The sequence below is a fragment of the Passer domesticus genome, chromosome 2, assembly GCF_036417665.1.
Source record: "Passer domesticus isolate bPasDom1 chromosome 2, bPasDom1.hap1, whole genome shotgun sequence".
NCBI classification, from domain to species: domain Eukaryota; kingdom Metazoa; phylum Chordata; class Aves; order Passeriformes; family Passeridae; genus Passer; species Passer domesticus.
The window spans coordinates 67,960,967-68,033,055 of NC_087475.1; positions in this window are offsets into that span (position 1 = coordinate 67,960,967).

The following is a 72,089-nucleotide window of genomic DNA, read 5'->3' on the forward strand; positions in this document are numbered from 1 at the left end:
TAGTAGTCACTCAATTTGAATTTTTTTTTTTTTTTTCTTCATCAGCCATGCCATGGCTCTCATATCTTCCCCTCCACATTGTGTCTTCTTCCTCAACTTTTTGCCCTGACTTTGCAGCATCTGGGTGCTTAGTTTTGCTAACTTTTGCTCCTTGCACTGCACCACATTTCCTCCCACACCATTTCCTTGTAGTCACTAAATATCCCGATTTTCTGGCTTTTGGGATTTTTGTCAGCCGCCCTTCATTTGATCATATCTCCTTTCCAGAGTGTTTGTAAGCCTTTCTTTTCAGGGTCACGAGATTTCGTTTCCCTTCCCGAAAGGAAATGAAATTTCCTTTCGGGAAGGGAAACGAAATCTCGCGGTTTCAATGGGAATCAATGGGGCAATCTTTGGACCAAGTCCCAGCACTTGACAGCATCCCATGCCTTTTGGTGGATTTCAACGTGGCGAAGATTTTTTTTTTCTTTTTTCCAGTATCCATGCCATGGCTCTCATATCTTCCCCTGCAAGTCGTGTCTTCCCCCTGGACTTTCTGCCCTGCCTTTGCAGCATCTGTGTGCTTAGTTTTGGCATCTTTTGGTCCTTTGCACTGCACATCATATAATCCTAACCCATTTTCTAGTAGTCACTAAATTTGAAAATTTTTTTCTTTTTTTCTTCAGCAACCATGCCATGGCTCTCATATCTTCCCCTCCAAGCTGTGTCTTCTTCCTCGACTTTTTGCCGTGACTTTTCAGCATCTGTGTTCTTACTTTTGGTATCTTTTGGTCCTTTGCACTGCACATCATATAATCCTAGCCCATTTTCTAGTAGTCACTAAATTTGAAAATTTTTTTCTTTTTTTCTTCAGCAACCATGCCATGGCTCTCATATCTTCCCCTCCACGTTGTGTCTTCTTCCTCGACTTTTTGCCGTGACTTTTCAGCATCTGTGTTCTTAGTTTTGGCATCTTTTGGTCCTTTGCACTGCACATCATATAATCCTAGCCCATTTTCTAGTAGTCACTCAATTTGAATTTTTTTTTTTTTTTCCTTCATCAGCCATGCCATGGCTCTCATATCTTCCCCTCCACATTGTGTCTTCTTCCTCAACTTTTTGCCCTGACTTTGCAGCATCTGGGTGCTTAGTTTTGCTAACTTTTGCTCCTTGCACTGCACCACATTTCCTCCCACACCATTTCCTTGTAGTCACTAAATATCCCGATTTTCTGGCTTTTGGGATTTTTGTCAGCCGCCCTTCATTTGATCATATCTCCTTTCCAGAGTGTTTGTAAGCCTTTCTTTTCAGGGTCGCGAGATTTCGTTTCCCTTCCCGAAAGGAAATGAAATTTCCTTTCGGGAAGGGAAACGAAATCTCGCGGTTTCAATGGGAATCAATGGGGCAATCTTTGGACCAAGTCCCAGCACTTGACAGCATCCCATGCCTTTGGTGGATTTCAACGTGGCGAAGATTTTTTTTTTCTTTTTTCCAGTATCCATGCCATGGCTCTCATATCTTCCCCTGCAAGTCGTGTCTTCCCCCTGGACTTTCTGCCCTGCCTTTGCAGCATCTGTGTGCTTAGTTTTGGCATCTTTTGGTCCTTTGCACTGCACATCATATAATCCTAACCCATTTTCTAGTAGTCACTAAATTTGAAAATTTTTTTCTTTTTTTCTACAGCAACCATGCCATGGCTCTCATATCTTCCCCTCCAAGCTGTGTCTTCTTCCTCGACTTTTTGCCGTGACTTTTCAGCATCTGTGTTCTTACTTTTGGTATCTTTTGGTCCTTTGCACTGCACATCATATAATCCTAGCCCATTTTCTAGTAGTCACTAAATTTGAAAATTTTTTTCTTTTTTTCTTCAGCAACCATGCCATGGCTCTCATATCTTCCCCTCCACGTTGTGTCTTCTTCCTCGACTTTTTGCCGTGACTTTTCAGCATCTGTGTTCTTAGTTTTGGCATCTTTTGGTCCTTTGCACTGCACATCATATAATCCTAGCCCATTTTCTAGTAGTCACTAAATTTGAAATTTTTTATTTTTTTTTTCTTCAGCAACCATGCCATGGCTCTCATATCTTCCCCTCCACATTGTGTCTTCTTCCTCGACTTTTTGCCCTGACTTTGCAGCATCTGGGTGCTTAGTTTTGCTAACTTTTGCTCCTTGCACTGCATCACATTTCCTCCCACACCATTTTCTTGCAGTCACTAAATATCCCGATTTTCTGGCTTTTGGGATTTTTGTCAGCCGCCCTTCATTTGATCATAGCTCCTTTCCAGAGTGTTTGTAAGCCTTTCTTTTCAGGGTCGCGAGATTTCGTTTCCCTTCCCGAAAGGAAATGAAATTTCCTTTCGGGAAGGGAAACGAAATCTCGCGGTTTCAATGGGAATCAATGGGGCAATCTTTGGACCAAGTCCCAGCACTTGACAGCATCCCATGCCTTTTGGTGGATTTCAACGTGGCGAAGATTTTTTTTTTCTTTTTTCCAGTATCCATGCCATGGCTCTCATATCTTCCCCTGCAAGTCGTGTCTTCCCCCTGGACTTTTTGCCCTGCCTTTGCAGCATCTGTGTGCTTAGTTTTGGCATCTTTTGGTCCTTTGCACTGCACATCATATAATCCTAGCCCATTTTCTAGTAGTCACTAAATTTGAATTTTTTTTTTTTTTTCTTCAGCAACCATGCCATGGCTCTCATATCTTCCCCTCCACATTGTGTCTTCTTCCTCGACTTTTTGCCGTGACTTTGCAGCATCTGGGTGCTTAGTTTTGCTAACTTTTGCTCCTTGCACTGCACCACATTTCCTCCCACACCATTTTCTTGGAGTCACTAAATATCCCGATTTTCTGTCTTTTGGGATTTTTGTCAGCTGCCCTTCATTTGATCATAGCTCCTTTCCAGAGTGTTTGTAAGCCTTTCTTTTCAGGGTCGCGAGATTTCGTTTCCCTTCCCGAAAGGAAATGAAATTTCCTTTCGGGAAGGGAAACGAAATCTCGCGGTTTCAATGGGAATCAATGGGGCAATCTTTGGACCAAGTCCCAGCACTTGACAGCATCCCATGCCTTTTGGTGGATTTCAACGTGGCGAAGATTTTTTTTTCTTTTTTCCAGTATCCATGCCATGGCTCTCATATCTTCCCCTGCAAGTCGTGTCTTCCCCCTGGAATTTCTGCCCTGCCTTTGCAGCATCTGTGTGCTTAGTTTTGGCATCTTTTGGTCCTTTGCACTGCACATCATATAATCCTAGCCCATTTTCTAGTAGTCACTAAATTTGAAAATTTTTTTCTTTTTTTCTTCAGCAACCATGCCATGGCTCTCATATCTTCCCCTCCAAGCTGTGTCTTCTTCCTCGACTTTTTGCCGTGACTTTTCAGCATCTGGGTGCTTAGTTTTGGCATCTTTTGGTCCTTTGCACTGCACATCATATAATCCTAGCCCATTTTCTAGTAGTCACTCAATTTGAAATTTTTTTTTTTTTTCTTCATCAGCCATGCCATGGCTCTCATATCTTCCCCTCCACATTGTGTCTTCTTCCTCAACTTTTTGCCCTGACTTTGCAGCATCTGGGTGCTTAGTTTTGCTAACTTTTGCTCCTTGCACTGCACCACATTTCCTCCCACACCATTTCCTTGTAGTCACTAAATATCCCGATTTTCTGGCTTTTGGGATTTTTGTCAGCCGCCCTTCATTTGATCATATCTCCTTTCCAGAGTGTTTGTAAGCCTTTCTTTTCAGGGTCGCGAGATTTCGTTTCCCTTCCCGAAAGGAAATGAAATTTCCTTTCGGGAAGGGAAACGAAATCTCGCGGTTTCAATGGGAATCAATGGGGCAATCTTTGGACCAAGTCCCAGCACTTGACAGCATCCCATGCCTTTTGGTGGATTTCAACGTGGCGAAGATTTTTTTTTTCTTTTTTCCAGTATCCATGCCATGGCTCTCATATCTTCCCCTGCAAGTCGTGTCTTCCCCCTGGACTTTCTGCCCTGCCTTTGCAGCATCTGTGTGCTTAGTTTTGGCATCTTTTGGTCCTTTGCACTGCACATCATATAATCCTAACCCATTTTCTAGTAGTCACTAAATTTGAAAATTTTTTTCTTTTTTTCTTCAGCAACCATGCCATGGCTCTCATATCTTCCCCTCCAAGCTGTGTCTTCTTCCTCGACATTTTGCCGTGACTTTTCAGCATCTGTGTTCTTACTTTTGGTATCTTTTGGTCCTTTGCACTGCACATCATATAATCCTAGCCCATTTTCTAGTAGTCACTAAATTTGAAAATTTTTTTCTTTTTTTCTTCAGCAACCATGCCATGGCTCTCATATCTTCCCCTCCACGTTGTGTCTTCTTCCTCGACTTTTTGCCCTGACTTTTCAGCATCTGGGTGCTTAGTTTTGGCATCTTTTGGTCCTTTGCCCTGCACATCATATAATCCTAGCCCATTTTCTAGTAGTCACTAAATTTGAAATTTTTTATTTTTTTTTTCTTCAGCAACCATGCCATGGCTCTCATATCTTCCCCTCCACATTGTGTCTTCTTCCTCGACTTTTTGCCCTGACTTTGCAGCATCTGGGTGCTTAGTTTTGCTAACTTTTGCTCCTTGCACTGCACCACATTTCCTCCCACACCATTTTCTTGCAGTCACTAAATATCCCGATTTTCTGGCTTTTGGGATTTTTGTCAGCCGCCCTTCATTTGATCATAGCTCCTTTCCAGAGTGTTTGTAAGCCTTTCTTTTCAGGGTCGCGAGATTTCGTTTCCCTTCCCGAAAGGAAATGAAATTTCCTTTCGGGAAGGGAAACGAAATCTCGCGGTTTCAATGGGAATCAATGGGGCAATCTTTGGACCAAGTCCCAGCACTTGACAGCATCCCATGCCTTTTGGTGGATTTCAACGTGGCGAAGATTTTTTTTTCTTTTTTCCAGTATCCATGCCATGGCTCTCATATCTTCCCCTGCAAGTCGTGTCTTCCCCCTGGACTTTCTGCCCTGCCTTTGCAGCATCTGTGTGCTTAGTTTTGGCATCTTTTGGTCCTTTGCACTGCACATCATATAATCCGAGCCCATTTTCTAGTAGTCACTAAATTTGAAATTTTTTTTCTTTTTTTCTTCAGCAACCATGCCATGGCTCTCATATCTTCCCCTCCACGTTGTGTCTTCTTCCTCGACTTTTTGCCCTGCCTTTGCAGCATCTGTGTGCTTAGTTTTGGCATCTTTTGGTCCTTTACACTGCAAATCATATAATCCTAGCCCATTTTCTAGTAGTCACTAAATTTGAAATTTTTTTTCTTTTTTTCTTCAGCAACCATGCCATGGCTCTCATATCTTCCCCTCCAAGCTGTGTCTTCTTCCTCGACTTTTTGCCCTGACTTTGCAGCATCTGGGTGCTTAGTTTTGCTAACTTTTGCTCCTTGCACTGCACCACATTTCCTCCCACACCATTTTCTTGCAGTCACTAAATATCCCGATTTTCTGGCTTTTGGGATTTTTGTCAGCCGCCCTTCATTTGATCATATCTCCTTTCCAGAGTGTTTGTAAGCCTTTCTTTTCAGGGTCGCGAGATTTCGTTTCCCTTCCCGAAAGGAAATGAAATTTCCTTTCGGGAAGGGAAACGAAATCTCGCGGTTTCAATGGGAATCAATGGGGCAATCTTTGGACCAAGTCCCAGCACTTGACAGCATCCCATGCCTTTTGGTGGATTTCAACGTGGCGAAGATTTTTTTTTCTTTTTTCCAGTATCCATGCCATGGCTCTCATATCTTCCCCTGCAAGTCGTGTCTTCCCCCTGGACTTTCTGCCCTGCCTTTGCAGCATCTGTGTGCTTAGTTTTGGCATCTTTTGGTCCTTTGCACTGCACATCATATAATCCTAGCCCATTTTCTAGTAGTCACTAAATTTGAAAATTTTTTTCTTTTTTTCTTCAGCAACCATGCCATGGCTCTCATATCTTCCCCTCCACGTTGTGTCTTCTTCCTCGACTTTTTGCCCTGACTTTGCAGCATCTGTGTTCTTAGTTATGGCATCTTTTGGTCCTTTGCCCTGCACATCATATAATTCTAGCCCATTTTCTAGTAGTCACTATATTTGAAATTTTTTATTTTTTTTTTCTTCAGCAACCATGCCATGGCTCTCATATCTTCCCCTCCACATTGTGTCTTCTTCCTCGACTTTTTGCCCTGACTTTGCAGCATCTGGGTGCTTAGTTTTGCTAACTTTTGCTCCTTGCACTGCATCACATTTCCTCCCACACCATTTCCTTGTAGTCACTAAATATCCCGATTTTCTGTCTTTTGGGATTTTTGTCAGCCCCCTTCATTTGATCATATCTCCTTTCCAGAGTGTTTGTAAGCCTTTCTTTTCAGGGTCGCGAGATTTCGTTTCCCTTCCCGAAAGGAAATGAAATTTCCTTTCGGGAAGGGAAACGAAATCTCGCGGTTTCAATGGGAATCAATGGGGCAATCTTTGGACCAAGTCCCAGCACTTGACAGCATCCCATGCCTTTTGGTGGATTTCAACGTGGCGAAGATTTTTTTTTCTTTTTTCCAGTATCCATGCCATGGCTCTCATATCTTCCCCTGCAAGTCGTGTCTTCCCCCTGGACTTTCTGCCCTGCCTTTGCAGCATCTGTGTGCTTAGTTTTGGCATCTTTTGGTCCTTTGCACTGCACATCATATAATCCTAGCCCATTTTCTAGTAGTCACTAAATTTGAAAATTTTTTTCTTTTTTTCTTCAGCAACCATGCCATGGCTCTCATACCTTCCCCTCCACGTTGTGTCTTCTTCCTCGACTTTTTGCCCTGACTTTGCAGCATCTGGGTGCTTAGTTTTGCTAACTTTTGCTCCTTGCACTGCATCACATTTCCTCCCACACCATTTTCTTGTAGTCACTAAATATCCCGATTTTCTGACTTTTGGGATTTTTGTCAGCCCCCTTCATTTGATCATATCTCCTTTCCAGAGTGTTTGTAAGCCTTTTTTTTCAGGGTCGCGAGATTTCGTTTCCCTTCCCGAAAGGAAATGAAATTTCCTTTCGGGAAGGGAAACGAAATCTCGCGGTTTCAATGGGAATCAATGGGGCAATCTTTGGACCAAGTCCCAGCACTTGACAGCATCCCATGCCTTTTGGTGGATTTCAACGTGGCGAAGATTTTTTTTTCTTTTTTCCAGTATCCATGCCATGGCTCTCATATCTTCCCCTGCAAGTCGTGTCTTCCCCCTGGACTTTCTGCCCTGCCTTTGCAGCATCTGTGTGCTTAGTTTTGGCATCTTTTGGTCCTTTGCACTGCACATCATATAATCCTAGCCCATTTTCTAGTAGTCACTAAATTTGAAAATTTTTTTCTTTTTTTCTTCAGCAACCATGCCATGGCTCTCATATCTTCCCCTCCACGTTGTGTCTTCTTCCTCGACTTTTTGCCCTGACTTTGCAGCATCTGTGTTCTTAGTTATGGCATCTTTAGGTCCTTTGCACTGCACATCATATAATCCTAGCCCATTTTCTTGTAGTCACTAAATTTGAAATTTTTTTTTTTTTTTTTCTTCAGCAACCATGCCATGGCTCTCATATCTTCCCCTCCACATTGTGTCTTCTTCCTCGACTTTTTGCCCTGACTTTGCAGCATCTGGGTGCTTAGTTTTGCTAACTTTTGCTCCTTGCACTGCACCACATTTCCTCCCACACCATTTTCTTGCAGTCACTAAATATCCCGATTTTCTGGCTTTTGGGATTTTTGTCAGCCGCCCTTCATTTGATCATATCTCCTTTCCAGAGTGTTTGTAAGCCTTTCTTTTCAGGGTCGCGAGATTTCGTTTCCCTTCCCGAAAGGAAATGAAATTTCCTTTCGGGAAGGGAAACGAAATCTCGCGGTTTCAATGGGAATCAATGGGGCAATCTTTGGACCAAGTCCCAGCACTTGACAGCATCCCATGCCTTTTGGTGGATTTCAACGTGGCGAAGATTTTTTTTTCTTTTTTCCAGTATCCATGCCATGGCTCTCATATCTTCCCCTGCAAGTCGTGTCTTCCCCCTGGACTTTCTGCCCTGCCTTTGCAGCATCTGTGTGCTTAGTTTTGGCATCTTTTGGTCCTTTACACTGCACATCATATAATCCTAGCCCATTTTCTAGTAGTCACTAAATTTGAAAATTTTTTTTTTTTTTCTTCAGCAACCATGCCATGGCTCTCATATCTTCCCCTCCACATTGTGTCTTCTTCCTCGACTTTTTGCCCTGACTTTGCAGCATCTGGGTGCTTAGTTTTGCTAACTTTTGCTCCTTGCACTGCATCACATTTCCTCCCACACCATTTTCTTGTAGTCACTAAATATCCCGATTTTCTGTCTTTTGGGATTTTTGTCAGCCCCCTTCATTTGATCATATCTCCTTTCCAGAGTGTTTGTAAGCCTTTCTTTTCAGGGTCACGAGATTTCGTTTCCCTTCCCGAAAGGAAATGAAATTTCCTTTCGGGAAGGGAAACGAAATCTCGCGGTTTCAATGGGAATCAATGGGGCAATCTTTGGACCAAGTCCCAGCACTTGACAGCATCCCATGCCTTTTGGTGGATTTCAACGTGGCGAAGATTTTTTTTTCTTTTTTCCAGTATCCATGCCATGGCTCTCATATCTTCCCCTGCAAGTCGTGTCTTCCCCCTGGACTTTCTGCCCTGCCTTTGCAGCATCTGTGTGCTTAGTTTTGGCATCTTTTGGTCCTTTGCACTGCACATCATATAATCCTAGCCCATTTTCTAGTAGTCACTAAATTTGAAAATTTTTTTCTTTTTTTCTTCAGCAACCATGCCATGGCTCTCATATCTTCCCCTCCACGTTGTGTCTTCTTCCTCGACTTTTTGCCCTGACTTTGCAGCATCTGTGTTCTTAGTTATGGCATCTTTTGGTCCTTTGCACTGCACATCATATAATCCTAGCCCATTTTCTTGTAGTCACTAAATTTGAAATTTTTTATTTTTTTTTTCTTCAGCAACCGTGCCATGGCTCTCATATCTTCCCCTCCACATTGTGTCTTCTTCCTCGACTTTTTGCCCTGACTTTGCAGCATCTGGGTGCTTAGTTTTGCTAACTTTTGCTCCTTGCACTGCACCACATTTCCTCCCACACCATTTTCTTGCAGTCACTAAATATCCCGATTTTCTGGCATTTGGGATTTTTGTCAGCCGCCCTTCATTTGATCATATCTCCTTTCCAGAGTGTTTGTAAGCCTTTCTTTTCAGGGTCGCGAGATTTCGTTTCCCTTCCCGAAAGGAAATGAAATTTCCTTTCGGGAAGGGAAACGAAATCTCGCGGTTTCAATGGGAATCAATGGGGCAATCTTTGGACCAAGTCCCAGCACTTGACAGCATCCCATGCCTTTTGGTGGATTTCAACGTGGCGAAGATTTTTTTTTCTTTTTTCCAGTATCCATGCCATGGCTCTCATATCTTCCCCTGCAAGTCGTGTCTTCCCCCTGGACTTTCTGCCCTGCCTTTGCAGCATCTGTGTGCTTAGTTTTGGCATCTTTTGGTCCTTTACACTGCACATCATATAATCCTAGCCCATTTTCTAGTAGTCACTAAATTTGAAAATTTTTTTTTTTTTTCTTCAGCAACCATGCCATGGCTCTCATATCTTCCCCTCCACATTGTGTCTTCTTCCTCGACTTTTTGCCGTGACTTTTCAGCATCTGGGTGCTTAGTTTTGCTAACTTTTGCTCCTTGCACTGCATCACATTTCCTCCCACACCATTTTCTTGTAGTCACTAAATATCCCGATTTTCTGTCTTTTGGGATTTTTGTCAGCCCCCTTCATTTGATCATATCTCCTTTCCAGAGTGTTTGTAAGCCTTTCTTTTCAGGGTCGCGAGATTTCGTTTCCCTTCCCGAAAGGAAATGAAATTTCCTTTCGGGAAGGGAAACGAAATCTCGCGGTTTCAATGGGAATCAATGGGGCAATCTTTGGACCAAGTCCCAGCACTTGACAGCATCCCATGCCTTTTGGTGGATTTCAACGTGGCGAAGATTTTTTTTTCTTTTTTCCAGTATCCATGCCATGGCTCTCATATCTTCCCCTGCAAGTCGTGTCTTCCCCCTGGACTTTCTGCCCTGCCTTTGCAGCATCTGTGTGCTTAGTTTTGGCATCTTTTGGTCCTTTGCACTGCACATCATATAATCCTAGCCCATTTTCTAGTAGTCACTAAATTTGAAAATTTTTTTCTTTTTTTCTTCAGCAACCATGCCATGGCTCTCATATCTTCCCCTCCACGTTGTGTCTTCTTCCTCGACTTTTTGCCCTGACTTTGCAGCATCTGTGTTCTTAGTTATGGCATCTTTTGGTCCTTTGCCCTGCACATCATATAATCCTAGCCCATTTTCTTGTAGTCACTAAATTTGAAATTTTTTATTTTTTTTTTCTTCAGCAACCATGCCATGGCTCTCATATCTTCCCCTCCACATTGTGTCTTCTTCCTCGACTTTTTGCCCTGACTTTGCAGCATCTGGGTGCTTAGTTTTGCTAACTTTTGCTCCTTGCACTGCACCACATTTCCTCCCACACCATTTTCTTGCAGTCACTAAATATCCCGATTTTCTGGCATTTGGGATTTTTGTCAGCCGCCCTTCATTTGATCATATCTCCTTTCCAGAGTGTTTGTAAGCCTTTCTTTTCAGGGTCGCGAGATTTCGTTTCCCTTCCCGAAAGGAAATGAAATTTCCTTTCGGGAAGGGAAACGAAATCTCGCGGTTTCAATGGGAATCAATGGGGCAATCTTTGGACCAAGTCCCAGCACTTGACAGCATCCCATGCCTTTTGGTGGATTTCAACGTGGCGAAGATTTTTTTTTCTTTTTTCCAGTATCCATGCCATGGCTCTCATATCTTCCCCTGCAAGTCGTGTCTTCCCCCTGGACTTTCTGCCCTGCCTTTGCAGCATCTGTGTGCTTAGTTTTGGCATCTTTTGGTCCTTTGCACTGCACATCATATAATCCTAGCCCATTTTCTAGTAGTCACTAAATTTGAAATTTTTTTTCTTTTTTTCTTCAGCAACCATGCCATGGCTCTCATATCTTCCCCTCCACGTTGTGTCTTCTTCCTCGACTTTTTGCCCTGACTTTGCAGCATCTGTGTTCTTAGTTATGGCATCTTTTGGTCCTTTGCACTGCACATCATATAATCCTAGCCCATTTTCTTGTAGTCACTAAATTTGAAATTTTTTATTTTTTTTTTCTTCAGCAACCATGCCATGGCTCTCATATCTTCCCCTCCACATTGTGTCTTCTTCCTCGACTTTTTGCCCTGACTTTGCAGCATCTGGGTGCTTAGTTTTGCTAACTTTTGCTCCTTGCACTGCACCACATTTCCTCCCACACCATTTTCTTGCAGTCACTAAATATCCCGATTTTCTGGCTTTTGGGATTTTTGTCAGCCGCCCTTCATTTGATCATATCTCCTTTCCAGAGTGTTTGTAAGCCTTTCTTTTCAGGGTCGCGAGATTTCGTTTCCCTTCCCGAAAGGAAATGAAATTTCCTTTCGGGAAGGGAAACGAAATCTCGCGGTTTCAATGGGAATCAATGGGGCAATCTTTGGACCAAGTCCCAGCACTTGACAGCATCCCATGCCTTTTGGTGGATTTCAACGTGGCGAAGATTTTTTTTTCTTTTTTCCAGTATCCATGCCATGGCTCTCATATCTTCCCCTGCAAGTCGTGTCTTCCCCCTGGACTTTCTGCCCTGCCTTTGCAGCATCTGTGTGCTTAGTTTTGGCATCTTTTGGTCCTTTGCACTGCACATCATATAATCCTAGCCCATTTTCTAGTAGTCACTAAATTTGAAAATTTTTTTCTTTTTTTCTTCAGCAACCATGCCATGGCTCTCATATCTTCCCCTCCACGTTGTGTCTTCTTCCTCGACTTTTTGCCCTGACTTTGCAGCATCTGTGTTCTTACTTTTGGCATCTTTTGGTCCTTTGCACTGCACATCATATAATCCTAGCCCATTTTCTAGTAGTCACTATATTTGAAATTTTTTATTTTTTTTTTCTTCAGCAACCATGCCATGGCTCTCATATCTTCCCCTCCACATTGTGTCTTCTTCCTCGACTTTTTGCCCTGACTTTGCAGCATCTGGGTGCTTAGTTTTGCTAACTTTTGCTCCTTGCACTGCACCACATTTCCTCCCACACCATTTTCTTGCAGTCACTAAATATCCCGATTTTCTGGCATTTGGGATTTTTGTCAGCCGCCCTTCATTTGATCATATCTCCTTTCCAGAGTGTTTGTAAGCCTTTCTTTTCAGGGTCGCGAGATTTCGTTTCCCTTCCCGAAAGGAAATGAAATTTCCTTTCGGGAAGGGAAACGAAATCTCGCGGTTTCAATGGGAATCAATGGGGCAATCTTTGGACCAAGTCCCAGCACTTGACAGCATCCCATGCCTTTTGGTGGATTTCAACGTGGCGAAGATTTTTTTTTCTTTTTTCCAGTATCCATGCCATGGCTCTCATATCTTCCCCTGCAAGTCGTGTCTTCCCCCTGGACTTTCTGCCCTGCCTTTGCAGCATCTGTGTGCTTAGTTTTGGCATCTTTTGGTCCTTTGCACTGCACATCATATAATCCTAGCCCATTTTCTAGTAGTCACTAAATTTGAAAATTTTTTTCTTTTTTTCTTCAGCAACCATGCCATGGCTCTCATATCTTCCCCTCCACGTTGTGTCTTCTTCCTCGACTTTTTGCCCTGACTTTGCAGCATCTGGGTGCTTAGTTTTGCTAACTTTTGCTCCTTGCACTGCATCACATTTCCTCCCACACCATTTTCTTGTAGTCACTAAATATCCCGATTTTCTGTCTTTTGGGATTTTTGTCAGCCCCCTTCATTTGATCATATCTCCTTTCCAGAGTGTTTGTAAGCCTTTCTTTTCAGGGTCGCGAGATTTCGTTTCCCTTCCCGAAAGGAAATGAAATTTCCTTTCGGGAAGGGAAACGAAATCTCGCGGTTTCAATGGGAATCAATGGGGCAATCTTTGGACCAAGTCCCAGCACTTGACAGCATCCCATGCCTTTTGGTGGATTTCAACGTGGCGAAGATTTTTTTTTCTTTTTTCCAGTATCCATGCCATGGCTCTCATATCTTCCCCTGCAAGTCGTGTCTTCCCCCTGGACTTTCTGCCCTGCCTTTGCAGCATCTGTGTGCTTAGTTTTGGCATCTTTTGGTCCTTTGCACTGCACATCATATAATCCTAGCCCATTTTCTAGTAGTCACTAAATTTGAAAATTTTTTTCTTTTTTTCTTCAGCAACCATGCCATGGCTCTCATATCTTCCCCTCCACGTTGTGTCTTCTTCCTCGACTTTTTGCCCTGACTTTGCAGCATCTGTGTTCTTAGTTATGGCATCTTTTGGTCCTTTGCACTGCACATCATATAATCCTAGCCCATTTTCTAGTAGTCACTAAATTTGAAATTTTTTATTTTTTTTTTCTTCAGCAACCATGCCATGGCTCTCATATCTTCCCCTCCACATTGTGTCTTCTTCCTCGACTTTTTGCCCTGACTTTGCAGCATCTGGGTGCTTAGTTTTGCTAACTTTTGCTCCTTGCACTGCACCACATTTCCTCCCACACCATTTTCTTGCAGTCACTAAATATCCCGATTTTCTGGCTTTTGGGATTTTTGTCAGCCGCCCTTCATTTGATCATATCTCCTTTCCAGAGTGTTTGTAAGCCTTTCTTTTCAGGGTCGCGAGATTTCGTTTCCCTTCCCGAAAGGAAATGAAATTTCCTTTCGGGAAGGGAAACGAAATCTCGCGGTTTCAATGGGAATCAATGGGGCAATCTTTGGACCAAGTCCCAGCACTTGACAGCATCCCATGCCTTTTGGTGGATTTCAACGTGGCGAAGATTTTTTTTTCTTTTTTCCAGTATCCATGCCATGGCTCTCATATCTTCCCCTGCAAGTCGTGTCTTCCCCCTGGACTTTCTGCCCTGCCTTTGCAGCATCTGTGTGCTTAGTTTTGGCATCTTTTGGTCCTTTGCACTGCACATCATATAATCCTAGCCCATTTTCTAGTAGTCACTAAATTTGAAAATTTTTTTCTTTTTTTCTTCAGCAACCATGCCATGGCTCTCATATCTTCCCCTCCACGTTGTGTCTTCTTCCTCGACTTTTTGCCCTGACTTTGCAGCATCTGTGTTCTTAGTTATGGCATCTTTAGGTCCTTTGCACTGCACATCATATAATCCTAGCCCATTTTCTTGTAGTCACTAAATTTGAAATTTTTTATTTTTTTTTTTCTTCAGCAACCATGCCATGGCTCTCATATCTTCCCCTCCACATTGTGTCTTCTTCCTCGACTTTTTGCCCTGACTTTGCAGCATCTGGGTGCTTAGTTTTGCTAACTTTTGCTCCTTGCACTGCACCACATTTCCTCCCACACCATTTTCTTGCAGTCACTAAATATCCCGATTTTCTGGCTTTTGGGATTTTTGTCAGCCGCCCTTCATTTGATCATATCTCCTTTCCAGAGTGTTTGTAAGCCTTTCTTTTCAGGGTCGCGAGATTTCGTTTCCCTTCCCGAAAGGAAATGAAATTTCCTTTCGGGAAGGGAAACGAAATCTCGCGGTTTCAATGGGAATCAATGGGGCAATCTTTGGACCAAGTCCCAGCACTTGACAGCATCCCATGCCTTTTGGTGGATTTCAACGTGGCGAAGATTTTTTTTTCTTTTTTCCAGTATCCATGCCATGGCTCTCATATCTTCCCCTGCAAGTCGTGTCTTCCCCCTGGACTTTCTGCCCTGCCTTTGCAGCATCTGTGTGCTTAGTTTTGGCATCTTTTGGTCCTTTACACTGCACATCATATAATCCTAGCCCATTTTCTAGTAGTCACTAAATTTGAAAATTTTTTTTTTTTTTCTTCAGCAACCATGCCATGGCTCTCATATCTTCCCCTCCACATTGTGTCTTCTTCCTCGACTTTTTGCCCTGACTTTGCAGCATCTGGGTGCTTAGTTTTGCTAACTTTTGCTCCTTGCACTGCATCACATTTCCTCCCACACCATTTTCTTGTAGTCACTAAATATCCCGATTTTCTGTCTTTTGGGATTTTTGTCAGCCCCCTTCATTTGATCATATCTCCTTTCCAGAGTGTTTGTAAGCCTTTCTTTTCAGGGTCGCGAGATTTCGTTTCCCTTCCCGAAAGGAAATGAAATTTCCTTTCGGGAAGGGAAACGAAATCTCGCGGTTTCAATGGGAATCAATGGGGCAATCTTTGGACCAAGTCCCAGCACTTGACAGCATCCCATGCCTTTTGGTGGATTTCAACGTGGCGAAGATTTTTTTTTCTTTTTTCCAGTATCCATGCCATGGCTCTCATATCTTCCCCTGCAAGTCGTGTCTTCCCCCTGGACTTTCTGCCCTGCCTTTGCAGCATCTGTGTGCTTAGTTTTGGCATCTTTTGGTCCTTTGCACTGCACATCATATAATCCTAGCCCATTTTCTAGTAGTCACTAAATTTGAAAATTTTTTTCTTTTTTTCTTCAGCAACCATGCCATGGCTCTCATATCTTCCCCTCCACGTTGTGTCTTCTTCCTCGACTTTTTGCCCTGACTTTGCAGCATCTGTGTTCTTAGTTATGGCATCTTTTGGTCCTTTGCACTGCACATCATATAATCCTAGCCCATTTTCTTGTAGTCACTAAATTTGAAATTTTTTATTTTTTTTTTCTTCAGCAACCATGCCATGGCTCTCATATCTTCCCCTCCACATTGTGTCTTCTTCCTCGACTTTTTGCCCTGACTTTGCAGCATCTGGGTGCTTAGTTTTGCTAACTTTTGCTCCTTGCACTGCACCACATTTCCTCCCACACCATTTTCTTGCAGTCACTAAATATCCCGATTTTCTGGCATTTGGGATTTTTGTCAGCCGCCCTTCATTTGATCATATCTCCTTTCCAGAGTGTTTGTAAGCCTTTCTTTTCAGGGTCGCGAGATTTCGTTTCCCTTCCCGAAAGGAAATGAAATTTCCTTTCGGGAAGGGAAACGAAATCTCGCGGTTTCAATGGGAATCAATGGGGCAATCTTTGGACCAAGTCCCAGCACTTGACAGCATCCCATGCCTTTTGGTGGATTTCAACGTGGCGAAGATTTTTTTTTCTTTTTTCCAGTATCCATGCCATGGCTCTCATATCTTCCCCTGCAAGTCGTGTCTTCCCCCTGGACTTTCTGCCCTGCCTTTGCAGCATCTGTGTGCTTAGTTTTGGCATCTTTTGGTCCTTTGCACTGCACATCATATAATCCTAGCCCATTTTCTAGTAGTCACTAAATTTGAAAATTTTTTTCTTTTTTTCTTCAGCAACCATGCCATGGCTCTCATATCTTCCCCTCCACGTTGTGTCTTCTTCCTCGACTTTTTGCCCTGACTTTGCAGCATCTGTGTTCTTAGTTATGGCATCTTTTGGTCCTTTGCACTGCACATCATATAATCCTAGCCCATTTTCTTGTAGTCACTAAATTTGAAATTTTTTATTTTTTTTTTCTTCAGCAACCATGCCATGGCTCTCATATCTTCCCCTCCACATTGTGTCTTCTTCCTCGACTTTTTGCCCTGACTTTGCAGCATCTGGGTGCTTAGTTTTGCTAACTTTTGCTCCTTGCACTGCACCACATTTCCTCCCACACCATTTTCTTGCAGTCACTAAATATCCCGATTTTCTGGCTTTTGGGATTTTTGTCAGCCGCCCTTCATTTGATCATATCTCCTTTCCAGAGTGTTTGTAAGCCTTTCTTTTCAGGGTCGCGAGATTTCGTTTCCCTTCCCGAAAGGAAATGAAATTTCCTTTCGGGAAGGGAAACGAAATCTCGCGGTTTCAATGGGAATCAATGGGGCAATCTTTGGACCAAGTCCCAGCACTTGACAGCATCCCATGCCTTTTGGTGGATTTCAACGTGGCGAAGATTTTTTTTTCTTTTTTCCAGTATCCATGCCATGGCTCTCATATCTTCCCCTGCAAGTCGTGTCTTCCCCCTGGACTTTCTGCCCTGCCTTTGCAGCATCTGTGTGCTTAGTTTTGGCATCTTTTGGTCCTTTGCACTGCACATCATATAATCCTAGCCCATTTTCTAGTAGTCACTAAATTTGAAAATTTTTTTCTTTTTTTCTTCAGCAACCATGCCATGGCTCTCATATCTTCCCCTCCACGTTGTGTCTTCTTCCTCGACTTTTTGCCCTGACTTTGCAGCATCTGGGTGCTTAGTTTTGCTAACTTTTGCTCCTTGCACTGCACCACATTTCCTCCCACACCATTTTCTTGCAGTCACTAAATATCCCGATTTTCTGGCATTTGGGATTTTTGTCAGCCGCCCTTCATTTGATCATATCTCCTTTCCAGAGTGTTTGTAAGCCTTTCTTTTCAGGGTCGCGAGATTTCGTTTCCCTTCCCGAAAGGAAATGAAATTTCCTTTCGGGAAGGGAAACGAAATCTCGCGGTTTCAATGGGAATCAATGGGGCAATCTTTGGACCAAGTCCCAGCACTTGACAGCATCCCATGCCTTTTGGTGGATTTCAACGTGGCGAAGATTTTTTTTTCTTTTTTCCAGTATCCATGCCATGGCTCTCATATCTTCCCCTGCAAGTCGTGTCTTCCCCCTGGACTTTCTGCCCTGCCTTTGCAGCATCTGTGTGCTTAGTTTTGGCATCTTTTGGTCCTTTGCACTGCACATCATATAATCCTAGCCCATTTTCTAGTAGTCACTAAATTTGAAAATTTTTTTCTTTTTTTCTTCAGCAACCATGCCATGGCTCTCATATCTTCCCCTCCACGTTGTGTCTTCTTCCTCGACTTTTTGCCCTGACTTTGCAGCATCTGGGTGCTTAGTTTTGCTAACTTTTGCTCCTTGCACTGCATCACATTTCCTCCCACACCATTTTCTTGTAGTCACTAAATATCCCGATTTTCTGTCTTTTGGGATTTTTGTCAGCCCCCTTCATTTGATCATATCTCCTTTCCAGAGTGTTTGTAAGCCTTTCTTTTCAGGGTCGCGAGATTTCGTTTCCCTTCCCGAAAGGAAATGAAATTTCCTTTCGGGAAGGGAAACGAAATCTCGCGGTTTCAATGGGAATCAATGGGGCAATCTTTGGACCAAGTCCCAGCACTTGACAGCATCCCATGCCTTTTGGTGGATTTCAACGTGGCGAAGATTTTTTTTTCTTTTTTCCAGTATCCATGCCATGGCTCTCATATCTTCCCCTGCAAGTCGTGTCTTCCCCCTGGACTTTCTGCCCTGCCTTTGCAGCATCTGTGTGCTTAGTTTTGGCATCTTTTGGTCCTTTGCACTGCACATCATATAATCCTAGCCCATTTTCTAGTAGTCACTAAATTTGAAAATTTTTTTCTTTTTTTCTTCAGCAACCATGCCATGGCTCTCATATCTTCCCCTCCACGTTGTGTCTTCTTCCTCGACTTTTTGCCCTGACTTTGCAGCATCTGTGTTCTTAGTTATGGCATCTTTTGGTCCTTTGCACTGCACATCATATAATCCTAGCCCATTTTCTAGTAGTCACTAAATTTGAAATTTTTTATTTTTTTTTTCTTCAGCAACCATGCCATGGCTCTCATATCTTCCCCTCCACATTGTGTCTTCTTCCTCGACTTTTTGCCCTGACTTTGCAGCATCTGGGTGCTTAGTTTTGCTAACTTTTGCTCCTTGCACTGCACCACATTTCCTCCCACACCATTTTCTTGCAGTCACTAAATATCCCGATTTTCTGGCTTTTGGGATTTTTGTCAGCCGCCCTTCATTTGATCATATCTCCTTTCCAGAGTGTTTGTAAGCCTTTCTTTTCAGGGTCGCGAGATTTCGTTTCCCTTCCCGAAAGGAAATGAAATTTCCTTTCGGGAAGGGAAACGAAATCTCGCGGTTTCAATGGGAATCAATGGGGCAATCTTTGGACCAAGTCCCAGCACTTGACAGCATCCCATGCCTTTTGGTGGATTTCAACGTGGCGAAGATTTTTTTTCTTTTTTCCAGTATCCATGCCATGGCTCTCATATCTTCCCCTGCAAGTCGTGTCTTCCCCCTGGACTTTCTGCCCTGCCTTTGCAGCATCTGTGTGCTTAGTTTTGGCATCTTTTGGTCCTTTGCACTGCACATCATATAATCCTAGCCCATTTTCTAGTAGTCACTAAATTTGAAAATTTTTTTCTTTTTTTCTTCAGCAACCATGCCATGGCTCTCATATCTTCCCCTCCACGTTGTGTCTTCTTCCTCGACTTTTTGCCGTGACTTTTCAGCATCTGTGTTCTTAGTTTTGGCATCTTTTGGTCCTTTGCCCTGCACATCATATAATCCTAGCCCATTTTCTAGTAATCACTATATTTGAAATTTTTTATTTTTTTTTTCTTCAGCAACCATGCCATGGCTCTCATATCTTCCCCTCCACATTGTGTCTTCTTCCTCGACTTTTTGCCCTGACTTTGCAGCATCTGGGTGCTTAGTTTTGCTAACTTTTGCTCCTTGCACTGCACCACATTTCCTCCCACACCATTTTCTTGCAGTCACTAAATATCCCGATTTTCTGGCTTTTGGGATTTTTGTCAGCCGCCCTTCATTTGATCATATCTCCTTTCCAGAGTGTTTGTAAGCCTTTCTTTTCAGGGTCGCGAGATTTCGTTTCCCTTCCCGAAAGGAAATGAAATTTCCTTTCGGGAAGGGAAACGAAATCTCGCGGTTTCAATGGGAATCAATGGGGCAATCTTTGGACCAAGTCCCAGCACTTGACAGCATCCCATGCCTTTTGGTGGATTTCAACGTGGCGAAGATTTTTTTTTCTTTTTTCCAGTATCCATGCCATGGCTCTCATATCTTCCCCTGCAAGTCGTGTCTTCCCCCTGGACTTTCTGCCCTGCCTTTGCAGCATCTGTGTGCTTAGTTTTGGCATCTTTTGGTCCTTTACACTGCACATCATATAATCCTAGCCCATTTTCTAGTAGTCACTAAATTTGAAAATTTTTTTTTTTTTTCTTCAGCAACCATGCCATGGCTCTCATATCTTCCCCTCCACATTGTGTCTTCTTCCTCGACTTTTTGCCCTGACTTTGCAGCATCTGGGTGCTTAGTTTTGCTAACTTTTGCTCCTTGCACTGCATCACATTTCCTCCCACACCATTTTCTTGTAGTCACTAAATATCCCGATTTTCTGTCTTTTGGGATTTTTGTCAGCCCCCTTCATTTGATCATATCTCCTTTCCAGAGTGTTTGTAAGCCTTTCTTTTCAGGGTCGCGAGATTTCGTTTCCCTTCCCGAAAGGAAATGAAATTTCCTTTCGGGAAGGGAAACGAAATCTCGCGGTTTCAATGGGAATCAATGGGGCAATCTTTGGACCAAGTCCCAGCACTTGACAGCATCCCATGCCTTTTGGTGGATTTCAACGTGGCGAAGATTTTTTTTTCTTTTTTCCAGTATCCATGCCATGGCTCTCATATCTTCCCCTGCAAGTCGTGTCTTCCCCCTGGACTTTCTGCCCTGCCTTTGCAGCATCTGTGTGCTTAGTTTTGGCATCTTTTGGTCCTTTGCACTGCACATCATATAATCCTAGCCCATTTTCTAGTAGTCACTAAATTTGAAAATTTTTTTCTTTTTTTCTTCAGCAACCATGCCATGGCTCTCATATCTTCCCCTCCACGTTGTGTCTTCTTCCTCGACTTTTTGCCCTGACTTTGCAGCATCTGTGTTCTTAGTTATGGCATCTTTTGGTCCTTTGCACTGCACATCATATAATCCTAGCCCATTTTCTTGTAGTCACTAAATTTGAAATTTTTTATTTTTTTTTTCTTCAGCAACCATGCCATGGCTCTCATATCTTCCCCTCCACATTGTGTCTTCTTCCTCGACTTTTTGCCCTGACTTTGCAGCATCTGGGTGCTTAGTTTTGCTAACTTTTGCTCCTTGCACTGCACCACATTTCCTCCCACACCATTTTCTTGCAGTCACTAAATATCCCGATTTTCTGGCATTTGGGATTTTTGTCAGCCGCCCTTCATTTGATCATATCTCCTTTCCAGAGTGTTTGTAAGCCTTTCTTTTCAGGGTCGCGAGATTTCGTTTCCCTTCCCGAAAGGAAATGAAATTTCCTTTCGGGAAGGGAAACGAAATCTCGCGGTTTCAATGGGAATCAATGGGGCAATCTTTGGACCAAGTCCCAGCACTTGACAGCATCCCATGCCTTTTGGTGGATTTCAACGTGGCGAAGATTTTTTTTTCTTTTTTCCAGTATCCATGCCATGGCTCTCATATCTTCCCCTGCAAGTCGTGTCTTCCCCCTGGACTTTCTGCCCTGCCTTTGCAGCATCTGTGTGCTTAGTTTTGGCATCTTTTGGTCCTTTGCACTGCACATCATATAATCCTAGCCCATTTTCTAGTAGTCACTAAATTTGAAAATTTTTTTCTTTTTTTCTTCAGCAACCATGCCATGGCTCTCATATCTTCCCCTCCACGTTGTGTCTTCTTCCTCGACTTTTTGCCCTGACTTTGCAGCATCTGTGTTCTTAGTTATGGCATCTTTTGGTCCTTTGCACTGCACATCATATAATCCTAGCCCATTTTCTTGTAGTCACTAAATTTGAAATTTTTTATTTTTTTTTTCTTCAGCAACCATGCCATGGCTCTCATATCTTCCCCTCCACATTGTGTCTTCTTCCTCGACTTTTTGCCCTGACTTTGCAGCATCTGGGTGCTTAGTTTTGCTAACTTTTGCTCCTTGCACTGCACCACATTTCCTCCCACACCATTTTCTTGCAGTCACTAAATATCCCGATTTTCTGGCTTTTGGGATTTTTGTCAGCCGCCCTTCATTTGATCATATCTCCTTTCCAGAGTGTTTGTAAGCCTTTCTTTTCAGGGTCGCGAGATTTCGTTTCCCTTCCCGAAAGGAAATGAAATTTCCTTTCGGGAAGGGAAACGAAATCTCGCGGTTTCAATGGGAATCAATGGGGCAATCTTTGGACCAAGTCCCAGCACTTGACAGCATCCCATGCCTTTTGGTGGATTTCAACGTGGCGAAGATTTTTTTTTCTTTTTTCCAGTATCCATGCCATGGCTCTCATATCTTCCCCTGCAAGTCGTGTCTTCCCCCTGGACTTTCTGCCCTGCCTTTGCAGCATCTGTGTGCTTAGTTTTGGCATCTTTTGGTCCTTTGCACTGCACATCATATAATCCTAGCCCATTTTCTAGTAGTCACTAAATTTGAAAATTTTTTTCTTTTTTTCTTCAGCAACCATGCCATGGCTCTCATATCTTCCCCTCCACGTTGTGTCTTCTTCCTCGACTTTTTGCCCTGACTTTGCAGCATCTGGGTGCTTAGTTTTGCTAACTTTTGCTCCTTGCACTGCACCACATTTCCTCCCACACCATTTTCTTGCAGTCACTAAATATCCCGATTTTCTGGCATTTGGGATTTTTGTCAGCCGCCCTTCATTTGATCATATCTCCTTTCCAGAGTGTTTGTAAGCCTTTCTTTTCAGGGTCGCGAGATTTCGTTTCCCTTCCCGAAAGGAAATGAAATTTCCTTTCGGGAAGGGAAACGAAATCTCGCGGTTTCAATGGGAATCAATGGGGCAATCTTTGGACCAAGTCCCAGCACTTGACAGCATCCCATGCCTTTTGGTGGATTTCAACGTGGCGAAGATTTTTTTTTCTTTTTTCCAGTATCCATGCCATGGCTCTCATATCTTCCCCTGCAAGTCGTGTCTTCCCCCTGGACTTTCTGCCCTGCCTTTGCAGCATCTGTGTGCTTAGTTTTGGCATCTTTTGGTCCTTTGCACTGCACATCATATAATCCTAGCCCATTTTCTAGTAGTCACTAAATTTGAAAATTTTTTTCTTTTTTTCTTCAGCAACCATGCCATGGCTCTCATATCTTCCCCTCCACGTTGTGTCTTCTTCCTCGACTTTTTGCCCTGACTTTGCAGCATCTGGGTGCTTAGTTTTGCTAACTTTTGCTCCTTGCACTGCATCACATTTCCTCCCACACCATTTTCTTGTAGTCACTAAATATCCCGATTTTCTGTCTTTTGGGATTTTTGTCAGCCCCCTTCATTTGATCATATCTCCTTTCCAGAGTGTTTGTAAGCCTTTCTTTTCAGGGTCGCGAGATTTCGTTTCCCTTCCCGAAAGGAAATGAAATTTCCTTTCGGGAAGGGAAACGAAATCTCGCGGTTTCAATGGGAATCAATGGGGCAATCTTTGGACCAAGTCCCAGCACTTGACAGCATCCCATGCCTTTTGGTGGATTTCAACGTGGCGAAGATTTTTTTTTCTTTTTTCCAGTATCCATGCCATGGCTCTCATATCTTCCCCTGCAAGTCGTGTCTTCCCCCTGGACTTTCTGCCCTGCCTTTGCAGCATCTGTGTGCTTAGTTTTGGCATCTTTTGGTCCTTTGCACTGCACATCATATAATCCTAGCCCATTTTCTAGTAGTCACTAAATTTGAAAATTTTTTTCTTTTTTTCTTCAGCAACCATGCCATGGCTCTCATATCTTCCCCTCCACGTTGTGTCTTCTTCCTCGACTTTTTGCCCTGACTTTGCAGCATCTGTGTTCTTAGTTATGGCATCTTTTGGTCCTTTGCACTGCACATCATATAATCCTAGCCCATTTTCTAGTAGTCACTAAATTTGAAATTTTTTATTTTTTTTTTCTTCAGCAACCATGCCATGGCTCTCATATCTTCCCCTCCACATTGTGTCTTCTTCCTCGACTTTTTGCCCTGACTTTGCAGCATCTGGGTGCTTAGTTTTGCTAACTTTTGCTCCTTGCACTGCACCACATTTCCTCCCACACCATTTTCTTGCAGTCACTAAATATCCCGATTTTCTGGCTTTTGGGATTTTTGTCAGCCGCCCTTCATTTGATCATATCTCCTTTCCAGAGTGTTTGTAAGCCTTTCTTTTCAGGGTCGCGAGATTTCGTTTCCCTTCCCGAAAGGAAATGAAATTTCCTTTCGGGAAGGGAAACGAAATCTCGCGGTTTCAATGGGAATCAATGGGGCAATCTTTGGACCAAGTCCCAGCACTTGACAGCATCCCATGCCTTTTGGTGGATTTCAACGTGGCGAAGATTTTTTTTCTTTTTTCCAGTATCCATGCCATGGCTCTCATATCTTCCCCTGCAAGTCGTGTCTTCCCCCTGGACTTTCTGCCCTGCCTTTGCAGCATCTGTGTGCTTAGTTTTGGCATCTTTTGGTCCTTTGCACTGCACATCATATAATCCTAGCCCATTTTCTAGTAGTCACTAAATTTGAAAATTTTTTTCTTTTTTTCTTCAGCAACCATGCCATGGCTCTCATATCTTCCCCTCCACGTTGTGTCTTCTTCCTCGACTTTTTGCCGTGACTTTTCAGCATCTGTGTTCTTAGTTTTGGCATCTTTTGGTCCTTTGCCCTGCACATCATATAATCCTAGCCCATTTTCTAGTAATCACTATATTTGAAATTTTTTATTTTTTTTTTCTTCAGCAACCATGCCATGGCTCTCATATCTTCCCCTCCACATTGTGTCTTCTTCCTCGACTTTTTGCCCTGACTTTGCAGCATCTGGGTGCTTAGTTTTGCTAACTTTTGCTCCTTGCACTGCACCACATTTCCTCCCACACCATTTTCTTGCAGTCACTAAATATCCCGATTTTCTGGCATTTGGGATTTTTGTCAGCCGCCCTTCATTTGATCATATCTCCTTTCCAGAGTGTTTGTAAGCCTTTCTTTTCAGGGTCGCGAGATTTCGTTTCCCTTCCTGAAAGGAAATGAAATTTCCTTTCGGGAAGGGAAACGAAATCTCGCGGTTTCAATGGGAATCAATGGGGCAATCTTTGGACCAAGTCCCAGCACTTGACAGCATCCCATGCCTTTTGGTGGATTTCAACGTGGCGAAGATTTTTTTTTCTTTTTTCCAGTATCCATGCCATGGCTCTCATATCTTCCCCTGCAAGTCGTGTCTTCCCCCTGGACTTTCTGCCCTGCCTTTGCAGCATCTGTGTGCTTAGTTTTGGCATCTTTTGGTCCTTTACACTGCACATCATATAATCCTAGCCCATTTTCTAGTAGTCACTAAATTTGAAAATTTTTTTTTTTTTTCTTCAGCAACCATGCCATGGCTCTCATATCTTCCCCTCCACATTGTGTCTTCTTCCTCGACTTTTTGCCGTGACTTTTCAGCATCTGGGTGCTTAGTTTTGCTAACTTTTGCTCCTTGCACTGCATCACATTTCCTCCCACACCATTTTCTTGTAGTCACTAAATATCCCGATTTTCTGTCTTTTGGGATTTTTGTCAGCCCCCTTCATTTGATCATATCTCCTTTCCAGAGTGTTTGTAAGCCTTTCTTTTCAGGGTCGCGAGATTTCGTTTCCCTTCCCGAAAGGAAATGAAATTTCCTTTCGGGAAGGGAAACGAAATCTCGCGGTTTCAATGGGAATCAATGGGGCAATCTTTGGACCAAGTCCCAGCACTTGACAGCATCCCATGCCTTTTGGTGGATTTCAACGTGGCGAAGATTTTTTTTTCTTTTTTCCAGTATCCATGCCATGGCTCTCATATCTTCCCCTGCAAGTCGTGTCTTCCCCCTGGACTTTCTGCCCTGCCTTTGCAGCATCTGTGTGCTTAGTTTTGGCATCTTTTGGTCCTTTGCACTGCACATCATATAATCCTAGCCCATTTTCTAGTAGTCACTAAATTTGAAAATTTTTTTCTTTTTTTCTTCAGCAACCATGCCATGGCTCTCATATCTTCCCCTCCACGTTGTGTCTTCTTCCTCGACTTTTTGCCCTGACTTTGCAGCATCTGTGTTCTTAGTTATGGCATCTTTTGGTCCTTTGCACTGCACATCATATAATCCTAGCCCATTTTCTTGTAGTCACTAAATTTGAAATTTTTTATTTTTTTTTTCTTCAGCAACCATGCCATGGCTCTCATATCTTCCCCTCCACATTGTGTCTTCTTCCTCGACTTTTTGCCCTGACTTTGCAGCATCTGGGTGCTTAGTTTTGCTAACTTTTGCTCCTTGCACTGCACCACATTTCCTCCCACACCATTTTCTTGCAGTCACTAAATATCCCGATTTTCTGGCATTTGGGATTTTTGTCAGCCACCCTTCATTTGATCATATCTCCTTTCCAGAGTGTTTGTAAGCCTTTCTTTTCAGGGTCGCGAGATTTCGTTTCCCTTCCCGAAAGGAAATGAAATTTCCTTTCGGGAAGGGAAACGAAATCTCGCGGTTTCAATGGGAATCAATGGGGCAATCTTTGGACCAAGTCCCAGCACTTGACAGCATCCCATGCCTTTTGGTGGATTTCAACGTGGCGAAGATTTTTTTTTCTTTTTTCCAGTATCCATGCCATGGCTCTCATATCTTCCCCTGCAAGTCGTGTCTTCCCCCTGGACTTTCTGCCCTGCCTTTGCAGCATCTGTGTGCTTAGTTTTGGCATCTTTTGGTCCTTTGCACTGCACATCATATAATCCTAGCCCATTTTCTAGTAGTCACTAAATTTGAAAATTTTTTTCTTTTTTTCTTCAGCAACCATGCCATGGCTCTCATATCTTCCCCTCCACGTTGTGTCTTCTTCCTCGACTTTTTGCCCTGACTTTGCAGCATCTGTGTTCTTAGTTATGGCATCTTTTGGTCCTTTGCACTGCACATCATATAATCCTAGCCCATTTTCTTGTAGTCACTAAATTTGAAATTTTTTATTTTTTTTTTCTTCAGCAACCATGCCATGGCTCTCATATCTTCCCCTCCACATTGTGTCTTCTTCCTCGACTTTTTGCCCTGACTTTGCAGCATCTGGGTGCTTAGTTTTGCTAACTTTTGCTCCTTGCACTGCACCACATTTCCTCCCACACCATTTTCTTGCAGTCACTAAATATCCCGATTTTCTGGCTTTTGGGATTTTTGTCAGCCGCCCTTCATTTGATCATATCTCCTTTCCAGAGTGTTTGTAAGCCTTTCTTTTCAGGGTCGCGAGATTTCGTTTCCCTTCCCGAAAGGAAATGAAATTTCCTTTCGGGAAGGGAAACGAAATCTCGCGGTTTCAATGGGAATCAATGGGGCAATCTTTGGACCAAGTCCCAGCACTTGACAGCATCCCATGCCTTTTGGTGGATTTCAACGTGGCGAAGATTTTTTTTTCTTTTTTCCAGTATCCATGCCATGGCTCTCATATCTTCCCCTGCAAGTCGTGTCTTCCCCCTGGACTTTCTGCCCTGCCTTTGCAGCATCTGTGTGCTTAGTTTTGGCATCTTTTGGTCCTTTGCACTGCACATCATATAATCCTAGCCCATTTTCTAGTAGTCACTAAATTTGAAAATTTTTTTCTTTTTTTCTTCAGCAACCATGCCATGGCTCTCATATCTTCCCCTCCACGTTGTGTCTTCTTCCTCGACTTTTTGCCCTGACTTTGCAGCATCTGGGTGCTTAGTTTTGCTAACTTTTGCTCCTTGCACTGCATCACATTTCCTCCCACACCATTTTCTTGTAGTCACTAAATATCCCGATTTTCTGTCTTTTGGGATTTTTGTCAGCCCCCTTCATTTGATCATATCTCCTTTCCAGAGTGTTTGTAAGCCTTTCTTTTCAGGGTCGCGAGATTTCGTTTCCCTTCCCGAAAGGAAATGAAATTTCCTTTCGGGAAGGGAAACGAAATCTCGCGGTTTCAATGGGAATCAATGGGGCAATCTTTGGACCAAGTCCCAGCACTTGACAGCATCCCATGCCTTTTGGTGGATTTCAACGTGGCGAAGATTTTTTTTTCTTTTTTCCAGTATCCATGCCATGGCTCTCATATCTTCCCCTGCAAGTCGTGTCTTCCCCCTGGACTTTCTGCCCTGCCTTTGCAGCATCTGTGTGCTTAGTTTTGGCATCTTTTGGTCCTTTGCACTGCACATCATATAATCCTAGCCCATTTTCTAGTAGTCACTAAATTTGAAAATTTTTTTCTTTTTTTCTTCAGCAACCATGCCATGGCTCTCATATCTTCCCCTCCACGTTGTGTCTTCTTCCTCGACTTTTTGCCCTGACTTTGCAGCATCTGTGTTCTTAGTTATGGCATCTTTTGGTCCTTTGCACTGCACATCATATAATCCTAGCCCATTTTCTTGTAGTCACTAAATTTGAAATTTTTTATTTTTTTTTTCTTCAGCAACCATGCCATGGCTCTCATATCTTCCCCTCCACATTGTGTCTTCTTCCTCGACTTTTTGCCCTGACTTTGCAGCATCTGGGTGCTTAGTTTTGCTAACTTTTGCTCCTTGCACTGCACCACATTTCCTCCCACACCATTTTCTTGCAGTCACTAAATATCCCGATTTTCTGGCTTTTGGGATTTTTGTCAGCCGCCCTTCATTTGATCATATCTCCTTTCCAGAGTGTTTGTAAGCCTTTCTTTTCAGGGTCGCGAGATTTCGTTTCCCTTCCCGAAAGGAAATGAAATTTCCTTTCGGGAAGGGAAACGAAATCTCGCGGTTTCAATGGGAATCAATGGGGCAATCTTTGGACCAAGTCCCAGCACTTGACAGCATCCCATGCCTTTTGGTGGATTTCAACGTGGCGAAGATTTTTTTTTCTTTTTTCCAGTATCCATGCCATGGCTCTCATATCTTCCCCTGCAAGTCGTGTCTTCCCCCTGGACTTTCTGCCCTGCCTTTGCAGCATCTGTGTGCTTAGTTTTGGCATCTTTTGGTCCTTTGCACTGCACATCATATAATCCTAGCCCATTTTCTAGTAGTCACTAAATTTGAAAATTTTTTTCTTTTTTTCTTCAGCAACCATGCCATGGCTCTCATATCTTCCCCTCCACGTTGTGTCTTCTTCCTCGACTTTTTGCCGTGACTTTTCAGCATCTGTGTTCTTAGTTTTGGCATCTTTTGGTCCTTTGCCCTGCACATCATATAATCCTAGCCCATTTTCTAGTAGTCACTATATTTGAAATTTTTTATTTTTTTTTTCTTCAGCAACCATGCCATGGCTCTCATATCTTCCCCTCCACATTGTGTCTTCTTCCTCGACTTTTTGCCCTGACTTTGCAGCATCTGGGTGCTTAGTTTTGCTAACTTTTGCTCCTTGCACTGCACCACATTTCCTCCCACACCATTTTCTTGCAGTCACTAAATATCCCGATTTTCTGGCATTTGGGATTTTTGTCAGCCGCCCTTCATTTGATCATATCTCCTTTCCAGAGTGTTTGTAAGCCTTTCTTTTCAGGGTCGCGAGATTTCGTTTCCCTTCCTGAAAGGAAATGAAATTTCCTTTCGGGAAGGGAAACGAAATCTCGCGGTTTCAATGGGAATCAATGGGGCAATCTTTGGACCAAGTCCCAGCACTTGACAGCATCCCATGCCTTTTGGTGGATTTCAACGTGGCGAAGATTTTTTTTTCTTTTTTCCAGTATCCATGCCATGGCTCTCATATCTTCCCCTGCAAGTCGTGTCTTCCCCCTGGACTTTCTGCCCTGCCTTTGCAGCATCTGTGTGCTTAGTTTTGGCATCTTTTGGTCCTTTGCACTGCACATCATATAATCCTAGCCCATTTTCTAGTAGTCACTAAATTTGAAAATTTTTTTCTTTTTTTCTTCAGCAACCATGCCATGGCTCTCATATCTTCCCCTCCACGTTGTGTCTTCTTCCTCGACTTTTTGCCCTGACTTTGCAGCATCTGTGTTCTTAGTTATGGCATCTTTTGGTCCTTTGCACTGCACATCATATAATCCTAGCCCATTTTCTTGTAGTCACTAAATTTGAAATTTTTTATTTTTTTTTTCTTCAGCAACCATGCCATGGCTCTCATATCTTCCCCTCCACATTGTGTCTTCTTCCTCGACTTTTTGCCCTGACTTTGCAGCATCTGGGTGCTTAGTTTTGCTAACTTTTGCTCCTTGCACTGCACCACATTTCCTCCCACACCATTTTCTTGCAGTCACTAAATATCCCGATTTTCTGGCTTTTGGGATTTTTGTCAGCCGCCCTTCATTTGATCATATCTCCTTTCCAGAGTGTTTGTAAGCCTTTCTTTTCAGGGTCGCGAGATTTCGTTTCCCTTCCCGAAAGGAAATGAAATTTCCTTTCGGGAAGGGAAACGAAATCTCGCGGTTTCAATGGGAATCAATGGGGCAATCTTTGGACCAAGTCCCAGCACTTGACAGCATCCCATGCCTTTTGGTGGATTTCAACGTGGCGAAGATTTTTTTTTCTTTTTTCCAGTATCCATGCCATGGCTCTCATATCTTCCCCTGCAAGTCGTGTCTTCCCCCTGGACTTTCTGCCCTGCCTTTGCAGCATCTGTGTGCTTAGTTTTGGCATCTTTTGGTCCTTTGCACTGCACATCATATAATCCTAGCCCATTTTCTAGTAGTCACTAAATTTGAAAATTTTTTTCTTTTTTTCTTCAGCAACCATGCCATGGCTCTCATATCTTCCCCTCCACGTTGTGTCTTCTTCCTCGACTTTTTGCCGTGACTTTTCAGCATCTGTGTTCTTAGTTTTGGCATCTTTTGGTCCTTTGCCCTGCACATCATATAATCCTAGCCCATTTTCTAGTAGTCACTATATTTGAAATTTTTTATTTTTTTTTTCTTCAGCAACCATGCCATGGCTCTCATATCTTCCCCTCCACATTGTGTCTTCTTCCTCGACTTTTTGCCCTGACTTTGCAGCATCTGGGTGCTTAGTTTTGCTAACTTTTGCTCCTTGCACTGCACCACATTTCCTCCCACACCATTTTCTTGCAGTCACTAAATATCCCGATTTTCTGGCATTTGGGATTTTTGTCAGCCGCCCTTCATTTGATCATATCTCCTTTCCAGAGTGTTTGTAAGCCTTTCTTTTCAGGGTCGCGAGATTTCGTTTCCCTTCCCGAAAGGAAATGAAATTTCCTTTCGGGAAGGGAAACGAAATCTCGCGGTTTCAATGGGAATCAATGGGGCAATCTTTGGACCAAGTCCCAGCACTTGACAGCATCCCATGCCTTTTGGTGGATTTCAACGTGGCGAAGATTTTTTTTTCTTTTTTCCAGTATCCATGCCATGGCTCTCATATCTTCCCCTGCAAGTCGTGTCTTCCCCCTGGACTTTCTGCCCTGCCTTTGCAGCATCTGTGTGCTTAGTTTTGGCATCTTTTGGTCCTTTGCACTGCACATCATATAATCCTAGCCCATTTTCTAGTAGTCACTAAATTTGAAAATTTTTTTCTTTTTTTCTTCAGCAACCATGCCATGGCTCTCATATCTTCCCCTCCACGTTGTGTCTTCTTCCTCGACTTTTTGCCCTGACTTTGCAGCATCTGTGTTCTTAGTTTTGGCATCTTTTGGTCCTTTGCCCTGCACATCATATAATCCTAGCCCATTTTCTAGTAGTCACTATATTTGAAATTTTTTATTTTTTTTTTCTTCAGCAACCATGCCATGGCTCTCATATCTTCCCCTCCACATTGTGTCTTCTTCCTCGACTTTTTGCCCTGACTTTGCAGCATCTGGGTGCTTAGTTTTGCTAACTTTTGCTCCTTGCACTGCACCACATTTCCTCCCACACCATTTTCTTGCAGTCACTAAATATCCCGATTTTCTGGCATTTGGGATTTTTGTCAGCCGCCCTTCATTTGATCATATCTCCTTTCCAGAGTGTTTGTAAGCCTTTCTTTTCAGGGTCGCGAGATTTCGTTTCCCTTCCCGAAAGGAAATGAAATTTCCTTTCGGGAAGGGAAACGAAATCTCGCGGTTTCAATGGGAATCAATGGGGCAATCTTTGGACCAAGTCCCAGCACTTGACAGCATCCCATGCCTTTTGGTGGATTTCAACGTGGCGAAGATTTTTTTTTCTTTTTTCCAGTATCCATGCCATGGCTCTCATATCTTCCCCTGCAAGTCGTGTCTTCCCCCTGGACTTTCTGCCCTGCCTTTGCAGCATCTGTGTGCTTAGTTTTGGCATCTTTTGGTCCTTTGCACTGCACATCATATAATCCTAGCCCATTTTCTAGTAGTCACTATATTTGAAATTTTTTATTTTTTTTTTCTTCAGCAACGATGCCATGGCTCTCATATCTTCCCCTCCACATTGTGTCTTCTTCCTCGACTTTTTGCCCTGACTTTGCAGCATCTGGGTGCTTAGTTTTGCTAACTTTTGCTCCTTGCACTGCACCACATTTCCTCCCACACCATTTTCTTGCAGTCACTAAATATCCCGATTTTCTGGCTTTTGGGATTTTTGTCAGCCGCCCTTCATTTGATCATATCTCCTTTCCAGAGTGTTTGTAAGCCTTTCTTTTCAGGGTCGCGAGATTTCGTTTCCCTTCCCGAAAGGAAATGAAATTTCCTTTCGGGAAGGGAAACGAAATCTCGCGGTTTCAATGGGAATCAATGGGGCAATCTTTGGACCAAGTCCCAGCACTTGACAGCATCCCATGCCTTTTGGTGGATTTCAACGTGGCGAAGATTTTTTTTTCTTTTTTCCAGTATCCATGCCATGGCTCTCATATCTTCCCCTGCAAGTCGTGTCTTCCCCCTGGACTTTCTGCCCTGCCTTTGCAGCATCTGTGTGCTTAGTTTTGGCATCTTTTGGTCCTTTGCACTGCACATCATATAATCCTAGCCCATTTTCTAGTAGTCACTAAATTTGAAAATTTTTTTCTTTTTTTCTTCAGCAACCATGCCATGGCTCTCATATCTTCCCCTCCACGTTGTGTCTTCTTCCTCGACTTTTTGCCGTGACTTTTCAGCATCTGTGTTCTTAGTTTTGGCATCTTTTGGTCCTTTGCCCTGCACATCATATAATCCTAGCCCATTTTCTAGTAGTCACTATATTTGAAATTTTTTATTTTTTTTTTCTTCAGCAACCATGCCATGGCTCTCATATCTTCCCCTCCACATTGTGTCTTCTTCCTCGACTTTTTGCCCTGACTTTGCAGCATCTGGGTGCTTAGTTTTGCTAACTTTTGCTCCTTGCACTGCACCACATTTCCTCCCACACCATTTTCTTGCAGTCACTAAATATCCCGATTTTCTGGCATTTGGGATTTTTGTCAGCCGCCCTTCATTTGATCATATCTCCTTTCCAGAGTGTTTGTAAGCCTTTCTTTTCAGGGTCGCGAGATTTCGTTTCCCTTCCCGAAAGGAAATGAAATTTCCTTTCGGGAAGGGAAACGAAATCTCGCGGTTTCAATGGGAATCAATGGGGCAATCTTTGGACCAAGTCCCAGCACTTGACAGCATCCCATGCCTTTTGGTGGATTTCAACGTGGCGAAGATTTTTTTTTCTTTTTTCCAGTATCCATGCCATGGCTCTCATATCTTCCCCTGCAAGTCGTGTCTTCCCCCTGGACTTTCTGCCCTGCCTTTGCAGCATCTGTGTGCTTAGTTTTGGCATCTTTTGGTCCTTTGCACTGCACATCATATAATCCTAGCCCATTTTCTAGTAGTCACTAAATTTGAAAATTTTTTTCTTTTTTTCTTCAGCAACCATGCCATGGCTCTCATATCTTCCCCTCCACGTTGTGTCTTCTTCCTCGACTTTTTGCCGTGACTTTTCAGCATCTGTGTTCTTAGTTTTGGCATCTTTTGGTCCTTTGCCCTGCACATCATATAATCCTAGCCCATTTTCTAGTAGTCACTATATTTGAAATTTTTTATTTTTTTTTTCTTCAGCAACCATGCCATGGCTCTCATATCTTCCCCTCCACATTGTGTCTTCTTCCTCGACTTTTTGCCCTGACTTTGCAGCATCTGGGTGCTTAGTTTTGCTAACTTTTGCTCCTTGCACTGCACCACATTTCCTCCCACACCATTTTCTTGCAGTCACTAAATATCCCGATTTTCTGGCATTTGGGATTTTTGTCAGCCGCCCTTCATTTGATCATATCTCCTTTCCAGAGTGTTTGTAAGCCTTTCTTTTCAGGGTCGCGAGATTTCGTTTCCCTTCCCGAAAGGAAATGAAATTTCCTTTCGGGAAGGGAAACGAAATCTCGCGGTTTCAATGGGAATCAATGGGGCAATCTTTGGACCAAGTCCCAGCACTTGACAGCATCCCATGCCTTTTGGTGGATTTCAACGTGGCGAAGATTTTTTTTTCTTTTTTCCAGTATCCATGCCATGGCTCTCATATCTTCCCCTGCAAGTCGTGTCTTCCCCCTGGACTTTCTGCCCTGCCTTTGCAGCATCTGTGTGCTTAGTTTTGGCATCTTTTGGTCCTTTGCACTGCACATCATATAATCCTAGCCCATTTTCTAGTAGTCACTATATTTGAAATTTTTTATTTTTTTTTTCTTCAGCAACGATGCCATGGCTCTCATATCTTCCCCTCCACATTGTGTCTTCTTCCTCGACTTTTTGCCCTGACTTTGCAGCATCTGGGTGCTTAGTTTTGCTAACTTTTGCTCCTTGCACTGCACCACATTTCCTCCCACACCATTTTCTTGCAGTCACTAAATATCCCGATTTTCTGGCATTTGGGATTTTTGTCAGCCGCCCTTCATTTGATCATATCTCCTTTCCAGAGTGTTTGTAAGCCTTTCTTTTCAGGGTCGCGAGATTTCGTTTCCCTTCCCGAAAGGAAATGAAATTTCCTTTCGGGAAGGGAAACGAAATCTCGCGGTTTCAATGGGAATCAATGGGGCAATCTTTGGACCAAGTCCCAGCACTTGACAGCATCCCACGCCTTTTGGTGGATTTCAACGTGGCGAAGATTTTTTTTTCTTTTTTCCAGTATCCATGCCATGGCTCTCATATCTTCCCCTGCAAGTCGTGTCTTCCCCCTGGACTTTCTGCCCTGCCTTTGCAGCATCTGTGTGCTTAGTTTTGGCATCTTTTGGTCCTTTGCACTGCACATCATATAATCCTAGCCCATTTTCTAGTAGTCACTAAATTTGAAAATTTTTTTCTTTTTTTCTTCAGCAACCATGCCATGGCTCTCATATCTTCCCCTCCACGTTGTGTCTTCTTCCTCGACTTTTTGCCCTGACTTTGCAGCATCTGTGTTCTTAGTTATGGCATCTTTTGGTCCTTTGCACTGCACATCATATAATCCTAGCCCATTTTCTAGTAGTCACTATATTTGAAATTTTTTATTTTTTTTTTCTTCAGCAACCATGCCATGGCTCTCATATCTTCCCCTCCACATTGTGTCTTCTTCCTCGACTTTTTGCCCTGACTTTGCAGCATCTGGGTGCTTAGTTTTGCTAACTTTTGCTCCTTGCACTGCACCACATTTCCTCCCACACCATTTTCTTGCAGTCACTAAATATCCCGATTTTCTGGCATTTGGGATTTTTGTCAGCCGCCCTTCATTTGATCATATCTCCTTTCCAGAGTGTTTGTAAGCCTTTCTTTTCAGGGTCGCGAGATTTCGTTTCCCTTCCCGAAAGGAAATGAAATTTCCTTTCGGGAAGGGAAACGAAATCTCGCGGTTTCAATGGGAATCAATGGGGCAATCTTTGGACCAAGTCCCAGCACTTGACAGCATCCCATGCCTTTTGGTGGATTTCAACGTGGCGAAGATTTTTTTTTCTTTTTTCCAGTATCCATGCCATGGCTCTCATATCTTCCCCTGCAAGTCGTGTCTTCCCCCTGGACTTTCTGCCCTGCCTTTGCAGCATCTGTGTGCTTAGTTTTGGCATCTTTTGGTCCTTTGCACTGCACATCATATAATCCTAGCCCATTTTCTAGTAGTCACTCAATTTGAAAATTTTTTTCTTTTTTTCTTCAGCAACCATGCCATGGCTCTCATATCTTCCCCTCCACGTTGTGTCTTCTTCCTCGACTTTTTGCCCTGACTTTGCAGCATCTGGGTGCTTAGTTTTGCTAACTTTTGCTCCTTGCACTGCATCACATTTCCTCCCACACCATTTTCTTGTAGTCACTAAATATCCCGATTTTCTGTCTTTTGGGATTTTTGTCAGCCCCCTTCATTTGATCATATCTCCTTTCCAGAGTGTTTGTAAGCCTTTCTTTTCAGGGTCGCGAGATTTCGTTTCCCTTCCCGAAAGGAAATGAAATTTCCTTTCGGGAAGGGAAACGAAATCTCGCGGTTTCAATGGGAATCAATGGGGCAATCTTTGGACCAAGTCCCAGCACTTGACAGCATCCCATGCCTTTTGGTGGATTTCAACGTGGCGAAGATTTTTTTTTCTTTTTTCCAGTATCCATGCCATGGCTCTCATATCTTCCCCTGCAAGTCGTGTCTTCCCCCTGGACTTTCTGCCCTGCCTTTGCAGCATCTGTGTGCTTAGTTTTGGCATCTTTTGGTCCTTTGCACTGCACATCATATAATCCTAGCCCATTTTCTAGTAGTCACTAAATTTGAAAATTTTTTTCTTTTTTTCTTCAGCAACCATGCCATGGCTCTCATATCTTCCCCTCCACGTTGTGTCTTCTTCCTCGACTTTTTGCCCTGACTTTGCAGCATCTGTGTTCTTAGTTATGGCATCTTTTGGTCCTTTGCACTGCACATCATATAATCCTAGCCCATTTTCTTGTAGTCACTAAATTTGAAATTTTTTATTTTTTTTTTCTTCAGCAACCATGCCATGGCTCTCATATCTTCCCCTCCACATTGTGTCTTCTTCCTCGACTTTTTGCCGTGACTTTGCAGCATCTGGGTGCTTAGTTTTGCTAACTTTTGCTCCTTGCACTGCATCACATTTCCTCCCACACCATTTTCTTGTAGTCACTAAATATCCCGATTTTCTGTCTTTTGGGATTTTTGTCAGCCCCCTTCATTTGATCATATCTCCTTTCCAGAGTGTTTGTAAGCCTTTCTTTTCAGGGTCGCGAGATTTCGTTTCCCTTCCCGAAAGGAAATGAAATTTCCTTTCGGGAAGGGAAACGAAATCTCGCGGTTTCAATGGGAATCAATGGGGCAATCTTTGGACCAAGTCCCAGCACTTGACAGCATCCCATGCCTTTTGGTGGATTTCAACGTGGCGAAGATTTTTTTTTCTTTTTTCCAGTATCCATGCCATGGCTCTCATATCTTCCCCTGCAAGTCGTGTCTTCCCCCTGGACTTTCTGCCCTGCCTTTGCAGCATCTGTGTGCTTAGTTTTGGCATCTTTTGGTCCTTTACACTGCACATCATATAATCCTAGCCCATTTTCTAGTAGTCACTAAATTTGAAAATTTTTTTTTTTTTTCTTCAGCAACCATGCCATGGCTCTCATATCTTCCCCTCCAAGCTGTGTCTTCTTCCTCGACTTTTTGCCCTGACTTTGCAGCATCTGGGTGCTTAGTTTTGCTAACTTTTGCTCCTTGCACTGCATCACATTTCCTCCCACACCATTTTCTTGTAGTCACTAAATATCCCGATTTTCTGTCTTTTGGGATTTTTGTCAGCCCCCTTCATTTGATCATATCTCCTTTCCAGAGTGTTTGTAAGCCTTTCTTTTCAGGGTCGCGAGATTTCGTTTCCCTTCCCGAAAGGAAATGAAATTTCCTTTCGGGAAGGGAAACGAAATCTCGCGGTTTCAATGGGAATCAATGGGGCAATCTTTGGACCAAGTCCCAGCACTTGACAGCATCCCATGCCTTTTGGTGGATTTCAACGTGGCGAAGATTTTTTTTTCTTTTTTCCAGTATCCATGCCATGGCTCTCATATCTTCCCCTGCAAGTCGTGTCTTCCCCCTGGACTTTCTGCCCTGCCTTTGCAGCATCTGTGTGCTTAGTTTTGGCATCTTTTGGTCCTTTGCACTGCACATCATATAATCCTAGCCCATTTTCTAGTAGTCACTAAATTTGAAAATTTTTTTCTTTTTTTCTTCAGCAACCATGCCATGGCTCTCATATCTTCCCCTCCACGTTGTGTCTTCTTCCTCGACTTTTTGCCCTGACTTTGCAGCATCTGTGTTCTTAGTTATGGCATCTTTTGGTCCTTTGCACTGCACATCATATAATCCTAGCCCATTTTCTTGTAGTCACTAAATTTGAAATTTTTTATTTTTTTTTTCTTCAGCAACCATGCCATGGCTCTCATATCTTCCCCTCCACATTGTGTCTTCTTCCTCGACTTTTTGCCCTGACTTTGCAGCATCTGGGTGCTTAGTTTTGCTAACTTTTGCTCCTTGCACTGCACCACATTTCCTCCCACACCATTTTCTTGCAGTCACTAAATATCCCGATTTTCTGGCATTTGGGATTTTTGTCAGCCGCCCTTCATTTGATCATATCTCCTTTCCAGAGTGTTTGTAAGCCTTTCTTTTCAGGGTCGCGAGATTTCGTTTCCCTTCCCGAAAGGAAATGAAATTTCCTTTCGGGAAGGGAAACGAAATCTCGCGGTTTCAATGGGAATCAATGGGGCAATCTTTGGACCAAGTCCCAGCACTTGACAGCATCCCATGCCTTTTGGTGGATTTCAACGTGGCGAAGATTTTTTTTTCTTTTTTCCAGTATCCATGCCATGGCTCTCATATCTTCCCCTGCAAGTCGTGTCTTCCCCCTGGACTTTCTGCCCTGCCTTTGCAGCATCTGTGTGCTTAGTTTTGGCATCTTTTGGTCCTTTGCACTGCACATCATATAATCCTAGCCCATTTTCTAGTAGTCACTAAATTTGAAAATTTTTTTCTTTTTTTCTTCAGCAACCATGCCATGGCTCTCATATCTTCCCCTCCACGTTGTGTCTTCTTCCTCGACTTTTTGCCCTGACTTTGCAGCATCTGTGTTCTTAGTTATGGCATCTTTTGGTCCTTTGCACTGCACATCATATAATCCTAGCCCATTTTCTTGTAGTCACTAAATTTGAAATTTTTTATTTTTTTTTTCTTCAGCAACCATGCCATGGCTCTCATATCTTCCCCTCCACATTGTGTCTTCTTCCTCGACTTTTTGCCCTGACTTTGCAGCATCTGGGTGCTTAGTTTTGCTAACTTTTGCTCCTTGCACTGCACCACATTTCCTCCCACACCATTTTCTTGCAGTCACTAAATATCCCGATTTTCTGGCTTTTGGGATTTTTGTCAGCCGCCCTTCATTTGATCATATCTCCTTTCCAGAGTGTTTGTAAGCCTTTCTTTTCAGGGTCGCGAGATTTCGTTTCCCTTCCCGAAAGGAAATGAAATTTCCTTTCGGGAAGGGAAACGAAATCTCGCGGTTTCAATGGGAATCAATGGGGCAATCTTTGGACCAAGTCCCAGCACTTGACAGCATCCCATGCCTTTTGGTGGATTTCAACGTGGCGAAGATTTTTTTTTCTTTTTTCCAGTATCCATGCCATGGCTCTCATATCTTCCCCTGCAAGTCGTGTCTTCCCCCTGGACTTTCTGCCCTGCCTTTGCAGCATCTGTGTGCTTAGTTTTGGCATCTTTTGGTCCTTTGCACTGCACATCATATAATCCTAGCCCATTTTCTAGTAGTCACTATATTTGAAATTTTTTATTTTTTTTTTCTTCAGCAACCATGCCATGGCTCTCATATCTTCCCCTCCACATTGTGTCTTCTTCCTCGACTTTTTGCCCTGACTTTGCAGCATCTGGGTGCTTAGTTTTGCTAACTTTTGCTCCTTGCACTGCACCACATTTCCTCCCACACCATTTTCTTGCAGTCACTAAATATCCCGATTTTCTGGCATTTGGGATTTTTGTCAGCCGCCCTTCATTTGATCATATCTCCTTTCCAGAGTGTTTGTAAGCCTTTCTTTTCAGGGTCGCGAGATTTCGTTTCCCTTCCCGAAAGGAAATGAAATTTCCTTTCGGGAAGGGAAACGAAATCTCGCGGTTTCAATGGGAATCAATGGGGCAATCTTTGGACCAAGTCCCAGCACTTGACAGCATCCCATGCCTTTTGGTGGATTTCAACGTGGCGAAGATTTTTTTTTCTTTTTTCCAGTATCCATGCCATGGCTCTCATATCTTCTCCTGCAAGTCGTGTCTTCCCCCTGGACTTTCTGCCCTGCCTTTGCAGCATCTGTGTGCTTAGTTTTGGCATCTTTTGGTCCTTTGCACTGCACATCATATAATCCTAGCCCATTTTCTAGTAGTCACTAAATTTGAAAATTTTTTTCTTTTTTTCTTCAGCAACCATGCCATGGCTCTCATATCTTCCCCTCCACGTTGTGTCTTCTTCCTCGACTTTTTGCCGTGACTTTTCAGCATCTGTGTTCTTAGTTTTGGCATCTTTTGGTCCTTTGCCCTGCACATCATATAATCCTAGCCCATTTTCTAGTAGTCACTATATTTGAAATTTTTTATTTTTTTTTTCTTCAGCAACCATGCCATGGCTCTCATATCTTCCCCTCCACATTGTGTCTTCTTCCTCGACTTTTTGCCCTGACTTTGCAGCATCTGGGTGCTTAGTTTTGCTAACTTTTGCTCCTTGCACTGCACCACATTTCCTCCCACACCATTTTCTTGCAGTCACTAAATATCCCGATTTTCTGGCATTTGGGATTTTTGTCAGCCGCCCTTCATTTGATCATATCTCCTTTCCAGAGTGTTTGTAAGCCTTTCTTTTCAGGGTCGCGAGATTTCGTTTCCCTTCCCGAAAGGAAATGAAATTTCCTTTCGGGAAGGGAAACGAAATCTCGCGGTTTCAATGGGAATCAATGGGGCAATCTTTGGACCAAGTCCCAGCACTTGACAGCATCCCATGCCTTTTGGTGGATTTCAACGTGGCGAAGATTTTTTTTTCTTTTTTCCAGTATCCATGCCATGGCTCTCATATCTTCCCCTGCAAGTCGTGTCTTCCCCCTGGACTTTCTGCCCTGCCTTTGCAGCATCTGTGTGCTTAGTTTTGGCATCTTTTGGTCCTTTGCACTGCACATCATATAATCCTAGCCCATTTTCTAGTAGTCACTAAATTTGAAAATTTTTTTCTTTTTTTCTTCAGCAACCATGCCATGGCTCTCATATCTTCCCCTCCACGTTGTGTCTTCTTCCTCGACTTTTTGCCCTGACTTTGCAGCATCTGTGTTCTTAGTTATGGCATCTTTTGGTCCTTTGCACTGCACATCATATAATCCTAGCCCATTTTCTTGTAGTCACTAAATTTGAAATTTTTTATTTTTTTTTTCTTCAGCAACCATGCCATGGCTCTCATATCTTCCCCTCCACATTGTGTCTTCTTCCTCGACTTTTTGCCCTGACTTTGCAGCATCTGGGTGCTTAGTTTTGCTAACTTTTGCTCCTTGCACTGCACCACATTTCCTCCCACACCATTTTCTTGCAGTCACTAAATATCCCGATTTTCTGGCTTTTGGGATTTTTGTCAGCCGCCCTTCATTTGATCATATCTCCTTTCCAGAGTGTTTGTAAGCCTTTCTTTTCAGGGTCGCGAGATTTCGTTTCCCTTCCCGAAAGGAAATGAAATTTCCTTTCGGGAAGGGAAACGAAATCTCGCGGTTTCAATGGGAATCAATGGGGCAATCTTTGGACCAAGTCCCAGCACTTGACAGCATCCCATGCCTTTTGGTGGATTTCAACGTGGCGAAGATTTTTTTTTCTTTTTTCCAGTATCCATGCCATGGCTCTCATATCTTCCCCTGCAAGTCGTGTCTTCCCCCTGGACTTTCTGCCCTGCCTTTGCAGCATCTGTGTGCTTAGTTTTGGCATCTTTTGGTCCTTTGCACTGCACATCATATAATCCTAGCCCATTTTCTAGTAGTCACTAAATTTGAAAATTTTTTTCTTTTTTTCTTCAGCAACCATGCCATGGCTCTCATATCTTCCCCTCCACGTTGTGTCTTCTTCCTCGACTTTTTGCCGTGACTTTTCAGCATCTGTGTTCTTAGTTTTGGCATCTTTTGGTCCTTTGCCCTGCACATCATATAATCCTAGCCCATTTTCTAGTAGTCACTATATTTGAAATTTTTTATTTTTTTTTTCTTCAGCAACCATGCCATGGCTCTCATATCTTCCCCTCCACATTGTGTCTTCTTCCTCGACTTTTTGCCCTGACTTTGCAGCATCTGGGTGCTTAGTTTTGCTAACTTTTGCTCCTTGCACTGCACCACATTTCCTCCCACACCATTTTCTTGCAGTCACTAAATATCCCGATTTTCTGGCATTTGGGATTTTTGTCAGCCGCCCTTCATTTGATCATATCTCCTTTCCAGAGTGTTTGTAAGCCTTTCTTTTCAGGGTCGCGAGATTTCGTTTCCCTTCCCGAAAGGAAATGAAATTTCCTTTCGGGAAGGGAAACGAAATCTCGCGGTTTCAATGGGAATCAATGGGGCAATCTTTGGACCAAGTCCCAGCACTTGACAGCATCCCATGCCTTTTGGTGGATTTCAACGTGGCGAAGATTTTTTTTTCTTTTTTCCAGTATCCATGCCATGGCTCTCATATCTTCCCCTGCAAGTCGTGTCTTCCCCCTGGACTTTCTGCCCTGCCTTTGCAGCATCTGTGTGCTTAGTTTTGGCATCTTTTGGTCCTTTGCACTGCACATCATATAATCCTAGCCCATTTTCTAGTAGTCACTAAATTTGAAAATTTTTTTCTTTTTTTCTTCAGCAACCATGCCATGGCTCTCATATCTTCCCCTCCACGTTGTGTCTTCTTCCTCGACTTTTTGCCCTGACTTTGCAGCATCTGTGTTCTTAGTTATGGCATCTTTTGGTCCTTTGCACTGCACATCATATAATCCTAGCCCATTTTCTTGTAGTCACTAAATTTGAAATTTTTTATTTTTTTTTTCTTCAGCAACCATGCCATGGCTCTCATATCTTCCCCTCCACATTGTGTCTTCTTCCTCGACTTTTTGCCCTGACTTTGCAGCATCTGGGTGCTTAGTTTTGCTAACTTTTGCTCCTTGCACTGCACCACATTTCCTCCCACACCATTTTCTTGCAGTCACTAAATATCCCGATTTTCTGGCTTTTGGGATTTTTGTCAGCCGCCCTTCATTTGATCATATCTCCTTTCCAGAGTGTTTGTAAGCCTTTCTTTTCAGGGTCGCGAGATTTCGTTTCCCTTCCCGAAAGGAAATGAAATTTCCTTTCGGGAAGGGAAACGAAATCTCGCGGTTTCAATGGGAATCAATGGGGCAATCTTTGGACCAAGTCCCAGCACTTGACAGCATCCCATGCCTTTTGGTGGATTTCAACGTGGCGAAGATTTTTTTTTCTTTTTTCCAGTATCCATGCCATGGCTCTCATATCTTCCCCTGCAAGTCGTGTCTTCCCCCTGGACTTTCTGCCCTGCCTTTGCAGCATCTGTGTGCTTAGTTTTGGCATCTTTTGGTCCTTTGCACTGCACATCATATAATCCTAGCCCATTTTCTAGTAGTCACTATATTTGAAATTTTTTATTTTTTTTTTCTTCAGCAACCATGCCATGGCTCTCATATCTTCCCCTCCACATTGTGTCTTCTTCCTCGACTTTTTGCCCTGACTTTGCAGCATCTGGGTGCTTAGTTTTGCTAACTTTTGCTCCTTGCACTGCACCACATTTCCTCCCACACCATTTTCTTGCAGTCACTAAATATCCCGATTTTCTGGCATTTGGGATTTTTGTCAGCCGCCCTTCATTTGATCATATCTCCTTTCCAGAGTGTTTGTAAGCCTTTCTTTTCAGGGTCGCGAGATTTCGTTTCCCTTCCCGAAAGGAAATGAAATTTCCTTTCGGGAAGGGAAACGAAATCTCGCGGTTTCAATGGGAATCAATGGGGCAATCTTTGGACCAAGTCCCAGCACTTGACAGCATCCCATGCCTTTTGGTGGATTTCAACGTGGCGAAGATTTTTTTTTCTTTTTTCCAGTATCCATGCCATGGCTCTCATATCTTCTCCTGCAAGTCGTGTCTTCCCCCTGGACTTTCTGCCCTGCCTTTGCAGCATCTGTGTGCTTAGTTTTGGCATCTTTTGGTCCTTTGCACTGCACATCATATAATCCTAGCCCATTTTCTAGTAGTCACTAAATTTGAAAATTTTTTTCTTTTTTTCTTCAGCAACCATGCCATGGCTCTCATATCTTCCCCTCCACGTTGTGTCTTCTTCCTCGACTTTTTGCCGTGACTTTTCAGCATCTGTGTTCTTAGTTTTGGCATCTTTTGGTCCTTTGCCCTGCACATCATATAATCCTAGCCCATTTTCTAGTAGTCACTATATTTGAAATTTTTTATTTTTTTTTTCTTCAGCAACCATGCCATGGCTCTCATATCTTCCCCTCCACATTGTGTCTTCTTCCTCGACTTTTTGCCCTGACTTTGCAGCATCTGGGTGCTTAGTTTTGCTAACTTTTGCTCCTTGCACTGCACCACATTTCCTCCCACACCATTTTCTTGCAGTCACTAAATATCCCGATTTTCTGGCATTTGGGATTTTTGTCAGCCGCCCTTCATTTGATCATATCTCCTTTCCAGAGTGTTTGTAAGCCTTTCTTTTCAGGGTCGCGAGATTTCGTTTCCCTTCCCGAAAGGAAATGAAATTTCCTTTCGGGAAGGGAAACGAAATCTCGCGGTTTCAATGGGAATCAATGGGGCAATCTTTGGACCAAGTCCCAGCACTTGACAGCATCCCATGCCTTTTGGTGGATTTCAACGTGGCGAAGATTTTTTTTTCTTTTTTCCAGTATCCATGCCATGGCTCTCATATCTTCCCCTGCAAGTCGTGTCTTCCCCCTGGACTTTCTGCCCTGCCTTTGCAGCATCTGTGTGCTTAGTTTTGGCATCTTTTGGTCCTTTGCACTGCACATCATATAATCCTAGCCCATTTTCTAGTAGTCACTAAATTTGAAAATTTTTTTCTTTTTTTCTTCAGCAACCATGCCATGGCTCTCATATCTTCCCCTCCACGTTGTGTCTTCTTCCTCGACTTTTTGCCCTGACTTTGCAGCATCTGTGTTCTTAGTTATGGCATCTTTTGGTCCTTTGCACTGCACATCATATAATCCTAGCCCATTTTCTTGTAGTCACTAAATTTGAAATTTTTTATTTTTTTTTTCTTCAGCAACCATGCCATGGCTCTCATATCTTCCCCTCCACATTGTGTCTTCTTCCTCGACTTTTTGCCCTGACTTTGCAGCATCTGGGTGCTTAGTTTTGCTAACTTTTGCTCCTTGCACTGCACCACATTTCCTCCCACACCATTTTCTTGCAGTCACTAAATATCCCGATTTTCTGGCTTTTGGGATTTTTGTCAGCCGCCCATCATTTGATCATATCTCCTTTCCAGAGTGTTTGTAAGCCTTTCTTTTCAGGGTCGCGAGATTTCGTTTCCCTTCCCGAAAGGAAATGAAATTTCCTTTCGGGAAGGGAAACGAAATCTCGCGGTTTCAATGGGAATCAATGGGGCAATCTTTGGACCAAGTCCCAGCACTTGACAGCATCCCATGCCTTTTGGTGGATTTCAACGTGGCGAAGATTTTTTTTTCTTTTTTCCAGTATCCATGCCATGGCTCTCATATCTTCCCCTGCAAGTCGTGTCTTCCCCCTGGACTTTCTGCCCTGCCTTTGCAGCATCTGTGTGCTTAGTTTTGGCATCTTTTGGTCCTTTGCACTGCACATCATATAATCCTAGCCCATTTTCTAGTAGTCACTAAATTTGAAAATTTTTTTCTTTTTTTCTTCAGCAACCATGCCATGGCTCTCATATCTTCCCCTCCACGTTGTGTCTTCTTCCTCGACTTTTTGCCGTGACTTTTCAGCATCTGTGTTCTTAGTTTTGGCATCTTTTGGTCCTTTGCCCTGCACATCATATAATCCTAGCCCATTTTCTAGTAGTCACTATATTTGAAATTTTTTATTTTTTTTTTCTTCAGCAACCATGCCATGGCTCTCATATCTTCCCCTCCACATTGTGTCTTCTTCCTCGACTTTTTGCCCTGACTTTGCAGCATCTGGGTGCTTAGTTTTGCTAACTTTTGCTCCTTGCACTGCACCACATTTCCTCCCACACCATTTTCTTGCAGTCACTAAATATCCCGATTTTCTGGCATTTGGGATTTTTGTCAGCCGCCCTTCATTTGATCATATCTCCTTTCCAGAGTGTTTGTAAGCCTTTCTTTTCAGGGTCGCGAGATTTCGTTTCCCTTCCCGAAAGGAAATGAAATTTCCTTTCGGGAAGGGAAACGAAATCTCGCGGTTTCAATGGGAATCAATGGGGCAATCTTTGGACCAAGTCCCAGCACTTGACAGCATCCCATGCCTTTTGGTGGATTTCAACGTGGCGAAGATTTTTTTTTCTTTTTTCCAGTATCCATGCCATGGCTCTCATATCTTCCCCTGCAAGTCGTGTCTTCCCCCTGGACTTTCTGCCCTGCCTTTGCAGCATCTGTGTGCTTAGTTTTGGCATCTTTTGGTCCTTTGCACTGCACATCATATAATCCTAGCCCATTTTCTAGTAGTCACTAAATTTGAAAATTTTTTTCTTTTTTTCTTCAGCAACCATGCCATGGCTCTCATATCTTCCCCTCCACGTTGTGTCTTCTTCCTCGACTTTTTGCCCTGACTTTGCAGCATCTGTGTTCTTAGTTATGGCATCTTTTGGTCCTTTGCACTGCACATCATATAATCCTAGCCCATTTTCTTGTAGTCACTAAATTTGAAATTTTTTATTTTTTTTTTCTTCAGCAACCATGCCATGGCTCTCATATCTTCCCCTCCACATTGTGTCTTCTTCCTCGACTTTTTGCCCTGACTTTGCAGCATCTGGGTGCTTAGTTTTGCTAACTTTTGCTCCTTGCACTGCACCACATTTCCTCCCACACCATTTTCTTGCAGTCACTAAATATCCCGATTTTCTGGCTTTTGGGTTTTTTGTCAGCCGCCCTTCATTTGATCATATCTCCTTTCCAGAGTGTTTGTAAGCCTTTCTTTTCAGGGTCGCGAGATTTCGTTTCCCTTCCCGAAAGGAAATGAAATTTCCTTTCGGGAAGGGAAACGAAATCTCGCGGTTTCAATGGGAATCAATGGGGCAATCTTTGGACCAAGTCCCAGCACTTGACAGCATCCCATGCCTTTTGGTGGATTTCAACGTGGCGAAGATTTTTTTTTCTTTTTTCCAGTATCCATGCCATGGCTCTCATATCTTCCCCTGCAAGTCGTGTCTTCCCCCTGGACTTTCTGCCCTGCCTTTGCAGCATCTGTGTGCTTAGTTTTGGCATCTTTTGGTCCTTTGCACTGCACATCATATAATCCTAGCCCATTTTCTAGTAGTCACTATATTTGAAATTTTTTATTTTTTTTTTCTTCAGCAACCATGCCATGGCTCTCATATCTTCCCCTCCACATTGTGTCTTCTTCCTCGACTTTTTGCCCTGACTTTGCAGCATCTGGGTGCTTAGTTTTGCTAACTTTTGCTCCTTGCACTGCACCACATTTCCTCCCACACCATTTTCTTGCAGTCACTAAATATCCCGATTTTCTGGCATTTGGGATTTTTGTCAGCCGCCCTTCATTTGATCATATCTCCTTTCCAGAGTGTTTGTAAGCCTTTCTTTTCAGGGTCGCGAGATTTCGTTTCCCTTCCCGAAAGGAAATGAAATTTCCTTTCGGGAAGGGAAACGAAATCTCGCGGTTTCAATGGGAATCAATGGGGCAATCTTTGGACCAAGTCCCAGCACTTGACAGCATCCCATGCCTTTTGGTGGATTTCAACGTGGCGAAGATTTTTTTTTCTTTTTTCCAGTATCCATGCCATGGCTCTCATATCTTCTCCTGCAAGTCGTGTCTTCCCCCTGGACTTTCTGCCCTGCCTTTGCAGCATCTGTGTGCTTAGTTTTGGCATCTTTTGGTCCTTTGCACTGCACATCATATAATCCTAGCCCATTTTCTAGTAGTCACTAAATTTGAAAATTTTTTTCTTTTTTTCTTCAGCAACCATGCCATGGCTCTCATATCTTCCCCTCCACGTTGTGTCTTCTTCCTCGACTTTTTGCCGTGACTTTTCAGCATCTGTGTTCTTAGTTTTGGCATCTTTTGGTCCTTTGCCCTGCACATCATATAATCCTAGCCCATTTTCTAGTAGTCACTATATTTGAAATTTTTTATTTTTTTTTTCTTCAGCAACCATGCCATGGCTCTCATATCTTCCCCTCCACATTGTGTCTTCTTCCTCGACTTTTTGCCCTGACTTTGCAGCATCTGGGTGCTTAGTTTTGCTAACTTTTGCTCCTTGCACTGCACCACATTTCCTCCCACACCATTTTCTTGCAGTCACTAAATATCCCGATTTTCTGGCATTTGGGATTTTTGTCAGCCGCCCTTCATTTGATCATATCTCCTTTCCAGAGTGTTTGTAAGCCTTTCTTTTCAGGGTCGCGAGATTTCGTTTCCCTTCCCGAAAGGAAATGAAATTTCCTTTCGGGAAGGGAAACGAAATCTCGCGGTTTCAATGGGAATCAATGGGGCAATCTTTGGACCAAGTCCCAGCACTTGACAGCATCCCATGCCTTTTGGTGGATTTCAACGTGGCGAAGATTTTTTTTTCTTTTTTCCAGTATCCATGCCATGGCTCTCATATCTTCCCCTGCAAGTCGTGTCTTCCCCCTGGACTTTCTGCCCTGCCTTTGCAGCATCTGTGTGCTTAGTTTTGGCATCTTTTGGTCCTTTGCACTGCACATCATATAATCCTAGCCCATTTTCTAGTAGTCACTAAATTTGAAAATTTTTTTCTTTTTTTCTTCAGCAACCATGCCATGGCTCTCATATCTTCCCCTCCACGTTGTGTCTTCTTCCTCGACTTTTTGCCCTGACTTTGCAGCATCTGTGTTCTTAGTTATGGCATCTTTTGGTCCTTTGCACTGCACATCATATAATCCTAGCCCATTTTCTTGTAGTCACTAAATTTGAAATTTTTTATTTTTTTTTTCTTCAGCAACCATGCCATGGCTCTCATATCTTCCCCTCCACATTGTGTCTTCTTCCTCGACTTTTTGCCCTGACTTTGCAGCATCTGGGTGCTTAGTTTTGCTAACTTTTGCTCCTTGCACTGCACCACATTTCCTCCCACACCATTTTCTTGCAGTCACTAAATATCCCGATTTTCTGGCTTTTGGGATTTTTGTCAGCCGCCCTTCATTTGATCATATCTCCTTTCCAGAGTGTTTGTAAGCCTTTCTTTTCAGGGTCGCGAGATTTCGTTTCCCTTCCCGAAAGGAAATGAAATTTCCTTTCGGGAAGGGAAACGAAATCTCGCGGTTTCAATGGGAATCAATGGGGCAATCTTTGGACCAAGTCCCAGCACTTGACAGCATCCCATGCCTTTTGGTGGATTTCAACGTGGCGAAGATTTTTTTTTCTTTTTTCCAGTATCCATGCCATGGCTCTCATATCTTCCCCTGCAAGTCGTGTCTTCCCCCTGGACTTTCTGCCCTGCCTTTGCAGCATCTGTGTGCTTAGTTTTGGCATCTTTTGGTCCTTTGCACTGCACATCATATAATCCTAGCCCATTTTCTAGTAGTCACTAAATTTGAAAATTTTTTTCTTTTTTTCTTCAGCAACCATGCCATGGCTCTCATATCTTCCCCTCCACGTTGTGTCTTCTTCCTCGACTTTTTGCCGTGACTTTTCAGCATCTGTGTTCTTAGTTTTGGCATCTTTTGGTCCTTTGCCCTGCACATCATATAATCCTAGCCCATTTTCTAGTAGTCACTATATTTGAAATTTTTTATTTTTTTTTTCTTCAGCAACCATGCCATGGCTCTCATATCTTCCCCTCCACATTGTGTCTTCTTCCTCGACTTTTTGCCCTGACTTTGCAGCATCTGGGTGCTTAGTTTTGCTAACTTTTGCTCCTTGCACTGCACCACATTTCCTCCCACACCATTTTCTTGCAGTCACTAAATATCCCGATTTTCTGGCTTTTGGGATTTTTGTCAGCCGCCCTTCATTTGATCATATCTCCTTTCCAGAGTGTTTGTAAGCCTTTCTTTTCAGGGTCGCGAGATTTCGTTTCCCTTCCCGAAAGGAAATGAAATTTCCTTTCGGGAAGGGAAACGAAATCTCGCGGTTTCAATGGGAATCAATGGGGCAATCTTTGGACCAAGTCCCAGCACTTGACAGCATCCCATGCCTTTTGGTGGATTTCAACGTGGCGAAGATTTTTTTTTCTTTTTTCCAGTATCCATGCCATGGCTCTCATATCTTCCCCTGCAAGTCGTGTCTTCCCCCTGGACTTTCTGCCCTGCCTTTGCAGCATCTGTGTGCTTAGTTTTGGCATCTTTTGGTCCTTTGCACTGCACATCATATAATCCTAGCCCATTTTCTAGTAGTCACTAAATTTGAAAATTTTTTTCTTTTTTTCTTCAGCAACCATGCCATGGCTCTCATATCTTCCCCTCCACGTTGTGTCTTCTTCCTCGACTTTTTGCCCTGACTTTGCAGCATCTGTGTTCTTAGTTATGGCATCTTTTGGTCCTTTGCACTGCACATCATATAATCCTAGCCCATTTTCTTGTAGTCACTAAATTTGAAATTTTTTATTTTTTTTTTCTTCAGCAACCATGCCATGGCTCTCATATCTTCCCCTCCACATTGTGTCTTCTTCCTCGACTTTTTGCCCTGACTTTGCAGCATCTGGGTGCTTAGTTTTGCTAACTTTTGCTCCTTGCACTGCACCACATTTCCTCCCACACCATTTTCTTGCAGTCACTAAATATCCCGATTTTCTGGCTTTTGGGATTTTTGTCAGCCGCCCTTCATTTGATCATATCTCCTTTCCAGAGTGTTTGTAAGCCTTTCTTTTCAGGGTCGCGAGATTTCGTTTCCCTTCCCGAAAGGAAATGAAATTTCCTTTCGGGAAGGGAAACGAAATCTCGCGGTTTCAATGGGAATCAATGGGGCAATCTTTGGACCAAGTCCCAGCACTTGACAGCATCCCATGCCTTTTGGTGGATTTCAACGTGGCGAAGATTTTTTTTTCTTTTTTCCAGTATCCATGCCATGGCTCTCATATCTTCCCCTGCAAGTCGTGTCTTCCCCCTGGACTTTCTGCCCTGCCTTTGCAGCATCTGTGTGCTTAGTTTTGGCATCTTTTGGTCCTTTGCACTGCACATCATATAATCCTAGCCCATTTTCTAGTAGTCACTAAATTTGAAAATTTTTTTCTTTTTTTCTTCAGCAACCATGCCATGGCTCTCATATCTTCCCCTCCACGTTGTGTCTTCTTCCTCGACTTTTTGCCGTGACTTTTCAGCATCTGTGTTCTTAGTTTTGGCATCTTTTGGTCCTTTGCCCTGCACATCATATAATCCTAGCCCATTTTCTAGTAGTCACTATATTTGAAATTTTTTATTTTTTTTTTCTTCAGCAACCATGCCATGGCTCTCATATCTTCCCCTCCACATTGTGTCTTCTTCCTCGACTTTTTGCCCTGACTTTGCAGCATCTGGGTGCTTAGTTTTGCTAACTTTTGCTCCTTGCACTGCACCACATTTCCTCCCACACCATTTTCTTGCAGTCACTAAATATCCCGATTTTCTGGCATTTGGGATTTTTGTCAGCCGCCCTTCATTTGATCATATCTCCTTTCCAGAGTGTTTGTAAGCCTTTCTTTTCAGGGTCGCGAGATTTCGTTTCCCTTCCCGAAAGGAAATGAAATTTCCTTTCGGGAAGGGAAACGAAATCTCGCGGTTTCAATGGGAATCAATGGGGCAATCTTTGGACCAAGTCCCAGCACTTGACAGCATCCCATGCCTTTTGGTGGATTTCAACGTGGCGAAGATTTTTTTTTCTTTTTTCCAGTATCCATGCCATGGCTCTCATATCTTCCCCTGCAAGTCGTGTCTTCCCCCTGGACTTTCTGCCCTGCCTTTGCAGCATCTGTGTGCTTAGTTTTGGCATCTTTTGGTCCTTTGCACTGCACATCATATAATCCTAGCCCATTTTCTAGTAGTCACTAAATTTGAAAATTTTTTTCTTTTTTTCTTCAGCAACCATGCCATGGCTCTCATATCTTCCCCTCCACGTTGTGTCTTCTTCCTCGACTTTTTGCCCTGACTTTGCAGCATCTGGGTGCTTAGTTTTGCTAACTTTTGCTCCTTGCACTGCATCACATTTCCTCCCACACCATTTTCTTGTAGTCACTAAATATCCCGATTTTCTGTCTTTTGGGATTTTTGTCAGCCCCCTTCATTTGATCATATCTCCTTTCCAGAGTGTTTGTAAGCCTTTCTTTTCAGGGTCGCGAGATTTCGTTTCCCTTCCCGAAAGGAAATGAAATTTCCTTTAGGGAAGGGAAACGAAATCTCGCGGTTTCAATGGGAATCAATGGGGCAATCTTTGGACCAAGTCCCAGCACTTGACAGCATCCCATGCCTTTTGGTGGATTTCAACGTGGCGAAGATTTTTTTTTCTTTTTTCCAGTATCCATGCCATGGCTCTCATATCTTCCCCTGCAAGTCGTGTCTTCCCCCTGGACTTTCTGCCCTGCCTTTGCAGCATCTGTGTGCTTAGTTTTGGCATCTTTTGGTCCTTTGCACTGCACATCATATAATCCTAGCCCATTTTCTAGTAGTCACTAAATTTGAAAATTTTTTTCTTTTTTTCTTCAGCAACCATGCCATGGCTCTCATATCTTCCCCTCCACGTTGTGTCTTCTTCCTCGACTTTTTGCCCTGACTTTGCAGCATCTGTGTTCTTAGTTATGGCATCTTTTGGTCCTTTGCACTGCACATCATATAATCCTAGCCCATTTTCTTGTAGTCACTAAATTTGAAATTTTTTATTTTTTTTTTCTTCAGCAACCATGCCATGGCTCTCATATCTTCCCCTCCACATTGTGTCTTCTTCCTCGACTTTTTGCCGTGACTTTGCAGCATCTGGGTGCTTAGTTTTGCTAACTTTTGCTCCTTGCACTGCACCACATTTCCTCCCACACCATTTTCTTGTAGTCACTAAATATCCCGATTTTCTGTCTTTTGGGATTTTTGTCAGCCCCCTTCATTTGATCATATCTCCTTTCCAGAGTGTTTGTAAGCCTTTCTTTTCAGGGTCGCGAGATTTCGTTTCCCTTCCCGAAAGGAAATGAAATTTCCTTTCGGGAAGGGAAACGAAATCTCGCGGTTTCAATGGGAATCAATGGGGCAATCTTTGGACCAAGTCCCAGCACTTGACAGCATCCCATGCCTTTTGGTGGATTTCAACGTGGCGAAGATTTTTTTTTCTTTTTTCCAGTATCCATGCCATGGCTCTCATATCTTCCCCTGCAAGTCGTGTCTTCCCCCTGGACTTTCTGCCCTGCCTTTGCAGCATCTGTGTGCTTAGTTTTGGCATCTTTTGGTCCTTTGCACTGCACATCATATAATCCTAGCCCATTTTCTAGTAGTCACTAAATTTGAAAATTTTTTTCTTTTTTTCTTCAGCAACCATGCCATGGCTCTCATATCTTCCCCTCCACGTTGTGTCTTCTTCCTCGACTTTTTGCCCTGACTTTGCAGCATCTGTGTTCTTAGTTATGGCATCTTTTGGTCCTTTGCACTGCACATCATATAATCCTAGCCCATTTTCTTGTAGTCACTAAATTTGAAATTTTTTATTTTTTTTTTCTTCAGCAACCATGCCATGGCTCTCATATCTTCCCCTCCACATTGTGTCTTCTTCCTCGACTTTTTGCCCTGACTTTGCAGCATCTGGGTGCTTAGTTTTGCTAACTTTTGCTCCTTGCACTGCACCACATTTCCTCCCACACCATTTTCTTGCAGTCACTAAATATCCCGATTTTCTGGCTTTTGGGATTTTTGTCAGCCGCCCTTCATTTGATCATATCTCCTTTCCAGAGTGTTTGTAAGCCTTTCTTTTCAGGGTCGCGAGATTTCGTTTCCCTTCCCGAAAGGAAATGAAATTTCCTTTCGGGAAGGGAAACGAAATCTCGCGGTTTCAATGGGAATCAATGGGGCAATCTTTGGACCAAGTCCCAGCACTTGACAGCATCCCATGCCTTTTGGTGGATTTCAACGTGGCGAAGATTTTTTTTTCTTTTTTCCAGTATCCATGCCATGGCTCTCATATCTTCCCCTGCAAGTCGTGTCTTCCCCCTGGACTTTCTGCCCTGCCTTTGCAGCATCTGTGTGCTTAGTTTTGGCATCTTTTGGTCCTTTGCACTGCACATCATATAATCCTAGCCCATTTTCTAGTAGTCACTAAATTTGAAAATTTTTTTCTTTTTTTCTTCAGCAACCATGCCATGGCTCTCATATCTTCCCCTCCACGTTGTGTCTTCTTCCTCGACTTTTTGCCGTGACTTTTCAGCATCTGTGTTCTTAGTTTTGGCATCTTTTGGTCCTTTGCCCTGCACATCATATAATCCTAGCCCATTTTCTAGTAGTCACTATATTTGAAATTTTTTATTTTTTTTTTCTTCAGCAACCATGCCATGGCTCTCATATCTTCCCCTCCACATTGTGTCTTCTTCCTCGACTTTTTGCCCTGACTTTGCAGCATCTGGGTGCTTAGTTTTGCTAACTTTTGCTCCTTGCACTGCACCACATTTCCTCCCACACCATTTTCTTGCAGTCACTAAATATCCCGATTTTCTGGCATTTGGGATTTTTGTCAGCCGCCCTTCATTTGATCATATCTCCTTTCCAGAGTGTTTGTAAGCCTTTCTTTTCAGGGTCGCGAGATTTCGTTTCCCTTCCCGAAAGGAAATGAAATTTCCTTTCGGGAAGGGAAACGAAATCTCGCGGTTTCAATGGGAATCAATGGGGCAATCTTTGGACCAAGTCCCAGCACTTGACAGCATCCCATGCCTTTTGGTGGATTTCAACGTGGCGAAGATTTTTTTTTCTTTTTTCCAGTATCCATGCCATGGCTCTCATATCTTCCCCTGCAAGTCGTGTCTTCCCCCTGGACTTTCTGCCCTGCCTTTGCAGCATCTGTGTGCTTAGTTTTGGCATCTTTTGGTCCTTTGCACTGCACATCATATAATCCTAGCCCATTTTCTAGTAGTCACTAAATTTGAAAATTTTTTTCTTTTTTTCTTCAGCAACCATGCCATGGCTCTCATATCTTCCCCTCCACGTTGTGTCTTCTTCCTCGACTTTTTGCCCTGACTTTGCAGCATCTGTGTTCTTAGTTATGGCATCTTTTGGTCCTTTGCACTGCACATCATATAATCCTAGCCCATTTTCTTGTAGTCACTAAATTTGAAATTTTTTATTTTTTTTTTCTTCAGCAACCATGCCATGGCTCTCATATCTTCCCCTCCACATTGTGTCTTCTTCCTCGACTTTTTGCCCTGACTTTGCAGCATCTGGGTGCTTAGTTTTGCTAACTTTTGCTCCTTGCACTGCACCACATTTCCTCCCACACCATTTTCTTGCAGTCACTAAATATCCCGATTTTCTGGCTTTTGGGATTTTTGTCAGCCGCCCTTCATTTGATCATATCTCCTTTCCAGAGTGTTTGTAAGCCTTTCTTTTCAGGGTCGCGAGATTTCGTTTCCCTTCCCGAAAGGAAATGAAATTTCCTTTCGGGAAGGGAAACGAAATCTCGCGGTTTCAATGGGAATCAATGGGGCAATCTTTGGACCAAGTCCCAGCACTTGACAGCATCCCATGCCTTTTGGTGGATTTCAACGTGGCGAAGATTTTTTTTTCTTTTTTCCAGTATCCATGCCATGGCTCTCATATCTTCCCCTGCAAGTCGTGTCTTCCCCCTGGACTTTCTGCCCTGCCTTTGCAGCATCTGTGTGCTTAGTTTTGGCATCTTTTGGTCCTTTGCACTGCACATCATATAATCCTAGCCCATTTTCTAGTAGTCACTATATTTGAAATTTTTTATTTTTTTTTTCTTCAGCAACCATGCCATGGCTCTCATATCTTCCCCTCCACATTGTGTCTTCTTCCTCGACTTTTTGCCCTGACTTTGCAGCATCTGGGTGCTTAGTTTTGCTAACTTTTGCTCCTTGCACTGCACCACATTTCCTCCCACACCATTTTCTTGCAGTCACTAAATATCCCGATTTTCTGGCATTTGGGATTTTTGTCAGCCGCCCTTCATTTGATCATATCTCCTTTCCAGAGTGTTTGTAAGCCTTTCTTTTCAGGGTCGCGAGATTTCGTTTCCCTTCCCGAAAGGAAATGAAATTTCCTTTCGGGAAGGGAAACGAAATCTCGCGGTTTCAATGGGAATCAATGGGGCAATCTTTGGACCAAGTCCCAGCACTTGACAGCATCCCATGCCTTTTGGTGGATTTCAACGTGGCGAAGATTTTTTTTTCTTTTTTCCAGTATCCATGCCATGGCTCTCATATCTTCTCCTGCAAGTCGTGTCTTCCCCCTGGACTTTCTGCCCTGCCTTTGCAGCATCTGTGTGCTTAGTTTTGGCATCTTTTGGTCCTTTGCACTGCACATCATATAATCCTAGCCCATTTTCTAGTAGTCACTAAATTTGAAAATTTTTTTCTTTTTTTCTTCAGCAACCATGCCATGGCTCTCATATCTTCCCCTCCACGTTGTGTCTTCTTCCTCGACTTTTTGCCGTGACTTTTCAGCATCTGTGTTCTTAGTTTTGGCATCTTTTGGTCCTTTGCCCTGCACATCATATAATCCTAGCCCATTTTCTAGTAGTCACTATATTTGAAATTTTTTATTTTTTTTTTCTTCAGCAACCATGCCATGGCTCTCATATCTTCCCCTCCACATTGTGTCTTCTTCCTCGACTTTTTGCCCTGACTTTGCAGCATCTGGGTGCTTAGTTTTGCTAACTTTTGCTCCTTGCACTGCACCACATTTCCTCCCACACCATTTTCTTGCAGTCACTAAATATCCCGATTTTCTGGCATTTGGGATTTTTGTCAGCCGCCCTTCATTTGATCATATCTCCTTTCCAGAGTGTTTGTAAGCCTTTCTTTTCAGGGTCGCGAGATTTCGTTTCCCTTCCCGAAAGGAAATGAAATTTCCTTTCGGGAAGGGAAACGAAATCTCGCGGTTTCAATGGGAATCAATGGGGCAATCTTTGGACCAAGTCCCAGCACTTGACAGCATCCCATGCCTTTTGGTGGATTTCAACGTGGCGAAGATTTTTTTTTCTTTTTTCCAGTATCCATGCCATGGCTCTCATATCTTCCCCTGCAAGTCGTGTCTTCCCCCTGGACTTTCTGCCCTGCCTTTGCAGCATCTGTGTGCTTAGTTTTGGCATCTTTTGGTCCTTTGCACTGCACATCATATAATCCTAGCCCATTTTCTAGTAGTCACTAAATTTGAAAATTTTTTTCTTTTTTTCTTCAGCAACCATGCCATGGCTCTCATATCTTCCCCTCCACGTTGTGTCTTCTTCCTCGACTTTTTGCCCTGACTTTGCAGCATCTGTGTTCTTAGTTATGGCATCTTTTGGTCCTTTGCACTGCACATCATATAATCCTAGCCCATTTTCTTGTAGTCACTAAATTTGAAATTTTTTATTTTTTTTTTCTTCAGCAACCATGCCATGGCTCTCATATCTTCCCCTCCACATTGTGTCTTCTTCCTCGACTTTTTGCCCTGACTTTGCAGCATCTGGGTGCTTAGTTTTGCTAACTTTTGCTCCTTGCACTGCACCACATTTCCTCCCACACCATTTTCTTGCAGTCACTAAATATCCCGATTTTCTGGCTTTTGGGATTTTTGTCAGCCGCCCTTCATTTGATCATATCTCCTTTCCAGAGTGTTTGTAAGCCTTTCTTTTCAGGGTCGCGAGATTTCGTTTCCCTTCCCGAAAGGAAATGAAATTTCCTTTCGGGAAGGGAAACGAAATCTCGCGGTTTCAATGGGAATCAATGGGGCAATCTTTGGACCAAGTCCCAGCACTTGACAGCATCCCATGCCTTTTGGTGGATTTCAACGTGGCGAAGATTTTTTTTTCTTTTTTCCAGTATCCATGCCATGGCTCTCATATCTTCCCCTGCAAGTCGTGTCTTCCCCCTGGACTTTCTGCCCTGCCTTTGCAGCATCTGTGTGCTTAGTTTTGGCATCTTTTGGTCCTTTGCACTGCACATCATATAATCCTAGCCCATTTTCTAGTAGTCACTATATTTGAAATTTTTTATTTTTTTTTTCTTCAGCAACCATGCCATGGCTCTCATATCTTCCCCTCCACATTGTGTCTTCTTCCTCGACTTTTTGCCCTGACTTTGCAGCATCTGGGTGCTTAGTTTTGCTAACTTTTGCTCCTTGCACTGCACCACATTTCCTCCCACACCATTTTCTTGCAGTCACTAAATATCCCGATTTTCTGGCATTTGGGATTTTTGTCAGCCGCCCTTCATTTGATCATATCTCCTTTCCAGAGTGTTTGTAAGCCTTTCTTTTCAGGGTCGCGAGATTTCGTTTCCCTTCCCGAAAGGAAATGAAATTTCCTTTCGGGAAGGGAAACGAAATCTCGCGGTTTCAATGGGAATCAATGGGGCAATCTTTGGACCAAGTCCCAGCACTTGACAGCATCCCATGCCTTTTGGTGGATTTCAACGTGGCGAAGATTTTTTTTTCTTTTTTCCAGTATCCATGCCATGGCTCTCATATCTTCTCCTGCAAGTCGTGTCTTCCCCCTGGACTTTCTGCCCTGCCTTTGCAGCATCTGTGTGCTTAGTTTTGGCATCTTTTGGTCCTTTGCACTGCACATCATATAATCCTAGCCCATTTTCTAGTAGTCACTAAATTTGAAAATTTTTTTCTTTTTTTCTTCAGCAACCATGCCATGGCTCTCATATCTTCCCCTCCACGTTGTGTCTTCTTCCTCGACTTTTTGCCGTGACTTTTCAGCATCTGTGTTCTTAGTTTTGGCATCTTTTGGTCCTTTGCCCTGCACATCATATAATCCTAGCCCATTTTCTAGTAGTCACTATATTTGAAATTTTTTATTTTTTTTTTCTTCAGCAACCATGCCATGGCTCTCATATCTTCCCCTCCACATTGTGTCTTCTTCCTCGACTTTTTGCCCTGACTTTGCAGCATCTGGGTGCTTAGTTTTGCTAACTTTTGCTCCTTGCACTGCACCACATTTCCTCCCACACCATTTTCTTGCAGTCACTAAATATCCCGATTTTCTGGCATTTGGGATTTTTGTCAGCCGCCCTTCATTTGATCATATCTCCTTTCCAGAGTGTTTGTAAGCCTTTCTTTTCAGGGTCGCGAGATTTCGTTTCCCTTCCCGAAAGGAAATGAAATTTCCTTTCGGGAAGGGAAACGAAATCTCGCGGTTTCAATGGGAATCAATGGGGCAATCTTTGGACCAAGTCCCAGCACTTGACAGCATCCCATGCCTTTTGGTGGATTTCAACGTGGCGAAGATTTTTTTTTCTTTTTTCCAGTATCCATGCCATGGCTCTCATATCTTCCCCTGCAAGTCGTGTCTTCCCCCTGGACTTTCTGCCCTGCCTTTGCAGCATCTGTGTGCTTAGTTTTGGCATCTTTTGGTCCTTTGCACTGCACATCATATAATCCTAGCCCATTTTCTAGTAGTCACTAAATTTGAAAATTTTTTTCTTTTTTTCTTCAGCAACCATGCCATGGCTCTCATATCTTCCCCTCCACGTTGTGTCTTCTTCCTCGACTTTTTGCCCTGACTTTGCAGCATCTGTGTTCTTAGTTATGGCATCTTTTGGTCCTTTGCACTGCACATCATATAATCCTAGCCCATTTTCTTGTAGTCACTAAATTTGAAATTTTTTATTTTTTTTTTCTTCAGCAACCATGCCATGGCTCTCATATCTTCCCCTCCACATTGTGTCTTCTTCCTCGACTTTTTGCCCTGACTTTGCAGCATCTGGGTGCTTAGTTTTGCTAACTTTTGCTCCTTGCACTGCACCACATTTCCTCCCACACCATTTTCTTGCAGTCACTAAATATCCCGATTTTCTGGCTTTTGGGATTTTTGTCAGCCGCCCTTCATTTGATCATATCTCCTTTCCAGAGTGTTTGTAAGCCTTTCTTTTCAGGGTCGCGAGATTTCGTTTCCCTTCCCGAAAGGAAATGAAATTTCCTTTCGGGAAGGGAAACGAAATCTCGCGGTTTCAATGGGAATCAATGGGGCAATCTTTGGACCAAGTCCCAGCACTTGACAGCATCCCATGCCTTTTGGTGGATTTCAACGTGGCGAAGATTTTTTTTTCTTTTTTCCAGTATCCATGCCATGGCTCTCATATCTTCCCCTGCAAGTCGTGTCTTCCCCCTGGACTTTCTGCCCTGCCTTTGCAGCATCTGTGTGCTTAGTTTTGGCATCTTTTGGTCCTTTGCACTGCACATCATATAATCCTAGCCCATTTTCTAGTAGTCACTAAATTTGAAAATTTTTTTCTTTTTTTCTTCAGCAACCATGCCATGGCTCTCATATCTTCCCCTCCACGTTGTGTCTTCTTCCTCGACTTTTTGCCGTGACTTTTCAGCATCTGTGTTCTTAGTTTTGGCATCTTTTGGTCCTTTGCCCTGCACATCATATAATCCTAGCCCATTTTCTAGTAGTCACTATATTTGAAATTTTTTATTTTTTTTTTCTTCAGCAACCATGCCATGGCTCTCATATCTTCCCCTCCACATTGTGTCTTCTTCCTCGACTTTTTGCCCTGACTTTGCAGCATCTGGGTGCTTAGTTTTGCTAACTTTTGCTCCTTGCACTGCACCACATTTCCTCCCACACCATTTTCTTGCAGTCACTAAATATCCCGATTTTCTGGCATTTGGGATTTTTGTCAGCCGCCCTTCATTTGATCATATCTCCTTTCCAGAGTGTTTGTAAGCCTTTCTTTTCAGGGTCGCGAGATTTCGTTTCCCTTCCCGAAAGGAAATGAAATTTCCTTTCGGGAAGGGAAACGAAATCTCGCGGTTTCAATGGGAATCAATGGGGCAATCTTTGGACCAAGTCCCAGCACTTGACAGCATCCCATGCCTTTTGGTGGATTTCAACGTGGCGAAGATTTTTTTTTCTTTTTTCCAGTATCCATGCCATGGCTCTCATATCTTCCCCTGCAAGTCGTGTCTTCCCCCTGGACTTTCTGCCCTGCCTTTGCAGCATCTGTGTGCTTAGTTTTGGCATCTTTTGGTCCTTTGCACTGCACATCATATAATCCTAGCCCATTTTCTAGTAGTCACTAAATTTGAAAATTTTTTTCTTTTTTTCTTCAGCAACCATGCCATGGCTCTCATATCTTCCCCTCCACGTTGTGTCTTCTTCCTCGACTTTTTGCCCTGACTTTGCAGCATCTGGGTGCTTAGTTTTGCTAACTTTTGCTCCTTGCACTGCATCACATTTCCTCCCACACCATTTTCTTGTAGTCACTAAATATCCCGATTTTCTGTCTTTTGGGATTTTTGTCAGCCCCCTTCATTTGATCATATCTCCTTTCCAGAGTGTTTGTAAGCCTTTCTTTTCAGGGTCGCGAGATTTCGTTTCCCTTCCCGAAAGGAAATGAAATTTCCTTTAGGGAAGGGAAACGAAATCTCGCGGTTTCAATGGGAATCAATGGGGCAATCTTTGGACCAAGTCCCAGCACTTGACAGCATCCCATGCCTTTTGGTGGATTTCAACGTGGCGAAGATTTTTTTTTCTTTTTTCCAGTATCCATGCCATGGCTCTCATATCTTCCCCTGCAAGTCGTGTCTTCCCCCTGGACTTTCTGCCCTGCCTTTGCAGCATCTGTGTGCTTAGTTTTGGCATCTTTTGGTCCTTTGCACTGCACATCATATAATCCTAGCCCATTTTCTAGTAGTCACTAAATTTGAAAATTTTTTTCTTTTTTTCTTCAGCAACCATGCCATGGCTCTCATATCTTCCCCTCCACGTTGTGTCTTCTTCCTCGACTTTTTGCCCTGACTTTGCAGCATCTGTGTTCTTAGTTATGGCATCTTTTGGTCCTTTGCACTGCACATCATATAATCCTAGCCCATTTTCTTGTAGTCACTAAATTTGAAATTTTTTATTTTTTTTTTCTTCAGCAACCATGCCATGGCTCTCATATCTTCCCCTCCACATTGTGTCTTCTTCCTCGACTTTTTGCCGTGACTTTGCAGCATCTGGGTGCTTAGTTTTGCTAACTTTTGCTCCTTGCACTGCATCACATTTCCTCCCACACCATTTTCTTGTAGTCACTAAATATCCCGATTTTCTGTCTTTTGGGATTTTTGTCAGCCCCCTTCATTTGATCATATCTCCTTTCCAGAGTGTTTGTAAGCCTTTCTTTTCAGGGTCGCGAGATTTCGTTTCCCTTCCCGAAAGGAAATGAAATTTCCTTTCGGGAAGGGAAACGAAATCTCGCGGTTTCAATGGGAATCAATGGGGCAATCTTTGGACCAAGTCCCAGCACTTGACAGCATCCCATGCCTTTTGGTGGATTTCAACGTGGCGAAGATTTTTTTTTCTTTTTTCCAGTATCCATGCCATGGCTCTCATATCTTCCCCTGCAAGTCGTGTCTTCCCCCTGGACTTTCTGCCCTGCCTTTGCAGCATCTGTGTGCTTAGTTTTGGCATCTTTTGGTCCTTTACACTGCACATCATATAATCCTAGCCCATTTTCTAGTAGTCACTAAATTTGAAAATTTTTTTTTTTTTTCTTCAGCAACCATGCCATGGCTCTCATATCTTCCCCTCCAAGCTGTGTCTTCTTCCTCGACTTTTTGCCCTGACTTTGCAGCATCTGGGTGCTTAGTTTTGCTAACTTTTGCTCCTTGCACTGCATCACATTTCCTCCCACACCATTTTCTTGTAGTCACTAAATATCCCGATTTTCTGTCTTTTGGGATTTTTGTCAGCCCCCTTCATTTGATCATATCTCCTTTCCAGAGTGTTTGTAAGCCTTTCTTTTCAGGGTCGCGAGATTTCGTTTCCCTTCCCGAAAGGAAATGAAATTTCCTTTCGGGAAGGGAAACGAAATCTCGCGGTTTCAATGGGAATCAATGGGGCAATCTTTGGACCAAGTCCCAGCACTTGACAGCATCCCATGCCTTTTGGTGGATTTCAACGTGGCGAAGATTTTTTTTTCTTTTTTCCAGTATCCATGCCATGGCTCTCATATCTTCCCCTGCAAGTCGTGTCTTCCCCCTGGACTTTCTGCCCTGCCTTTGCAGCATCTGTGTGCTTAGTTTTGGCATCTTTTGGTCCTTTGCACTGCACATCATATAATCCTAGCCCATTTTCTAGTAGTCACTAAATTTGAAAATTTTTTTTCTTTTTTTCTTCAGCAACCATGCCATGGCTCTCATATCTTCCCCTCCACGTTGTGTCTTCTTCCTCGACTTTTTGCCCTGACTTTGCAGCATCTGTGTTCTTAGTTATGGCATCTTTTGGTCCTTTGCACTGCACATCATATAATCCTAGCCCATTTTCTTGTAGTCACTAAATTTGAAATTTTTTATTTTTTTTTTCTTCAGCAACCATGCCATGGCTCTCATATCTTCCCCTCCACATTGTGTCTTCTTCCTCGACTTTTTGCCGTGACTTTGCAGCATCTGGGTGCTTAGTTTTGCTAACTTTTGCTCCTTGCACTGCATCACATTTCCTCCCACACCATTTTCTTGTAGTCACTAAATATCCCGATTTTCTGTCTTTTGGGATTTTTGTCAGCCCCCTTCATTTGATCATATCTCCTTTCCAGAGTGTTTGTAAGCCTTTCTTTTCAGGGTCGCGAGATTTCGTTTCCCTTCCCGAAAGGAAATGAAATTTCCTTTCGGGAAGGGAAACGAAATCTCGCGGTTTCAATGGGAATCAATGGGGCAATCTTTGGACCAAGTCCCAGCACTTGACAGCATCCCATGCCTTTTGGTGGATTTCAACGTGGCGAAGATTTTTTTTTCTTTTTTCCAGTATCCATGCCATGGCTCTCATATCTTCCCCTGCAAGTCGTGTCTTCCCCCTGGACTTTCTGCCCTGCCTTTGCAGCATCTGTGTGCTTAGTTTTGGCATCTTTTGGTCCTTTACACTGCACATCATATAATCCTAGCCCATTTTCTAGTAGTCACTAAATTTGAAAATTTTTTTTTTTTTTCTTCAGCAACCATGCCATGGCTCTCATATCTTCCCCTCCAAGCTGTGTCTTCTTCCTCGACTTTTTGCCCTGACTTTGCAGCATCTGGGTGCTTAGTTTTGCTAACTTTTGCTCCTTGCACTGCATCACATTTCCTCCCACACCATTTTCTTGTAGTCACTAAATATCCCGATTTTCTGTCTTTTGGGATTTTTGTCAGCCCCCTTCATTTGATCATATCTCCTTTCCAGAGTGTTTGTAAGCCTTTCTTTTCAGGGTCGCGAGATTTCGTTTCCCTTCCCGAAAGGAAATGAAATTTCCTTTCGGGAAGGGAAACGAAATCTCGCGGTTTCAATGGGAATCAATGGGGCAATCTTTGGACCAAGTCCCAGCACTTGACAGCATCCCATGCCTTTTGGTGGATTTCAACGTGGCGAAGATTTTTTTTTCTTTTTTCCAGTATCCATGCCATGGCTCTCATATCTTCCCCTGCAAGTCGTGTCTTCCCCCTGGACTTTCTGCCCTGCCTTTGCAGCATCTGTGTGCTTAGTTTTGGCATCTTTTGGTCCTTTGCACTGCACATCATATAATCCTAGCCCATTTTCTAGTAGTCACTAAATTTGAAAATTTTTTTCTTTTTTTCTTCAGCAACCATGCCATGGCTCTCATATCTTCCCCTCCACGTTGTGTCTTCTTCCTCGACTTTTTGCCCTGACTTTGCAGCATCTGTGTTCTTAGTTATGGCATCTTTTGGTCCTTTGCACTGCACATCATATAATCCTAGCCCATTTTCTTGTAGTCACTAAATTTGAAATTTTTTATTTTTTTTTTCTTCAGCAACCATGCCATGGCTCTCATATCTTCCCCTCCACATTGTGTCTTCTTCCTCGACTTTTTGCCCTGACTTTGCAGCATCTGGGTGCTTAGTTTTGCTAACTTTTGCTCCTTGCACTGCACCGCATTTCCTCCCACACCATTTTCTTGCAGTCACTAAATATCCCGATTTTCTGGCTTTTGGGATTTTTGTCAGCTGCCCTTCATTTGATCATATCTCCTTTCCAGAGTGTTTGTAAGCCTTTCTTTTCAGGGTCGCGAGATTTCGTTTCCCTTCCCGAAAGGAAATGAAATTTCCTTTCGGGAAGGGAAACGAAATCTCGCGGTTTCAATGGGAATCAATGGGGCAATCTTTGGACCAAGTCCCAGCACTTGACAGCATCCCATGCCTTTTGGTGGATTTCAACGTGGCGAAGATTTTTTTTTCTTTTTTCCAGTATCCATGCCATGGCTCTCATATCTTCCCCTGCAAGTCGTGTCTTCCCCCTGGACTTTCTGCCCTGCCTTTGCAGCATCTGTGTGCTTAGTTTTGGCATCTTTTGGTCCTTTGCACTGCACATCATATAATCCTAGCCCATTTTCTAGTAGTCACTAAATTTGAAAATTTTTTTCTTTTTTTCTTCAGCAACCATGCCATGGCTCTCATATCTTCCCCTCCACGTTGTGTCTTCTTCCTCGACTTTTTGCCGTGACTTTTCAGCATCTGTGTTCTTACTTTTGGCATCTTTTGGTCCTTTGCACTGCACATCATATAATCCTAGCCCATTTTCTAGTAGTCACTATATTTGAAATTTTTTATTTTTTTTTTCTTCAGCAACCATGCCATGGCTCTCATATCTTCCCCTCCACATTGTGTCTTCTTCCTCGACTTTTTGCCCTGACTTTGCAGCATCTGGGTGCTTAGTTTTGCTAACTTTTGCTCCTTGCACTGCACCACATTTCCTCCCACACCATTTTCTTGCAGTCACTAAATATCCCGATTTTCTGGCATTTGGGATTTTTGTCAGCCGCCCTTCATTTGATCATATCTCCTTTCCAGAGTGTTTGTAAGCCTTTCTTTTCAGGGTCGCGAGATTTCGTTTCCCTTCCCGAAAGGAAATGAAATTTCCTTTCGGGAAGGGAAACGAAATCTCGCGGTTTCAATGGGAATCAATGGGGCAATCTTTGGACCAAGTCCCAGCACTTGACAGCATCCCATGCCTTTTGGTGGATTTCAACGTGGCGAAGATTTTTTTTTCTTTTTTCCAGTATCCATGCCATGGCTCTCATATCTTCCCCTGCAAGTCGTGTCTTCCCCCTGGACTTTCTGCCCTGCCTTTGCAGCATCTGTGTGCTTAGTTTTGGCATCTTTTGGTCCTTTGCACTGCACATCATATAATCCTAGCCCATTTTCTAGTAGTCACTAAATTTGAAAATTTTTTTCTTTTTTTCTTCAGCAACCATGCCATGGCTCTCATATCTTCCCCTCCACGTTGTGTCTTCTTCCTCGACTTTTTGCCCTGACTTTGCAGCATCTGTGTTCTTAGTTATGGCATCTTTTGGTCCTTTGCACTGCACATCATATAATCCTAGCCCATTTTCTAGTAGTCACTAAATTTGAAAATTTTTTTCTTTTTTTCTTCAGCAACCATGCCATGGCTCTCATATCTTCCCCTCCACATTGTGTCTTCTTCCTCGACTTTTTGCCGTGACTTTGCAGCATCTGGGTGCTTAGTTTTGCTAACTTTTGCTCCTTGCACTGCACCACATTTCCTCCCACACCATTTTCTTGCAGTCACTAAATATCCCGATTTTCTGGCTTTTGGGATTTTTGTCAGCCACCCTTCATTTGATCATATCTCCTTTCCAGAGTGTTTGTAAGCCTTTCTTTTCAGGGTCGCGAGATTTCGTTTCCCTTCCCGAAAGGAAATGAAATTTCCTTTCGGGAAGGGAAACGAAATCTCGCGGTTTCAATGGGAATCAATGGGGCAATCTTTGGACCAAGTCCCAGCACTTGACAGCATCCCATGCCTTTTGGTGGATTTCAACGTGGCGAAGATTTTTTTTTTCTTTTTTCCAGTATCCATGCCATGGCTCTCATATCTTCCCCTGCAAGTCGTGTCTTCCCCCTGGACTTTCTGCCCTGCCTTTGCAGCATCTGTGTGCTTAGTTTTGGCATCTTTTGGTCCTTTGCACTGCACATCATATAATCCTAGCCCATTTTCTAGTAGTCACTAAATTTGAAAATTTTTTTTTTTTTTTCTTCAGCAACCATGCCATGGCTCTCATATCTTCCCCTCTATGTTGTGTCTTCTTCCTCGACTTTTTGCCGTGACTTTGCAGCATCTGGGTGCTTAGTTTTGCTAACTTTTGCTCCTTGCACTGCACCGCATTTCCTCCCACACCATTTTCTTGTAGTCACTAAATATCCCGATTTTCTGGCTTTTGGGATTTTTGTCAGCCGCCCTTCATTTGATCATATCTCCTTTCCAGAGCGTTTGTAAGCCTTTCTTTTCAGGGTCGCGAGATTTCTTTTCTTTGAGAACATAGGCAGGAATGACAGATTTCACAACTTGAGCTTTTAGTGTTGTTTAAATATTCTTTTCTGTCAATACATTTGCAGTGTCATGGAAAAGTTCTGACCACGTACAAAGAGATAAAAATAACACCTCTCCCTAAATAAAGCAGGATTTTCGTTGTCTATTTGCTTCATGTGAATATCTATTACAAATATATTATTCATTATGTCCCATCTTCCATGCAGCGATGGACAAAATATAGCAAACTGTATCTTTCACCCTTCTTCCTTTGAAAAACTTGTCAAGATAAGAAAAGATTACCTCTCTACTATGTGGTCTTAACTGCTCTATAAAACACGTTCCACATTATTAAGGAATTTTCTATGTGACTTTGGGATTAAGTAGAATGTTTATCAACTTTAGATATGGTCTGGCCCAAGGCCCAAATGGAGTAATCTTTGGCTTCATGACAATTTAAGTTACTCTTAAGAATTACCAGTAGCCTACTAAATCCATTATAAGAGCATTGTGATAACATGAATGGGAACCACAATAGAAAAACTAGAAGCAATCTCCAATCTGCTCCATGAACTGTGGTTCCATTCTCATAGGAATTACTTGTAATTGTCAACATCTAGGTAAATATGATTCAATTGCTTATTTACTTTCTTGCATCAGGCAATTATATCATGGAAGTTATAACGTGGCTTTATTCAAGACAAAAATGTATGGATTGCTCCAATCACACTTAGTCTAACTACATACAGCTGTGTTTGTATCTCTGTGTGGTGGTCTTCCATTTTCTGAAAAGCAAACCTATCCATGCTGCGCTCAAAGATGGACTTCTCTGACTGACATACTCCGCCATTGTGCCAGTCCTAAGGTGAGCTATGTTACAGAGCTTTCTACTGTAAGAATGTAAATCATCAGTGATATAAAATGCCTACATGTGAGACATAACAATAAAATGATAAAACATTGCAGTAAAACATAACAATACAATGATAAAACTTTGTAGTAGCACACAGATTTCCTCAGTTCGCTACTGTCTGTTCAGGCCTCCAGGGCTTAATACCTGCATAAACCTTGTAAACAGGAAAGAGCCATTAATTTGAATGAATTCAGGCATGAACCTGGGGGGTAGAATTGCATCTCCACAGGGTTCTCATTCTTTTCTTGTTGTCTGTGAATCACCACGATGTGCACAGAATTAGATCAGCCTCTTACAATGCCCACCTCTACCAGTTCAGCCCCGCACGGTGCTCAGCCTGCAGCGGTGCAAGGCAGGGCGCGCAGCCGGGGATGGACTGGGGGCTGCTGTGCAGTTGCTCCATTTCTGCTTCCAGAAGCTCGTGTCCTCTCCCGCCTGTATGCCCTGGGCATGGCGCACTGCCCAAGACCATTTAATTGCATGGGCTAGGATATGAATTGCCAACTGCCACGTTTGGCACAGGAAAACAGCAATTTTGAGCTTACTGCAAAAGAGCTGAAACAATATGTGGTTGCTTTCAGAGGTAATGTAGAAAGCTTGGGTTATAACGTAGCTGACATTCTCTGCATACTGTGCAAATACAGAACTAGATTTTCAAACATTTAATACTAACTGCTATGGAAAAAAAATTCTAGATGTGTCCTTTAGAACAAGGGGAAAATGATGAAAAATGAGTACCATATAAATGTATATTTCAATTCTCACAGAAAACCATTCTCCTCATTACAGAATTAGCAACCACAATTTTCCAGGAATTCTTGCAAAAATTTCTTCTGAGGGCTGCAAAAAATTGTGATTTACTGTGTTATGTTCCAACTTGTCTGAGGTTGCCCTTGGAGTAGTGCCTCTCTACTTGTGCTGTGAATGATTTTGGGTAGGCCTAGGAAACCACAGAATGAAAGTAACAGCTCAACTCAAGAACACAGTGCCTTATTCTTATAGTTATGTACAGACACACACAGGTGGCCAAATACTGATACCAAGACACTTTAAAAAAAAGAAAATGATGATTTTTCATCATGTTGAAAAATGATGTTTTTTTCATCACATTATTTAGTAAAAGTAGCAGTTAGACAAGAAAAAGAAAATGTTTAATATTTTTCAAAACAGTTACATAAGTCTTAAAAAACTCTTTACTACTGTCTGGAGTTGCTATTCTTTGATGGAGTACATTCAATTTTAATGAAATATCTTTTTCTGAGAAATTACTTCATCAACTTTCAAATTTCTGTGGTTTACTCACAGAAAACAGTTGAGAATAAATACTGTTAGGTTGGATTCTTACACTAAGCTTAGTTATTCTAAAGAGATGTCAAACATATTTCACAAAACAGAAGGAGCATAACTCAATAAACATCATACATAAGATTTATGATATGGTTGCATCTTAACTACAGTATGTATTCTCCTGCCTTAGTGACACAAAACAAGACACATTTCAAAGGGCATAGCAACTTCTTCTCCCATTCAATGGATTTCCTTCCCAGACTGACAATATTTCACTTATTTTTCTTTAAATGTATGAAGCTGCTGAGTGTTTTATCTCTTTGCCTCAATATGCTGTACTGACTTTTTACACTGTCATTCCGAACACTAAATGAAAAGCACGATACTTGCAAAATTTCTAATGGTGGTTTTCCTTTCATGGGGAATTAACATATGTTTATACTATTTTATTGGTGCTTAGAGAATATAGTCGGTTTGACTAAAAGTTCAAAAGCAAGCCACAAAACAGACAATAATTCAGTCAGAAAAAATAAACCCTGACTACTCAATTTTGAATTTGGGTACGCATTGTGGAATTTAGGCTTTTTCCCTTCAGATCAACAAAGCTTTAGTGGTTTGTTCCCACTTAGTGTGTAATGGGCTATTTCTGACTTGTATTTCTCTTTGATAGTCAATTCTTTTATCCTATCTGTATTTATTTTGTATTTGTTTTGTTTTTATAAAGTGCTTCCAATGAGGACATACTTTAAAAAAAATACTTTTAATGCCTACAATTACTTCAATCAGTGCTCAAAGAACTTGTTTTAAAGCAAAATAAACTCAAAATAAAATGGAAAAACTAAATTCAAATGTCTAAATTACAACACAGAAAAGAGAGAGTGATTACATTCCAGTTGAAGTAGAAAGATGCCCAAATAAAAAGGAATACTGTAAATGAATTTAATCACTCAGAGGCTCTGTGAGGAAGTTGTTTGTGATTTTGTTTAAATATATATCCTATTTTTCACTGGCCTGGGGTTCTGCTTTGCACATGTGGTTATGCAGACTGGAAAAATCCTGCTGCTATTCTAAAAAATAGGATAAATGTGCCTTTGCTGCCACAAGGAAGACCGAAGCCCCAGTTAATTATTATTAATTAAGAAGTTATTAATCATAGTATTGGCTATAGTGTAGTGTAGTTATTATTAGTAGTAACTTAATTATAATAGAAAGAGGGGACACACACACACACACATATCTGGCAATCTTTTAGGAAACCTTGCAGTGAGGATGTCAGGTATAACAAATGTTTTGGGTCCTTTTGAAAAAGAAAGCATGACCTTTCCTAGGAGCACTTTGATGTGCCAAGCCACAAGGGCAGGTGGAGTTGAAGGCAATCAGGACTTGGACTGAATTTAAGCTATTTTTAAAAAGAGCTTGGACACTTGATCGTGGGTTTTGAAGAAAATAGAGGAGAAATACAATGTGGTCATTGCTGAGGTGAATTCCTGCCCACATCTCCACCATACATTGGAACAGTGCAATCAGGCTTTCAGAGGATTTGGGTGCTGTGACACAATTCAGTACTAATATTAAATGGCATGGATTTTTGAGCTGTGTCACAGCTCTTTATGTTCGCATTTCTTTTAAATTACTATTTCTGTCAAAACCAGATAATTTTTGCTATTTTGAAGTTGTTGCTTTAGTTCACTTGTCAACGGCAGTGTGAGTCTGTGGGATAAACCCTTGGAAAAAGATAAACATATACATAAATGGATATATATATATATACATACACACATATATATATAAGGCAAATCCTTAAAATTGTACAAAGTGATTCTCTCTTGGATGCATAGATACATGGCCATCTATAAAATTACTGTTGCTTTTGTCAAAGACTCCCAGCAAATTGCAGCAAAGTTCTCAAATTTGTTTACTAAAGCAAAGCACCCTCCTACCCTTAACAGACTGAGATCATTCATCAAATGCTGATTCCCTACAAAATATTTTCTTGCTTCATACTTTAACTCACACTAAAGCAATTTATGCAGTTGTAAATTCTGTAAATGGCTTAAAATGTAGAGAAATTTATTGAAATTGGGAAAGCTATTAAAATACTGAAAAAGCTATTAAAATACTGAAAATCAAACCCTGTGTTTTCAGGCTCATGATCCTGCTACAAAAATCACACCACCAAAAACTAGTAATTTGAGCTAAGTATCTTGGCACATCCGTCCTTCCATCCCAGCTCATCTACAATGTAACAAAGTTGCTTCCTGTGAAGAGGAAGAGAAAAACATTATATCTAGGAAGGTAAGTAGTGCAAGTATGGAAAATCTGACGACTGACTTTCCTCAGCAAAACTTCATAAGAAGGGTTCCAGTGACACTGTAGAAGAAGACAGCAACTAAAAAAAAAAAAAAAAAAAAAAAAAAGCAAAACCAAGATGCAAAATAAAAAACGTCTGTTACATGCAAGTAGTGGGTACCCAGAGAGACATATGTCTGCCAGTTCTCAGGGGAATAAAAAATGAGAGGAAAATGAAACAACTGAAGAAACTTTTACTGGATAACTTCCACCATATCTGGTGCATGTATTATTATCACCAGTGTAGCTGAGGAATTCCTATTTCTCTGACAAAAGGAGCAACACTAAATGATTTTGTTACAGATTTCCAGGGTTGCATTGCTAAATCAATTGTGAGAAGTCAACCCTGACAAAATGCTCAGCTTCATAATAGAGCTAAAGAACTTGGTTTATATCAAGGCAAAAGTTCAATTGGCTGATGCTGAAA